Genomic DNA, 72,089 nt, shown 5'->3' with positions numbered 1-72,089 from the left:
TATTATTAATAAAATTAGTATTAAATATTAATGATTATATTATTATGTTTCTTTACATAATTATTATACAAATATAAATTCGATATACGGATATAGATATATACATAAAAACATATAACTTGATATATCTTAACTATTATTTGTATTAATATCAGATATTAAAATTACCTTTATAAGTAGCAATCATTATTAACATCATCAATACTAATATTATTGTTATCATCTTATATTGTTGTCATTAGTTATTAGTATTACTACTACTAGTAGTAATTGTATTATTATTATTATTGTTATTATTACTAATGCAACTTATTTGTATTATTATTAAATCTTATTAATACTATTATTATTATTAAAATTATCATATTATTATTATCATCATTCTTAAAAAAATTATTATTGTTATTACCTTTATCAATAATAATATTATTATTATCATTATTAATATTATTATTAATAATAATTATTATCATTATTATGTAATTATCATTATTATTAATATATTTTAATTATTACTGCTATAATATATAAAAAAGAATATTACGCGAATTATGTTCAACTACACCATCAAAACTTGATTTTCCTGTCTCTGTATCTAACGTTAGTCCAAAAGTCAAATTCACAAACATCCAATTTCTATTGTGTGTCTTAATCCACTTTATGATTATTAATTTTTTATTTTCTCCTTCGTACCAGATTGATAAAACCTGTTGACTCCTTTATCTTCTAAAAATTCGATTAGGTCAGTAATCAACAACCATACAACCCTTCCACATTTATTTTACCTTATAACTACAGAAAGAGGGTCAAGTCGATTGAAATTAAAACAGAAATTTATAGATACATATCACGACCTCTCTGTTTGTCAACTTTTCAGTCATTTATCGAATTTGAATCCTTTTTAAAAATGTGCCAATGCAGTGTTGCTAGAAATCATGTGTTTAAACTATCTGGAGAGTTTCAACTCCCAAGTTTTCATACTGAGTTTCAATTTTCGAGTCAAACACAATTTGTAAAAAGTCAAACTTGTTCGTTCATCGAGTAATTCGAATTCTAAAGGATGTTTCAGTAGCAATTGAGGGTCCAGATAGTTTCCAGGAGAGATTTGCAAACTCCTTCATTTTATAACCTTTGTCTAAAATACCTTAGAAATCAAAAACGCGATTTGTGTTCTTGTGTTCTTCAAACAAGCTGTTACCGCAACTTTTTATTTATTCTGTTTTGTTTTAAATTAATTCAAATCAAACTATAAAGGTTGCTGTCTATTATTGAATCTTAAATCAAGAATTAAATTAGTTACTTAGATTGAGAGATTCTGGTCGACTGGGTTAATGTAGGAGAAAGGGAAGCAGTTAAAAATACGGGTTTATATTTATAAAAAGGGTATTTAAAATAGAAATCGTTGTATGGAGGAGTGGCCTGAGGGAGTGTCGGGTTTACGAGAGGTCTGGGGTTCGAGACTTGCAGCAGCTATTTTTTTTAGGGGATTTATGAGGTAGTTATTCTATTATCATTATTATTATTATTATTATTATTATTATTATTATTATTATTATTATTATTATTATTATTATTATTATTATTATTATTATTATTATTACTACTACTATTATTATCATTGTTACATTATTATTATTATTGTAATTGTTAAGGATAATATTATGAAATGTGAATTTAGTATGATAAGTAATTTGATTAGTACATAAAGTTTATAATATATATGAGATAATATGATAAGATAGCTTGAAGATTAGGATTTGTGATGAGTAAAAATATATAGTTATATGTAACATATACATATATATTGATGTATAGAAAACTCATAAGGTTAAACTCTAAATGAACTTATTTTTAATATATATAACGACTGATATAGCCTTAAGACGTAAATGTTTGTTACATAAAAACTTGGCATATATTAATGTACAAAATATATTACGACTGTAAATGAGAATGGTGTATAAATATATATATATAGTTTAATATTGATTAATAGAACATTAGTAAAAGTAGTAAATATAGTTATAGGTTGTGACTTATAAATATAACTAATGTTTATATATATACAAATATATATACTTATATATATATATATATATATATATATATATATATATATATATATATATATATATATATATATATATATATATATATATATATATATATATATATATATGAATAAATATATCTATATATAAGATACATAATTTTTGGATAAAACCTATGCTATCATAATCATCAAGTAATTATAAAAAATAACATTTTGTATAGATATACTAGAACTATATAATGTATTAATAAGTATTTAATAAAATGTTATATTTTAAACATAACAAAAAAAATTAATATTATATACAAAATGAATATATGAAACATATATATACGACTAATATAAAGAGGGATAAAACTAATAAAGTTATATATACTTGTTCGATTACAACTATATATATTAATGAATACACAACTGATATAGGTTCGTGAATCCGAGGCAACCCTGCATTGTTCAAAGTCATCATATGTATTTTTACTAAAAAATACAGTATTGTGAGTTCATTTGCTCCCTTTTACTCTTTACATTTTTGGGACTTAGAATACATGCGCTATTGTTACAACTGCTCTATTAAATGCGTTTGAAATATATTTTGAACTGCGAATACATGAAATGCTTTTATAAATGTTTGACGAGATAGACACAAGCAAAACATTCCTCGAATGAATTATTATGCAGACAGAAGTTTTGCGGATTATTATTGAATTATGTGGACATGATAATTGCCACCATTGAATTATGTGGACATGATAATTGCCACCATTGAATTATGTGGACATGATAATTGCCACCATTGAATTATGTGGATATGATAATTGCCACCATTGAATTATGTGGACATGATAATTGCCACCAATTGAAGTGAATGTTATGTATCGAGAGAATGATTTTATACACAGGTTATGTGTATGTTATTTTTGTGCACGAGATATGTGTACGGTTACTAAGATTTATGAAAGATGATTTCGTACACGAGAAAGGTGTACTGTATTTAAAAGATATCGCATGTACATTACAGGTGGGTATAGGATTCGGGCCCATTTGTACCATGCAGCATTTTAAATCTTGTGGTCTATCAAAATGATGAATTTTATTATTTTATGATAAATTTATGAACTCACCAACCTTTTGGTTGACACTTTAAAGCATGTTTATTCTCAGGTATGAAAGAAATCTTCCTCTGTGCAATTGCTCATATTACATGGAGTCGTTCATGGCATATAGAGGTCAGAACCTTACAATGGGACCAACTGTTCTTACTTTGTCCAGATGGATTAGGACGGGTCCTTTCAGTTGGTATCAGAGCGGTGGTCTTAGCGAACCAGGTCTACATTAGTGTGTCAAACTGATAAGTAGTTAGGATGCATTAGTGAGTCTGGACTTCGACCGTGTCTGCATGTCAAAAGTTTTGCTTATCATTTCGTGTCGAAAATTACCTGCTTATCATTCTTAGAGAATCACTTGTTTATCATCCTTAGTCTAGACACATCATATTGCATTGATTGCATGATTAGTGTATAGACAAAAATTGATATCTTAGCGTATCTGATAATTCATATCTTAGCGTATCTGTTACTGTAGACTTTGCCTGACAATTTTCGTAGATTCCTCCGTAACTTATGGGATTTTAGTATTATATATGCATATGTAAATTATGTATTGCAGGGTACTAATCTACATCCTATAATCTATTTCTTATCGAAATTCCTTCATCTGATCGTACGAGATGAATCCCTCAACCAGCTTGAGTCCCTCGGATTTCGATAGCTATTCCGACATGGATATTCACCTAAGCTCCGAAAGCAGTGTCACCAGAATGTATCAACCAATCAGCCATCCCCAATTCATCTGATGGGTTTGTAGTCGACTTAATCAATGGAGACGCGAAGAAGGCGATCACTTCCACCAGCCGAATTTACCTCTCGGTGAAGAACCCGAAACACTTACCGGCAAATCTAACTGAAACACCATTTTCTCTCTCATCTCCAAAGTACCTCATCATGATTATATACTATCTTGAATTCTAGATCTTATTCATCCGCTCATCTGAATCGACAATCATCCCGGCGTAATAGAAGAAGTCAATGAGCTTTGCGCTCGAGTAGTGGCTTTGGAAAATATGGTGCAAAACGTACCAGCTTCAACAACATAACCGGCACCAACAGTATCACCAATATCAACACCAGTACCACCAACAACCTAAGTTTCAACATCACATGCCTCAATATAGCAATCTATACCTCGAGCATAATTTTCGTTCTACATCTTGTCCTACATCGATTATCTTCGTTCTACGTATCGTTCTACGTATCGTTCTACATCCTTGATCTTCATTCGACATGACGATTATGTAATCTCTAATGTTTTAGAGATTATGTATTCTTATTCTAACGGTAAAGTAAATGAGATTAATATCATATTAACCCATTAAATCCATGATTACATCTGAAGAAAATAGATATGTATATATATTTTCACAAAGATTGTAATTGAAAATTCTTTTGTACAAACTGTTAATGATGAAAATATTTTAATGGGTAGGTAATACCCGAGGAATATTCAGATTTCGCATTAATAAGTTACCCTGTACATTCTTCGAAGCTGATTCAACAGTCATTTACTAGCCTATTTACAACCACCGATATACGTATCCGTTCACCGCAGAATAATCATTTTCATTCAATTTCATATTTGGATTTTGACCTATCAGAATCCAACAAGTGGCATAATGAAGAAATCATTTGACAAAATAAAATTTGTTAGAAACAGACAAATTAACTATGAGGAGTTTTGTTAAGAATTCACGCTAACAAAATCCTAACTAACTGTTCCTAGCTAACTGTTAATTCCATATTACATTTTATTTATCGTAATTTAATTATCGCAATTTACATTCTCGTAATTTTATTTATCGTCATTTAATTTCTATTATTTACTTTACGCACTTTATTTATCGTCATTTAATTTCTGTTATTTATTTTTCGCACTTTAAATATCGGGACACGTATACAAGGTTTTGACATATCATATCGACGCATCTATATATATTATTTGGAATCACCATAGACACTCTATATGCAGTAATGATCGAGTTCTCTATACAGGGTTGAGGTTGATTCTATAATAATATATATAGTTTGAGTTGTGATCGAGTCTGAGACATGTACACGGGTCACGATACTTATTAATTAATTCGAATATTATATATGAATTATTGAATTGTTAACTGTGGAATATCAACTGTGGACTGCCAACATTGGACAATTAAAATGAATTAAAATATTGTTTATAACATATGAAACTAAACAATTCTTCAAGTTTGCCCCTTGATTTCATCTTAAACCTCATTTGCATCTTGACGATTACAATCTGCGTTCAAACCTTTCATGATTCTTGAAAACACCTCAATCGAGAGGATGAACCAACCGCACTTCACCTACGGCAGAAAAGATTGATGCATATAGTTATGCACCTGAAAACACTCAGAAACTGAGTAAACGTTTAACACGTATCTGTGCTAGCTCCTTTGGCATTGTTATTACAGAAAATAACATTGCAATTCATTTTCAAAATAGTCAGTTTTGTCACAGCTCCAGCAAGTCAACTTCGACTTTTCGTTCGAAACAATCTTATTATAACCTTGATATATATGTGTGCTCTTTTATTGTTACCGGAGAACCTTTTATATTCCACCATATTACCAGCAGATGTACCAGCAACCTCATCGCTCCTTGGTCTAAATCTCTCCGACAAATCACTATATTTATCTATTGAAGTCTCATCATGTACTCATTCGCATCTTGTAACAAGAATTGCAATACCAATTACCGAGAATCAGCAAAATCTGTATTGTGAGCCTCGCAACATTTCCACATCAACAGTTATATGTATCCATATAACATTTATCTCTTAGAACTATGATCTTCCATTCTGAAATTCTGAAAAGCAACCAGTCTGCGAATTAATACTCTGAATTTTGAAAAGTTGAATGAAGCAACAAAAACTGTAAACGACCTCAACAGCCAAAAGTTGATGATAAAGAATTGTATGTTGGAAAAGCTCAGAAAAAGTTTGAAACTGAAAAACTGATTGAGCAAACTACGAAGGAGTGTCTGAACAAATCACAAGGACTAAACTTGTACATTAAAAATCCTGATGATTCTGTTTCTGATGAAATCTTTAGCGAATACCTTGCTTCTGACTCCAAACTCTTGCGGACAAATTTTCTTCACCATCCTTCGATATTAGAAATTCTAAGATATCATCGTATCTTTCATTATAAATATCCTCCATATTTCTGAAGATATTTTTATAACTATTCTTATCTGAAATTATTAATCTCTTCATGATATCAGTGTTACATCATATAGAAACTGTTAGTTTCTATATTCTGTAAACTTTCGAGCTTAAAATATGAATGTTTTTGAAGTAATGTTAGGAACCGATGCATGAGTTATTATAATATAATGACACTTGATCAACGTGATTATATTACAATAAGTCATGCTGAGTTTCTAATGGAACGTGATGATTCACAGATCCTAACATCATCATGTGCCATGTTACATAACTATTTCATTCTACTTAACTTCTGAACATATCAAGAAAATGTATTCTTGATGGTTCTATTTTCCGTGATGTCGATAAATTTAAAAATCAAATCGTGTTATCACGTTCTTTCCTGCTTAGAACATTATAATCATTCGAAACTCTATATCTACAAATTTTGGACCATTATTCGCGTGACTTGAAGTCGGGAAGAGAAAACAAAAGCATAGAGCTTCAAAATATAAGGGAGAATATACAGCTCGATAACAACACATAAAATTTCAAACCGTGTATATCAATGTTTATCGTAACATAAAGACACGGGAGAATTAAAAACATTGCAACCCCAAGGGCGAAGTAGAAGAAAACATATTCCTCCGGTGGTAAAGGGAAAAGAAGAATGATTGTTGCGATAGGGAGGATAAGAACAAGAATCATAACTGGATTGAGCATTTTCACAATCTTTTGAATGTAGAAATTTAGTATAGGAGTGGTGAAAATAATGGAATGGAAGAAATTCATTTATAGTAGAAATACCAGACAAAGCAATTAAGAAAGATGATCGCATTAAATTAAAGAGATTTTAATTTCCTTAATCCCGAGGAAATCAGATCTTAATCAGATCACGAAGATTTTCTGTAAATCCCTTGAATTCCGGAATTCAACCAAGGCAACGTCAAAAGTTAAAACGAAACTTCATTTATTCATTTCACTCTCTTGTGATAGCTTCATTCATGCTCATCGAATAATCGAATTATTTTATCTGTATTATTCAATAATGATAAAACTCTATTTATTATCTCATATTCGTCAGGAAAACATATTTATTATTAGCCATGACGACCTCACTTAAATTTTGGGACGAAATTTCTTTAACGGGTAGGTACTGTGATGACCCGGGAATTTCCGACCAAATTTAAACTTGAATCTTATATGGTTTCGACACGATAAGCGACGGCTGTAATGTTAAAGTCTCAAAACCTTTGAACTATGTTCATGTATATACTTGACCTTTGACCATGCCGACGATTCACGAACAATTGATTGTAAATAAATAAATAAATAAATAAATAAATAAATAAATAAATATATATATATATATATATATATATATATTTATATATATATATATATATATATATATATATATATATATATATATATATATATATACACAATGTATGTATATATAATAATTGAAGATAATAAGACATAAATAATTAAGTTGTTATTAAGCTATAAATATAACATATAATTTATGTACATATTTATTATTAGGTGTATGATAAAAAGTAAAAGTTATACTATTAACCTAATCTTCATTATAAATGTTAATATTAATATTTGTATTATTAAAATATATATAATACAAGAAACTTGGGATGTACAAGTATTGTTACTAATATTATTATTATCATTATTAATTCTACTATTATTATTATTATTATTATTATTATTATTATTATTATTATTATTATTATTATTATTATTATTATTATTATTATTATTATTATTATTATTATTATTATTATCATTATTATTAGTTTCATTATTATTAATAAAATTAGTATTAAATATTAATGATTATATTATTATGTTTCTTTACATAATTATTAAACAAATATAAATTCGATATACGGATATAGATATATACATAAAAACATATAACTTGATATATCTTAACTATTATTTGTATTAATATCAGATATTAAAATTACCTTTATAAGTAGCAATCATTATTAACATCATCAATACTAATATTATTGTTATCATCTTATATTATTTTTCATTAGTTATTAGTATTACTACTACTAGTAATTGTATTATTATTATTATTGTTATTATTACTAATGAAACTTATTTGTATTATTATTAAATCTTATTAATACTATTATTATTATTAAAATTATCATATTATTATTACCATCATTCTTAAAAAAAATTATTATTGTTATTACCTTTATCAATAATAATATTATTATTAATAATAATTATTATCATTATTATGTAATTATCATTATTATTAATATATTTTAATTATTACTACTATAATATATAAAAAATAATATTACGCGAATTATGTTCAACTACACCATCAAAACTTGATTTTCCTGTCTCTGTATCCAACGTTAGTCCAAAAATCAAATTCACAAACATCCAATTTCTGTTGTGTGTCTTAATCCACTTTATGATTATTAATTTTTTATTTTCTCCTTCGTACCCGATTGATAAAACCTGTCGACTCCTTTATCTTCTAAAAATTCAATTAGGTAAGTAATCAACAACCATACAACCCTTCCACATTTATTTTACCTTATAACTACAGAAAAAGGGCCAAGTCGATTGAAATTAAAACAGAAATTTATAGATACATATCACGACCTCTCTGTTTATCAACTTTTCAGTCATTTATCGAATTTGAATCCTTTTTAAAAATGTGCCAATGCAGTGTTGCTAGAAATCATGTGTTTAAACTATCTGGAGAGTTTCAACTCCCAATTTTTCATATTGAGTTTCAATTTTCGAGTCAAACACAATTTGTAAAAAGTCAAACTTGTTCGTTCATCGAGTAATTCGAATTCTAAAGGATGTTTCAGTAGCAATTGAGGGTCCAGATAGTTTCCAGGAGAGATTTGCAAACTCTTTCATTTTATAACCTTTGTCTAAAACACCTTAGAAATCAAAAACGCGATTTGTGTTCTTGTGTTCTTCAAACAAGTTGCTACAGCAACTTTTTTTTTATTCTGTTTTGTTTTAAATTAATTCAAATCAAACTATAAAGGTTGCTGTCTATTATTGAATCTTAAATCAAGAATTAAATTAGTTACTTAGATTGAGAGATTCTGGTCGACTGGGTTAATGTAGGAGAAAGGGAAGCAGTTAAAAATACGGGTTTATATTTATAAAAAAGGGTATTTAAAACAGAAATGGTTGTATGGAGGAGTGGCCTGAGGGAGTGTCGAGTTTACGAGAGGTCTGGGGTTCGAGACTTGAAGCAGCTATTTTTTTAGGGGATTTATGAGGTAGTTATTCTATTATTATTATTATTATTATTATTATTATTATTATTATTATTATTATTATTATTATTATTATTATTATTATTATTATTATTATTATTATTATTATTATTATTATTATTATTGTTATTATTACTACTATTATTTTCATTGTTACATTATTATTATTATTGTAATTGTTAAGGATAATATTATGAAATGTGAATTTAGTAAGATAAGTAATTTGATTAGAACATAAAGTTTATAATATATATGAGATAATATGATAAGATAGCTTGAAGATTAGGATTTGGGATGAGTAAAAATATATAGTTATATGTAACATATACATATATATTGATGTTTAGAAAACTCATAAGGTTAAACTCTAAATGAACTTATTTTTAATATATATAATGACTGATATAGCAATAAGACGTAAATGTTAGTTACATAAAAACTTGGCATATATTAATGTACAAAATATATTACGACAGTAAATGAGAATGGTGTATAAATATATATAAAGTTTAATATGGATTAGTAGAACATTAGTAAAAATAGTAAATATAGTTATAGGTTGTGACTTATAAGTATAACTAATGTTCATATATATATATATATATATATATATATATATATATATATATATATATATATATATATGAATAAATATATCTATATATAAGATACATAATTTTTGGATAAAATCTATGCTATCATAATCATCAAGTAATTATAAAAAATAACATTTTGTAAAGATATACTAGAACTATATAATGTATTAATAAGTATTTAATAAAATGTTATATTTTATACATATAACAAAACAAAAATTAATATTATATACAAAATGAATATATGAAACATATATATACGACTAATATAAAGAGGGATAAAACTAATAAAGTTATATATACTTGTTTTATTACAACTATATATATTAATGAATACACAACTGATATAGGTTCATGAATCCGAGGCCAACCCTGCATTGTTCAAAGTGGTCATATGTATTTTTACTAAAAAATACAGTATTGTGAGTTCATTTGCTCCTTTTTACTCTTTACATTTTTGGGACTGAGAATACATGCGCTATTTTTACAACTGCTCTATTAAATGCGTTTGAAATATATTTTGAACTGCAAATACATGAAATGCTTTTATAAATATTTGACGAGATAGACACAAGCAAAACATTCCTCGAATGAATTAATATGCAGACAGATGTTCTGCGGATTATTATTGAATTATGTGGACATGATAATTGCCACCATTGAATTATGTGGGCATGATAATTGCCACCATTAAATTATGTGGACATGATAATTGCTACCATTGAATTATGTGGATATGATAATTGTCACCATTGAATTATGTGGACATGATAATTGCCACCAATTGAAGTGAATGTTATGTATCGAGAGAATGCTTTTATACACAGGTTATGTGTATGTTATTTTTGTGCACGAGATATATGTACGGTTACTAAGATTTATGAAATATGATTTCGTACACGAGAATGGTGTACTGTATTTAAAAGATATCGCATGTACATTACAGGTGGGTATAGGATTCGAGCCCATTTGTACCATGCCGCATTTTAAATCTTGTGGTCTATCAAAATGATGAATTTTATTGTTTTATGATAAACTTATGAACTCACCAACCTTTTGGTTGACACTTTAAAGCATGTTTATTCTCAGGTATGAAAAGAAATCTTCCGCTGTACAATTGCTCATATTACATGGAGTCGTTCATGGCATATAGAGGTCAGAACCTCGCAATGGGACCAACTGTTGAAGACTTTGTCCAGGTGGAATAGGACGGGTCCTTTCACATATCATGTACCTGCAGTACATGTATACACAAGTAAACATAGATAGGATTATAACGAGTGATCATGGTAACTCAATAACTTAAGTACTATTCATAAACGTCTAATAGATGTCTATGGACTTAATCAAATGCACTAACAGAGGCCATGAAACAACCAATATCAACCGCTGATGACTCTTGTTATAACATTGATGTGATTGATACTTGTGAAGAGGATGAGCTACAAGAGTTGCTTGATGTTGACACCTTGGGTTTTAACCTGTTAGGTGAAAGAAATGACTTTAATGTTGAAACCAAATTTGAAGACTTGATGAAATCTTGTTCGGATGATAATGTTGAGAAGGAAGAAGAAACCAAGGATATTGAAGGAGAAGATAGGTTCCAGATTAAAACATTCTTGAAAGTGGAACTAAAAGAACTCCCAAAAGACTTGGAGTATGCTTACCTTGAGGGCACATCTCAATTACCGGTGATCATTTCTTCAAATCTCACTGGTGACGAAAAGGGTAGGTTAATATCTCTTCTAAAGTCTCACAAAAAGACTATGGCATGGAAAACAACGGATATTCTGGGCATAACCCTTCCTTTTGCACTCACAAAATCTTCTTAGAGGATGACTATAAACCCGTTATCTAAAGACAAAGAAGGTTGAACTGAATATAAAGGAGGTTGTTAAGAAAGAAGTAGTTAAGCTACTTGATGTCGGGTTGATATACCCAATATTCGATAGTTCATGGGTAAGCCGCGTCCAAGTTGTACCCTAAAATGGGGTACCACCATGGTTCTTAGTGAGAAGAATGAGCTTGTACCTACAAGAACGGTAACGGGGTGGAGTGTGCATTGACAATCGTCATCTAAACACTACTAAGAAAGACCACTTCCTATTACCTTTTATTGACCAAATGCTCTAAAGATAGGCGGAAAAAGAGTTATATTGTTTCTTAGATGGTTTCTCAAATTATTTCCAAATACCCATGTACCCCGAAGACCAAGAAAAGACCACTTATACTTGTCCCTTTGGCACCTTTGCATATAGACGAATGGCATTCGGGTTGTGCAATGCACCCGATACCTTTCAAAGGTACATGATGGCCATTTTTCATGATATGATTGAAGAATATATAGAGGTTTTCATGGATGATTTCTCCGTTTTAGAGATTCATTCGACTCTTGTCTTGCAAACGCCAAAATTGAATGCTCATACGATGTGAGAATTCAAAACTTGTCATAAATTGGGCGAATTGCAACTTTAAGGTGAAGAAGGGCATAGTCTTGGGTCCCATGATTTCCCGAGCGAGAATTGAGGTAGATAAGGCTAAAATTGGCGTTATCAAATATCATCCTCAACCCTCAAATTTTAAGGCCATCCGTAGTTTGTTCATGCGGGCTTTTATAGACGTTTTATCAAGGATTTCTCTAAAATAGGCCGACCAATGACCAAAGTTTTAAAAAAATACCAACCCCTTGACTTTATTAAAGATTTCAAGAACGTTTTTTCTATCCTCAAAGATAAGCTCATGGAAGCTTCTATCATCATTTCACCCGATTGGAAATGCCCTTTGAGTTTATGTGTGACGCTGGCAACTTTGCCTTGGGGGCCATTTTAGGCCAACTTCATCACAACCATCTTAGAACCACCTACTGTGTAATCAAAACCCTCAGGGGAGCTGATATAGTACAAAAATACATGTTTTTACGCTCGATATTAGGCCCAAAAATAATAAAGATCCAAACTTTATCGAAGAAATAGGCATTTATTTGCTTTATTTTGTACGTTTAGTAATTACATAGGCAATGCAATAAGAATCGAATAAAATGGACTTAAAACGAAGAATCTAGAGCGAAAATGATGAAGTTAAGTTACAACCTCAGAACTATGCCAAACACAGGCTGCCACACCCAGCCACACGGGCTGCCACACAAGTCTGTTGACCAAGATCAGACAAGGGCTGCCATCCTGACCAGTTACACGGGAAGTCTCCACGGCCAAAGCAGCACATGAGAAGTCTCCACGGGTAATCAGACTAGTTCCACCGGCACCCCCCACGGGCTGCCCAATTTTCCACGGGCTGCCAGGCCCAGATTTCATCTATAAATAGCCATTTATGTTGCATTTAAAAAAAACATCGAATATACAATTCATATCTTTAATTAGTTAAGTTAGTTAGTTAGTAGTTAGAAGTTAGTTCTACGGATGATACTCTCGAGTCCCTGTGATCTCAGGCGAATATTACTGTATGCACCACTCTTCAATTTCTAATATAAACATTCTCTTTATTTAAACATGTCTTGTTATTATCAATGTTTGAATATGAGTTTTGATACTATTATGCATGAGTAAACTATTCGTATGTTGCCATGATAGAAACTTAGGCTAGTGTAATTTTGTAAATATAGTACGATTACTGTTGTTGTGCTGAATCTATTACCCAGATAAGTTTGTACACTAGAATCTTGATGATTGACCAACTTAGGTTGTGATGGAGACTTGTCCACATATATGAAATTAGCTACTTCATAGGATTAAGACCCTCATTTATAATGTATCTAAAGATTCTATGAACTCGGTACGGTTGATGTTCCCGAGAGGTATTCAATACGATTTTAGGGCACTGAACCTAGGAATTGAGACATTAATGACTTATTATACGTAGTAACTGACCCCGAGAGACCTCTTAGGATCTGTTATGACTTGTTTAGCCGCACTCAATGGTATGACTCAACCCTATTGCATATTCTTGTCTGATGTTGCTTAGGATTGCTTGTACTAAGTATTGTATGCACTTCGCATGTTCTTATCTGTGTCATAGTTAGTTTAACACTGTAATGCAGTATAATAGTTAGGGTATTGTGATCTATTATAGTATGATGACAAGTTTGTTGGTATTTCTATTCACTTTGTCAACGTAACCCAGCACGCCTCTTCTGCTAGTGAATGTGTTTACTCAACATAGCGCGATATTATTCTGTTCCCCCGAATAGATAGCTAGGGTTAGGATTAGAGCTTAACTGCCAATAAAACCTGGTGCTTTACTGAGGATAACCTCTGAAGTATAGACACAATCCATTAGTGTAATCTGAGTGACATATATGTCTTTCCTCGATGAGACCTCTTAGAGCCCAATGACCGATAAGATTACATGATTGGCTCCTCCAATCAGATCATTATTATCCTAACTACAGGTTTAATTACCGCATAATTACCTTTCGCTAGCCTAATCCTATATCTTGATCAACATTCCCTTGATCTGCATACTCTGGATATCTCTCCAAACCCCTTTACTTTTTGGCAATTAGGACTGTTAATTGTAAAACTACTATCTTTTATCCAGTCAGTTTAATCCAAAACAATTATACGTTAGAAATTCAATTCGTTAAACCTTTCAAAAACACGACCCTATGTTAACTTACATTTTCTACCCTTGGAAAGTTAAAGGTAGATTTAGGCCTCGCTCTTACAAATAAATAATTCATCGCTCACTACCTACTGAGACTCATTCAGATGACCTCGTTATACGACAAAAGTAACCGTCCATTTTGGCGATATCATAGGTAGTAGGTAATTTTTTGGCGCCGCAGCCAGGGAATCGAATATAATAATCAGAGAACGTTTTACTCAGATAACTAAGTATAATCAGGTGAAAGACAAATACACGGATTGGTTGTTGGATTTTCTGAACAGTCTCCAATTATATTGGAACAAAAATGATCATGCCTCTCCGTAAAAGTCGATCTGGCCACTTAGGTACAAGGAAGTCTGTGCGAAACCTAAAAGTTATTATATCGATAAGGTTAGCAACTGAATTTCAAAATATAATCGTTTAGACTAAATTTTTGATCCTTTCAGATGATCAATATTATCTGAAAGTTAAATTCAGTATTTTATTTCAGAAAATTCAGAAAATTTAAAAATGTAAAATCTCGTTACTCTCGCCTCTATGCAAAGGCCATGCTTAGAAAAGTGAGGAGGACAAATCATCTTGAAAACCGAAGGAATACCGGAACTAAGTTCAATCTGATAAAAATGATAAAAACTTTTTTTAAGTTCCAAGGTCTTTCGAGTGATGATCCTATCTCTCATTTGAGTAAGTTTATCAGTCTGGTTGACTCTTGCAAGCAAGACAATTCTGATAAAAACACTTTAAAACTCTACCTTTTTCAATATTCTTTGTCACTACACGCTTTGACATGGTTTGATCGACTTGAGTCTAACTCAATCCACTCATGGGAAGAATTAGTAACAAGGTTCTTAGCCAAGTTCCACCCTCTTTCTCTACAAACCCGTTTAAAGATCATTAATTTCCATCAAGAGGATAATGAAACCATATGCCTAGCATGGGAGAGGTTTAAAATAATGCTTAAGAGATGTCCAGACCATTCATTAAGCTCCATAGATATAATTTGCACACTCTACAATGGTTTGAATCAATATGATAGATCTATTCTCGACATGGCTTAGCAAGGAAATTTCATGTCACGAACAACAACTGAAGCATGGAATCTCTTAGAAACGATTGCAACACGACAGGAGACCATCGTAATGAGGCTGCAGAGGGAGACAACATTTCAACTCAAACTTTAAAGGTACTAGAAATCAGGTTAGAAGATCTCAACCTCGCATTTCAAAACTTTTCAATTGCTAAACCCAGTTATGAGGCTACAAAAACCAATCTAAGGTACCTTTACCCTAGATGGACCTATAAAAAGCAAAACAGCTCGGACTATAATACAATCTTCACCCTAGCCAAACCTTCTATCTATTTTCAAAAGATACTAGATGATTTTATGACAAACCAATATAATACAAATCTTCAGGTCATAGAATGTTAAAACAAGTTCGATGCTTTAATAAAAACTTTTGAGGAACTTATAACAAACTTCCAGCTTACGCTAAATCAATTGAAAGCTAGAATCGAAACTGGATATGAAGATTTTGATGCCCTAGTAATGACTAGAGGAGGGAAGGAGACAATTGTTAATATGCCCACCAGCTTTGAAAATCCTCCCACACGAAACCTTTCTGACACAGAACCCGTTCTGACTGACACCACAGTCAAACCATCAGAACAGGCACATCCTAAAATTCTAGAAATTATTCCACGAGTTTGAGTACCATTTCTTGGTAGACTTAGGAAGGAAAGGCAGGATGTTCAATTTGCTAGATACTAGGATATCATTAAAAATTTACATTTGATTGTACGACTAGTAGATGCTTTAGTCGAAATGCCAAATTGTGATAAATTTTTAAAGAATTACTTCCACATAAAGAAATATTAAGAGAGATTATAAGTGAAGAATGCTCATTAGTTCTACAACATGGTATTTTCCCTAAGTTAGGGGACACCAGAAGATTCACCGTACCTTGCTATATGCAAGATGTACAAATTAGTAATGCATATGTGAACCTAATGCCCTATTCTTTATTCAAGAAGCTAGGACGTAAAGATATAACATCGACCAGAATGACTATCCAGCTAGCGGACAGATCAGTTAAACTCCCCCGTGAAATTGCTGAGGATATCCTAGTTAGAGTGCACAAGTTTGCTTTTCCCGTCGATTTCGTCATTATGGATATTGAGGAGGATACGAAAGTTCCTCCCATACTTGGAAGACAATTTCTAAATACTACCAAGGCCATAATTGATGTGCACAAAAAGTCATTAAAACTTAGAGTCGGCACTGAAGAAGTCACTTTCAATATAGATTAGCTTATGAAACAACCTTGGGAGGAAGACATCAGTTTAGAAGATTCTATTCAAGAAGTTATCGACGAATACCTGGAAGAATCCATGGCAATATGCAGCAAAGATTAACTCTCCAAAGAAGATCCCGACACATATCTATCCTCTAGATTAGGTCAACAGAAATCTACACTCTGAAAGAAATAATCCTGATGGCACGAGTACAATCATAGCACCTCTAGGACAAGGAATTCGTGTAACTCTATTAAGGGAAGACCACATGAAGAAATCGACTTCATCCGAGTATATCAAGAACCACAGCTAACAGAGAACTGTGAAGAAACTCCTAAACCATCCATCAAAACAAAAGAAGAAGTTTCGAAAGATGAAGCATTAAGAAGGACAATTTCAAGAATAATGGAACAGATAGCATCAGTAGCCGCTCTGCATGCAGAAGAAGAACAAGAATTTCAGGAAGGGTATGATTCTCTAGACAGAAAAGAGATCGCCAGAATGAAACCATCCAATGAAGAGCCACCAGAACTAGAATTGAAGGAATTACCTGAACATCTAGAATATGCCTTCCTAGAAGAGGAATCAAAACTTTCAGTAATCATCTCTAAGGAGCTCTCGCTACAAGAGAAAGCCGAACTCATTATAGTGCTAAAGTCACATAAAAATCCGATAGCATGGAAAATCTCCGACATCGAGGAATTAGCCCCAACTATTACAGGCACAAGATTTTCATGGAAGATGACTTCAAGCCATCAGTTAAAAGGCAACAGAGAGTGAATCCAATGATTTAAGAAGTCGTCAAGAAAAAAAGTAATTAAGCTTCTAGATACTGGTCTGATCTATCTGATTTCTGATTCACAATGGGTTAGTCCTGTAAAGGTTGTTCCAAAGAAAGGAGAAATGACCGTGGTAAAAAAATGAAAATAACCATCTAATACCAACACAGGAAGTCACCGGTTGGAGGGTTTTGCATAGATTATCGAAAATTAAATGACATAACCTGAAAAGATAATTTACCACTTCCGTTCATCGATTAAATGCTAGAAAGAATGTCGGGAAATAAGTTCTATTGTTTCCTCGACGGTTTTTCTGGATACTTTCAAATTCCTCTCGACCCAAAGGATTAAGAGAGGACAACATTCACCTGTCCGGCTGTCCCTATGGAACATTTTCCTATCACTGCACGCCCTTCGGGCTATGTAATGCACCAGCTACATTACAGCGATGCATGGTGGCAATTTTCCATGACATGATTGAACGTTGTAAGGAAGTCTTCATAGACGGATTTTTCATTTTTGGAACTACCTTTTCCTCGTGCCTATCTAACCTTGACAAGATGCTGACCCGGTGTGAAGAATCAAACCTAGTTTTGAACTGGGAGAAATGTCACTTCATGGTTAAAGAAGGAATAGTTTTAGACATAAGATATCTAGGTCAGGAATAGAAGTCGACAACGCCAAGATCGAAACCATATCCAAACGTCTTCAACCTACCATCGTAAAAGCAGTTCAAAGTTTCCTAGGACATACCGGATTCTATCGATGCTTCATTAAGGATTTCTCAAAAATCACTTGACCGACCACTCATCTTCTAGGAAAAGAAGTCTCGTTCATCTTCATCGACGAATGTGTTCAAGCTTTGAACTATCTCAAGGATTAGCTCACACATGCACCAATAATGATAGCCCCTGATTGGAGTCTAGCATTTGAGATCATATGTGATGCCAGTGATTTTTGCAGTTGGAGCAGTGAGGCCAAAGAAGAGATAAGCATTTTCATCCGATCTACTACGCAAGCAAAACCTTAATCGGAGCTCATAAGAATTATTCGACTGATAACTCCTAAATTATACAAGTTTTTTATAACATTTTAAGGAGTTATCTTGGTATTTTGAAGTCATTTTAAAGACTTAAACACACAAAAATGGGTAAAATGGGAAAAAGGTATTTTTAATGTTTTTGTTTGAGAAATGTGTTAAACAAGATCAAAAACAAAGAAAATTGCAGAAACGGCAAGGAAGCTGCCGGCATGGTGATGATTCCAGAACTTTCTAGAGAAATCCAGAGATAAATGCAGAAATTCGATGACTTGGTGACCAAGGAAGGTGAAGCGACCCGTCCTAATACATAAGGATGAATACAATAACATATGGTCACATTGCGAGGTATTTAACCTCTATATGATACATTTTTACAAACATTGCATTCGTTTTAAAAGACAAACTTTCATTTCATCGAAAGTTGACAGGCATATACATACCATTTCATAATATTCGAACTATAAATGAACTAATATGTCATTTACTTAATAATAATCTTTATTGAACTCAACAATCTTGAATGCAACGTCTTTTGAATTATGCCATTAATGACTCCAAGTAATATCTTTAAAATGAGTAAATGCACAGCAGAAGATTTCTTTCAATCCTGAGAATAAACATGCTTTCAAGTGTCAACCAAAAGATTGGTGAGTTCATTAGTTTATCGTAATCAATCATTTCCATAATTTTAATAGACCACAATATTTCCTTTATTCAATAATCATACACTTGCAAGTGTTTAAAAATCATTCATATGGATTGAACACCTGGTAACCGACATTAACATAATGCATATAGAATATCCCCAAACAGAAACTCGTCTGTATAATATAAACTCAAAGTACTAAAGCATACCATTTTCCAGTATGGGGGGTGTAGTGCCCATAGATCTACCTTTAGGATTCGCGTCAATTAGGGTGTCTGTTCCCTAAATCTTAGGCTACCAAGCTAAAAGGGTGATATTCGATTCGATAATCCAACCATAGAATGTAATTTTCGAGTGCTTGTGTCTATTTCGTCAAACATTTATAAAAGCAGCGCATGTATTCTCAGTCCCAAAAATATATATTGCAAAAGCATTTAAAAAGAGAGCAAATGAAACTCACGATACAATATTTTGTAGTAAAAATATTCGTACGACGATACTGAACAATGCAGGGTTGGCCTCGGATTCACGAACCTATATCATTTGTATATATATTAGAAACACATACTTGCAATCGAACAATTTCATATATTATAACTTTATTTATTTTATATTTAATTTGTATATATATTTGAAAATGATTATTATTTGTATAGTTATATATATATATATATATATATATATATATATATATATATATATATATATATATATATATATATATATATATATATATATATATATATATATATATATATATATATATATATATATATATATATATATATTTAAAAAAATACTTAATTGGTTATATATATGAATATTTATATTGAGATTGTTAATATAATTAATTCATACTTATATGTAATATTACTTATAAGTATATTTTTATATACATAATAATATATAATATTAATAATAGTAAATAAAAGTTGCATTTGATCATGATAATAACATTACTTATAATAATAATAATTATAATAAGAATCCTAATAGTATTTATGATACTGGTATTAAAAATGATAATAATAATAATAATTATGTAGTTGTAATGATATCAAAATAACAATTTTTGGTAAAAATGATAATAATTTCTAATATTAACATTACTAATAATGATAATCATATTAATAATACTTTTGTTACTAATAACAGTAACAGTACTAAAAATGATACAATGCTAATATTTATGAGAATAATATTAATTTGTAGTATGTTAGTAATAATAATACTTAACTTAACAATAATAATAATAATATATATTTTTGTAATTATAATCGTAATAATAATAATGATAATAATTATAATACTTATGCAAGTGATAATAGTAATAATCTTTATAACATTAATAATAACAATAATAATAACAACACTAACAATCATAACAACAACAACAACAATAATAATAATAATAATAATAATAATAATAATAATAATAATAATAATAATAATAATAATAATAATAATAATAATAATAATAATAATAATAATAATAATAAAAATAATAATAATAATAATAATAATAATAATAATAATAATAATAATAATAATAATAATAATAATAATAATAATAATAATAATAATAATAATGAGAATAAAAGTGTACACCCTTCTAAATTGTTTTTCTAAAAAGAAATGTTCCAGACAAGACTCAAACCCGCGACCTCTCGCTCACCCGCAACATAACCCAACCATTGAACCATAATTGTTTTTCTGTTTTATAACCCAACTGACAGCTGATAACCCGTTTGTATTTCCTTTCATCTTCTTCAAATATTCAAGCTACCAGAGAACTTCAATAACCAAAATAACAAATTTTTGATTTCATTTAAGACTTGTAAACAATAATAAAACCATAAGTGTGATCTTAAAAAAAAATGGAAAAAAAAAATTGAAGTAGAATAGCAAGAGCTGCTGTCACGGCAGTTAATAAAAAAAATTTTGGTTTTTGATTTTGAATACGTTTTGGACAAAAGTTACAGCATGGATTATGTTTCCAATCATTCATATAATCTTCTTCAATCATCAATTTAAATAGAAACATTGAAACAATTACAAATTTCGCGATGAACACAAACTTTGACTTTTGACTTCATAACTTTGACTCGAAAATTCAAGCTTGATAACAAGAATTGGAGATTGATATTTTACAGATAGTTTACCTGTATGATTCCTAACAACTCTACATTAATGGATTTTGAAATATGATTCGAAATTGTGGTTTGGGTAAAAAAAAGAAACACGTACAGAGTTTTGTTACCTGTGTTTTTTTTTTAATTTACAGATACAATGTAATTAGCTTTTATAATTGATCATTGTTGTTATTTAGTGATCCATTTGAAGTTAACTGGTAACTAATTCAGGATAGAAACAAAATTGATAAAGTTGATTATGATATGAAGTTGAATCTGTGAAATTTGTATTTATTATTTTTTTTTATATAGCTGTATATATAGATAATAATCTGTATATGTTTGTATAATATAAATATATATATATATATATATATATATATATATATATATATATATATATATATATATATATATATATATATATATATATATATATATATATATATATATATATATATATATATATATATATATATCTGTATTTGTATATATGTATATCTAATTATATCAGTATCAACTTATTATATATATAAAAAAAACACATTAATAATAATAATACGAACATTAATATTTAATATTAATATTAATGTTAATAATAAAACTAATAATACTAATAATAATAGACATAATAATGATATTAATATCATAATAATACTAAAATAATGATAATAACAACTTTAAATAAAATAATAATTTTAGTAATCAAGTTATTAATAATACTTTTAATTATTATAATAATAATTAAAAATTTTAATGTTAACTAATTACAATGATACTAATAATGATAAAAATATTATTAATAATATTAATAATTATATAATAAAAATTGTATCAAATTTTATATATATATATATATATATATATATATATATATATATATATATATATATATATATATATATATATATATGTTATATAGTAATATTAATAATACTGATATCAATATTAATATTAATATTTATTTTTAATCACAGATAAAGTAATAATAATAATATTGATAACTATATTTTGACTTGTAATTTCTTTTAATATATTACTGTTATAATTTATTATTTATGTAATTTTTACCAATTGTATAATTAAAGATTTATATACTATATATATACATATATTTTATAATATACATATAATAGAAATCATAACTATTTATATATAAATTTATTTAAAATTACAATATAATTATTTTGTATTTTGCTTTACATATTTAATTAAATTGTTTAAATGGTATTATATTAATTTCTAATTAATAAATACACTTATTTTTATATTTACATATATATTTATTTACATATTTATTTACACACAATTGTTCGTGAATCGTCGAGCATAGTCAATGGGTAATTGAATACATAAACATAGTTCAAAGTTTTAGAGATTTCAACATTACAGATTTTGCTTATCGTGTCAGAATAATATAAAGATAAAGTTTAAATTTGGTCGAAAATTTCCGGGTTGTCACAGTACCTACCCGTTAAAGAAATTTTGTCCCCGAAATTTGATCGAGGTCGTCATGACTAACAGTAAGAATGTTATTATGATGAATATAAGCTGATACATAGAATTTTATCATGATTAAGAAATACGAATAAAATAATTTGATTTCTCGAAGCGTATGAATGAAGCTATCGTAAAAGAGTGAAATGAGAAAATAGAGATTTGCCTTATCCTTTGACGTCATCACGGTTGATTTCCGGATTAAAGAAAATCTTTGTAATCTATATAGGATTTGATTCTTCGATGGTTAAGGAAATTATGATCCTCTTCGATTTAATGCGATAATCCATCTCGATTTCTCTGTCGGATATTTCACTATAAATCCACCTCATTCGTTTCCTTACAACTCACACCTTCTATTCTTTCTCCCTCAATTCATACTTTAAAACATTCGTCAATATGCTCCATCCAGTTCTGATTGTTGATATACTCTTAACTTTCATATATGTCATTCTTCTTTTTCATCTACCACCAGAGGATTTTATTTACTTTTACTATTATCTTGGGGTTATAGTATTTTTAATTCTCCCGTGCCTTTACGTTGCAATACATATTGATATGCACGGTTTGTAATTTATGTGTTGTTATCGAGCTTCATATTTTCTTTTATATTTAAAAGTTCCATACTTTTGTCTCCTCTTCCCGACTTCAAGTCAAGCGAATAATGGTCCAGAATTCGTAGATATGGATTTCAAAATGAACATAGTTAATGTTCTAAGAAGGAATTTGTAATGGCACGATCTTGATTTGTCAAATTACCAGAATACCCCGAAAAAGACCGAATCATCAAGAAAAATATTTTCTTGATCTGTTTAGAGGTTAAGTAGAATACAAGAGTCGTGTAACATGACACATGATGATGTTATGATCTGTGATTCATCACGTTCCATTTAGAAACTCAGCATGACTTACTGTAATATAATCACGTTGATCAAGTGTCATTATATTATACTAACTCATGCTTCAATTCCCAACACTACTTCAAAACCTTCATATTTTAAACTTGAAGATTTCAGAATTTAGAAACTAAAAAAGTTTCTTTTATGATGTAACACAGATAGCGCGAAGAGATAAATAATCTCAGATGAGAATAGTTATGAATATATCTCCAGAAATATCGAGGATATTTATAATGAAAGATACGATGATATCTTAGAATATTTAATATAAGAGGATGATGAAGAATATTGTGCCCAAGAGTTTTAGAGTAAGGAACAAGGTATTCGCTAAAGACTTTAGCAGACACTGAATCATTTGGATTCTTTGAAGGCAGATTTAGTCTTGGTGATTTGTCTACAGCTTCCTTCATACTTTGCTCAATCCATTTTCCAGTTCCAAACCTTCTCTTTTTCTGAGCTTTACCAACACACTATTTTTTATCATCAAACTTTTGACTGTTACGGTTGTCTACAGTTTCTGCTGCTTTATCAGCATTTTTCCAAAATTCAGGGAACTAGTTTGCAGTTTAGGGTGTTTTTCAGAAACTTTACATTCGTAGTATGTAAGTCTTGGAGGTAGATGTTATATGTATATATATAACTGTTGGCGTAGAATTTCTGTGAAATTCGAGAATAATGATTCAAGCTTTTTGGTATGGTAACTACCATTACAAGATGCAGATGAGTACATGATGGGTTTTTATGAATAATATAGATATTTTTCAGAGAGACTAAAGCCGAAGTTGCTGGTACATCTGCTGATAATATGGTGGAATATGAAATATTCCCCGGTAACGATGGCAATCGTATATATCAAGGTTATAATAAGTTTAGTCCAACTGAAAAGTCGAAGTTGACTTGCTGGAGCTGTGACAAAATTTTTTACTTTGAAAAGGAATCGTAAAGTTATTTTTGCTAATAGATGCCAAAGGATCTGATGCGGGTACGTGTTAAACTACGACTTTGGTTTCGAGAGTTTTTCATGAAGCGACCCGTCCTAATCCATTCGGACGAAGTCCATATCGATTACAAACGATTCACAATAGTTGGTTACATCGCGAGGTACTTGACCTCTGTAGTGACTTGAACTTTTCCATGTTTATATATATTAAATAAAATTGATATTTACATGATTAAGTGTTTCCAACATGTTAAGCAATCAAACTTGTTAAGACTTGATTAATTGAAATAGGTTTCATATAGACAATTGACCACCCAAGTTGACCGCTGATTCACGAACGTTAAAATTTGTAAAAACTATAGGATGACATATATATGGATATATATATATATATATATATATATATATATAATATATATATATATATATATATATATATATATATATATATATATATATATATATATATATATATATATATATATATATATATATATATATATATATATATATTTAACATGATATTGTGATAAGTAAACATATCATTAAGTATATTAACATTGAACTACATATGTAAAAACAAGACTACTAACTTAATGATTTTGAAACGAGACATATATGTAACGATTATCGTTGTAACGACATTTAATGTATATATATCATATTAAGATATATTAATACATCATGATATCATGATAATGTAATAATTTAACATCTCATTTGATTTAATAAATAATGGGTTAACAACATTTAACAAGATCGTTAACCTAAAGGTTTCAAAACAACACTTACATGTAACGACTAACGATAACTTAACGACTCAATTAAAATGTATATACATGTAGTGTTTTAATATGTATTCATACACTTTTGAAAGACTTCAAGACACTTATCAGAATACTTCTACTTAACAAAAATGCTTACAATTACATCCTCGTTCAGTTTCATCAACAATTCTACTCGTATGCACCCTTATTCGTACTCGTACAATACACAGCTTTTAGATATATGTACTATTGGTATATACACTGCAATGATCAGCTCATAGCAGCCCATGTGAGTAACCTAACACATGTGGGAACTATCATTTGGCAACTAGCAAGAAATATCTCATAAAATTACAAAAATATGAGTAATCACTCATGACTTATTTACATGAAAACAAAATTACATATCCTTTATATCTAATCCATATACCAACGACCAAAAATACCTACAAACACTTTCATTCTTCAATTTTCTTCATCTAATTGATCTCTCTCAAGTTCCATCTTCAAGTTCTAAGTGTTCTTCATAAATTCCATAAGTATAGTTTCATCAAAATCAAGAATACTTCCAAGTTTGCAAGTCTACTTCCAAGCTTTCTAATCCATTCCAAGTAATCATCTAAGATCAAGGAACCTTTGTTATTTACAGTAGGTTATCTTTCTAATTCAAGGTAATATTCATATTTAAACTTTGATTCAATTTCTACAACTATAACAATCTTATTTCGAGTGAAAATCTTACTTGAACTGTTTTCGTGTCATGATTCTGCTTCAAGAACTTTCAAGCCATCCAAGGATCCTTTGAAGCTAGATCCATTTTTCTCATTTCCAGTAGCTTTATCTAAAAAACTTGAGGTAGTAATGATGTTCATAACATCATTCGATTCATACATATAAAGCTATCTTATTCGAAGGTTTAAACTTGTAATCACTAGAACATAGTTTAGTTAATTCTAAACTTGTTCGCAAACAAAAGTTAATCCTTCTAACTTGAATTTTAAAATCAACTAAACACATGTTCTATATCTATATGATATGCTAACTTAATGATTTAAAACCTGGAAACACGAAGAACACCGTAAAACCGGACATACGCCGTCGTAGTAACACCGCGGGCTGTTTTGGGTTAGTTAATTAAAAACTATGATAAACTTTGATTTAAAAGTTGTTCTTCTGGGAAAATGATTTTTCTTATGAACATGAAACTATATCAAAAAATTATGGTTAAACTCAAAGTGAAAGTATGTTTTCCAAAATGGTCATCAAGATGTCGTTTTTTCGACGGAAATCACTACCTCTTTAGTAATTGACATGTAACTTAAATTTCCGACTATAAACCTATACTTTTTATGTTTAGATTCTTAAATTAGAGTTCAATATGAAACCATAGCAATTTTATTCACTCAAAATGGATTTCAAATGAAGAAGTTATGGGTAAAACAAGATTGGATATTTTTTAATTATTTTAGCTACGGGAAATGTTTAACAAATCTATACAAATCATATCCTAGCTAACTTATATTGTATTATACATGTATTCTAATATATTATGTAATCTTGAAATACCATAGACACGTATACAAATGTTTTGACATATCATATCGACCCATGTATATATATTATTTGGAACAACCATAGACACTCTATATGCAGTAATATGGGAGTTAGCTATACAAGGTTGAGGTTGATTCCAAAAATATATATACTTTGAGTTGTGATCTAGCCTGAGACGTGTATACACTGGGTCGTGGATTGATTCAAGATAATACATATCAATTTTTTTCTGTACATCTAACTTTGGACAACTAGTTGTAGGTTACTAACGAGGACAGCTGACTTAATAAATTTAAAACAGTAAAACGTATTAAAAATGTTGTAAATATATTTTGAGCATACTTTGATATATATGTACATATTTGTTATAGGTTCGTGAATCGACCAGTGGCCAAGTCTTACTTCCCGACTAAGTAAAAATCTGTGAAAGTGAGTTATGATCCCACTTTTAAAATCTAATATTTTGGGATGAGAATACATGCAGTTTTATAAATGTTTTACGAAATAGACACAAGTAATTGAAACTAAATTATATGGGTGAATGATCGAAGCCGAATATGCCCCTTTTGCTTGGTAACCTAAGAATTAGTAAGCCGATCTACTAATTGACATGAATCCTAAAGATAGATCTATTGGGACTAACGAACCCCATCCAAAGTACCGGATGCTTTAGTACTTCGAATTTGTTTATATCATGTCCGAAGTATTTCCCGGAATGATAGGGGATATTCTTATATGCATTTTGTTAATGTCGGTTACCAGGTGTTCACCATATGAATGAATTTTATCTCTATGTATGGGATGTATATTAAAATATGAAATCTTGTGGTCTATTATTATGATTTGGTAATATATAGGTTAAACCTATAACTCACCAACATTTTTTTGACGTTTTAAGCATGTTTATTCTCAGGTGATTATTAAGAGCTTCCGCTATTGCATACTAAAATAAGGACAAGATTTGGAGTCCATGCTTGTATGATATTATGTAAAAACTGCATTCAAGAAACTTATTTTTGATGTAATATATTCTTATTGTAAACCATTATGTAATGGTCGTGTGTAAACGGTATATTTTAGATTATCATTATTTGATAATCTACGTAATGCTTTTTAAAATTTATCGGTAAAATAAAGGTTATGGTTGTTTTAAAAATGAATGTAGTCTTTGAAAAACGTCTCATAGAGAGGTCAAAACCTCGCGACGAAATCAATTAATATGGAACGTTTATAATCAATATGAACGGGACATTTCAGTTGGTATCCGAGCGTTGGTCTTAGAGAACCAGAAAATTGCATTAGTGTGTCTTACCGAGTTTGTTAGGATGCATTAGTGAGTCTGAACTTCGACCGTGTTTTTCTTCAAAAACGATTGCTTAACATTTTTGTTGTTGGAAACTATATATTATTAACATGTAAATATTATGTGATATATTAATCTCTTAACGTGTTTGATATTGTGTGATATATGTCTACCTCTAGTATAAATCCCATTGATTCACCTAATAATAATGAAGAATCAAATATATTTTGGGAAGATTCACAAATTTCCGAAGAGGAACCGGAAGAGGAGGAACCGGAAGTAGAGGAACCAGAAGAGGAGGAATCGGAAGAGGAGGAACTAGAAGAAGAAGAGGTTTGGAGGAAGAAATATTGATACCTATAGTAAATCGATTAAATAAAAGAAAATCCTCAACCAACTGACCAAAGTTAATAATGGTCAATGGTGTTTCAGCCGAGGAAGCAAAATATTGGGAGGATTACCAATTTTTCGATGAATAGGATCCCGATGAGGATTCCGATGATGTTATAGAAATTACCTCGACCCAATTCAATAAAGTAAAAGAAAATAATAATTGAAAAGGTATAAAAATAGAGAAACCCGATTCCAACCCCGATGAACTTTATATGTATCGACAACATCCGTATTTCCTAAAATGTAACAATGACCCGGGAACCTCTAAACCACCAGGTTTTTATAAACCATTATGGAAAACGACGGCTTGTATTAGAGGATCATCATATATTCCTAGAAAATTAGGAAAACAAACCAAGTCCGAAGAAGAAGAAACCAGTGATTCAGATTAGAGGGTTGTAATCATGTTGTGTATTATATGTATTGTACTGTGCTTGTACTTTTATGTTCTATGTAAAAATTGCTTGTATTGTTTGTTAATTATCTTTTACGAATCTAATCCTTGTCTATTTTACAGTATAAAAACAAAATGGACGTTAAGGGTAGACAACCGAATATTTTAGAAGATCTACCAGAGGATATGATTGAGGAAATCTTGTCTAGAGTCGGTCAGAATTCATCAGCACATTTAGTTATGGCGAAATTAACTTGTCAAACATTTGAAAGACTTTCCAGAAATGTCATAGTTTATAAAAGGCTTTCCTTTGATAGGTGGGGTATATCACATTGGGGAGACCGTAAGTTATGCCGTGTTTTCTTTAAAGCATTAAATGCGGGGAACCCAAATGCAATTTTACGCTGCGGGTTAAGAACCTATTTTGACTCAACATATCCCAACATAGGATTTCGTGAATTAGAAAGAGCTTCTAACATGCAACATAAAGAAGGATGTTATGCTTACGGGTTAGTGATGTTCGCTTCTTACCAAAGTGAGAAAAAAACATCGGATTGCAACTTTTAAATAAAACCTTCCCACAAGTGACGGATTCAGTAGTTGGGGTGAGAAACAAGGTTTTTAGATTATTACGGGGCTGTTGGACATTACGAAACCCTAGTCCTTTTGACGACATTACAACATGCTACCTAGCCAATGGTCATAACGGTTATTTTCCACAAGACCAAGGATGAGAAGTTGTCTTAGTAAAACCAGAATGCATGACTTGTTTCTGGACTTATGAATTACGTGTCTTTATTTCCTTTGCTGAACAACTTGCATATTAACTAGATTTATCTTCAAAACTGTCCTGTATCATAGTGTACTATATTTCATGTTATATGCAATATAGCGAAGTTGTAAGTTTGAAGAATATTTGTATGTGATATATTATTATAATTAGTTTTTTCATATGGAATTGTAGTAGTTGAATTGTATATTAGCTACTAAGTATGAACTTAACGGGTAGGTAGTACCTGAATTTAAACTTATAAAACGCTAATATGAAGAAAAAGCTTTTATAAATGAGTTCATATTATGCTACGAAATACTATTGACTACTCTTAATATTCTGTATGATTAACTCGATTCAGTTGGCTATTTTGAAGGAAATGGCACCGACTACTCGACACACCATGAATATGAGCGAAGAGGAATTTCGTACCTTTCTTGCTGCAAACATAGCCGCAGTACTAGCTGGCTGCGCTACATACCAACAATAACTCTGAATCTAGCAATGCAGCTAACGACGCAAGAAATCGTGTAGGATGCTCCTACAAAGAATTCACTGCCTGCAAACCTTTGGAATTTGATGGAACCGAAGGACCAATTGGATTGAAACGGTGGAGCGAGAAAGTCGAATCGGTGTTTGCCATAAGTAAGTGTACTGAAGAGGACAAAGTTAAGTACGCTACGCATACCTTCACAGGTACTGCGTTAACGTGGTGGAACACCTATCTTGAACAGGTAGGACAAAATGCTGCTTACGCACTACCGTGGTCGGCATTCAAGCAATTGATGAACGAGCAGTACCGTCCTAGAAACGAAGTCAATAAACTCAAGGCAGAACTTAGAGAGTTACGAACACAAGGGTTCGACGTTACCATATATGAACGACGATTCACAGAGTTGTGCCTATTGTGTCCGGGAGCATTCGAAGATGAAGAAGAGAAGATCGACGCGTTTGTAAAAGGGTTACCAGTAAGGATTCAAGAAGATGTGAGTTCACACGAGCCCACTTCTATACAGAAGGCAAGTCGAATGGCTCATAAACTCATAAATCAGATTGACGGAAGAATTAAAGAGCAGGCGGCCGAAGAAGCCAACACGAAACAACTCAAGAGGAAGTGGGAGGAAAACGGTGACAAGGGTTACAAGTACAACAACAACAACAATTACAACCACAATCGCAACAACTATCCCAACAACCGCAACAACAATCGCAACAATAACCACAACCTTAACAATAACTACAACAAACATCCCAACAACAACAACAACTACAACAACCGTTTCAACAACAATAATAATCCCAACAACAACCTCAATAACAACAACGGCAACAAAAACCAAAAACAGCCATGTCATAGGTGTGAAGAAAATCATCAGGGGTTTTGCATGACATTTTGCAACAGGTGTAAAAGAAATGGTCATAGTGCAACAAAGTATGAGGTCTACGGACCAAAGTTTAACAGAACTAAAGGAACAAATAATGTCAGAACAAGCAATGCCGAAACGAATAGTGTCGGAGCAAGTAATACCAACGCTGTTTGTTATAAATGTGGAAAATCGGGCCACATTATTAGAAATTACCCAAATCAGGGGAATACTAATGGGCAGGGCCGTGGAAGAGTTTTCAATATTAATGCGGCAGAAGCACAGGAAGACCCGAAGCTTATTACAGGTACGTTTCTTATTGATGATAAATCTGCTTATGTTTTATTTGATTCGGGTGCGGATAGAAGCTATATGAGTAGAGAATTTTGTGCTAAATTAAGTTGCCCATTGACGCCTTTGGATAGTAAATTTTTACTCGAATTAGCAAATGGTAAATTAATTTCAGCAGATAATATATGTCGGGAGAGAGAAATTAAACTGGGGGATGAAACGTTTAAAATTGATTTAATACCAGTCGAGTTAGGGAGTTTTGATGTAATAATTGGCATGGACTGGTTGAAAAATGTGAGAGCAGAGGTCGTTTGTTACAAAAATGCGATTCACATTATGCGTGAAAAAGGAAAACCTTTAATGGTGTACGGAGAAAAGAACAACGCGAAATTAAATCTTATTAGTAGTTTGAAGGCGCAAAAACTAATAAGAAAAGGTTGTTACGTCATTCTAGCATACATCGAGGAAGTTAAACCTGAAGAAAAGAACATCAGTGATGTTCCCGTAGCAAAAGAATTTCCCGATGTATTTCCGAAAGAATTACCGGGATTACCCCCACATCGATCCGTTGAATTTCAAATAGACCTTGTACCGGGAGCTGCACCAATAGCTCGTGCTCCAAACAGACTCCCACCCAGCGAAATGAAGGAACTTCAGAGCCAATTACAAGAACTTTTAGAGCGTGGTTTCATTCGACCAAGCACATCACCATAGGGAGCTCCTGTTTTGTTTGTCAAGAAGAAGGATGGTACATTTAGGTTGTGTATCGACTACTAAGAGTTGAACAAACTTACCATCAAGAACCGCTAGCCACTACCGAGAATCGATGACTTATTTGATCAACTACAAGCCTCGTCGGTTTATTCGAAGATTGATTTACGTTCTGGGTATCATCAAATGCGGGTGAAGGAGGATGATATTCCAAGATTTTTCCAAAATAGCAAAATCCTTGACTGCATTAACGTATAAAGGGAAGAAATTTGAATGGAAGGATGAACAAGAGAAAGCATTTCAATTGTTGAAGAAAAAGTTAACTACGGCACCTATATTGTCATTACCTGAAGGGAATGATGATTTTGGGATATATTGTGACGCCTCAAAGCAAGGTCTCGGTTGTGTATTAATGTAATGAACGAAGGTAATTACTTATGCGTCTAGACAATTGAAGATTCACGAGCAAAATTATACGAGGCATGATTTGGAATTAGGCGCGGTTGTTTTTGCATTAAAGACTTGGAGGCACTACTTATATGGGGTCAAAGTATTATATATACCGACCACAAAAGTCTTCAACACATATTTAATCAGAAACAACTGAACATGAGGCAGCGTAGGTGGATTGAATTGTTGAATGATTACGACTTTGAGATTCGTTACCACTCGGGGAAGGCAAATGTGGTAGCCGACGCCTTGAGCAGAAAGGACAGAGAACTCATTCGAATAAAATCTATGAATATAATGATTCACAATAACCTTACTACTCAAATAAAGGAGGCGCAACAAGGAGTTTTAAAAGAGGGAAATTTAAAGAATGAAATACCCAAAGGATCAGAGAAGCATCTTAATATTTGGGAAGATGGAACCCGGTATAGGGCTGAAAGAATTTGGGTACCAAAATTTGGAGATATGAGAGAAATGGTACTTAAAGAAGCTCATAAAACCAGATACTCAATACATCCTGGAACGGAGAAGATGTACAAGGATCTCAAGAAACATTTTTGGTGGCCAGGTATGAAAGCCGATATTTCTAAATACGTAGGGGAATGTTTGACGTGTTCTAAGGTCAAAGTGGAGCATTAGAAACCATCAGGTCTACTTCAACAACCCGAAATCCCGGAATGGAAATGGGAAAACATTACCATGGATTTCATCACTAAATTGCCAAGGACTGCAAGTGGTTTTGATACTATTTGGGTAATAGTTGATCGTCTCACCAAATCAGCACACTTCCTGCCAATAAGAGAAGATGACAAGATGGAGAAGTTAGTACGACTGTATTTGAAGGAAGTCGTCTCCAGACATGGAATACCAATCTCTATTATCTCTGATGAAATGACCCGTCCTTATCCTCCTGGACGAAGTCATCAACATTTGGTCCCATTGCGATGTTCGACTCCCAGTAATGTCCTTAAAATGAGCAAATGCACAGCGGAAGACTTAATTCGTACCTGAGAATAAACATGCTTTAAAGTGTCAACCAAAAGGTTGGTGAGTTCATAGGTTTATCATAATAATCATTTCAATATGTTAATAGACCACAGGATTTCATAATCATAAATAAAATATACTCGCAAGTGTATGTAAAGCATTCTAAGTGGTTGAGCACTTGGTAACCATACTTAACATTTAATCAACGTCACATATTCCCTTTATTATGAAATCTCCCTACACTGTACCAAGTGTAGTAACAAAACGAAGTACTGTGCAACCGTTGAATACTGGTCGTCCAGTCCGGTTGGGGTTGTCAGGCCCGATAGATCTATCAACAGGATTCACGTTTACAATACCCATGTAAATAGTAGTTACCAAGCTACTGGGAAATATGCTAGTGGTACAACTCAACGTAGAATGTATTTTAAATACTTGTGTCTATTTCGTAAACATTTATAAAAGTAGCGCATGTATTCTCAGCCCAAAAATATATATTGCAAAAGTAATTAAAAAGGGAGCAAATGAAACTCACCATACTGTATTTTGTAGTAAAAATACATATGACGACATTAAACAAGTGTAGGTTTGGCCTCGGATTCACGAACTTATATCATTTGTATATATATATATTAACACACATACTTGTAATCGAACAACTAAATTTACATATTGTTAGTGATATAATTGTTATTTTAATAAATTATATGTTTCATCAGTAATTTAAATATTTCTATTTATGTACTTTAACTAAATAGTTAGTATTTTTTATAAAACGTTAATATAGATATGTTATATGTATTAACTATAGTGTTATATAAAAAAAAATCATTTGATAAAGTAATATTAATAATAATAAATAAAAAGTTGTATTATTTTATAATAATAATATTAGTAATTATACTTAATAATGATAATAATTATGATTCTAAAATAATAATACTAATAATAAGTGTTCTAATAATAATGATAAAAATATTGATAATTCTAATTCTAATAATAATAATAATAATAATAATAATAATAATAATAATAATAATAATAATAATAATAATAATAATAATAATAATAATAATAATAATAATAATAATAATAATAATAATATTTATAGACAAATGAATAGATAATAACTACCTCAAAGGAGTAACCCCTAAAAAAATGCCCAAGTCCGGGTTTGTACCCGCATGATTAACTAGTTCATCCTTATCAAACCCTTATCATTTCATCATTATTATCATGATCCAATTTTAATCATAACATAATCCTAATCATATATAGTCATCTCGGTCATCATCATCCATCTTTTTCATAAAACACCTTCACCATCATTTTCCTTTTTCGCGTATCACCCTATCATAATCTCGATCACGTCTACCATCAATAATTTACATGAATCATCTTCATTTAAAAATCATCATCAACGTAATATATGTCATCAACATATATATCATTCTTAATTATGCCAGCCTAATGTTTTGTTTTCAAAAAAATGCACTGGCCCAATTGTGTTTGTTTAGTGGATCCACAAATTGGTCCATTTATTTAAGACAAATTCCAAGCCCCATATGTAAAATTCACGGCCCAATATTTACATCAACATTACGGCCTAGTTTAGGATAATCAAATGGTTTGATTATATTTCTATAGTTTCGATTGGCAGAATCAAATACAAAGAAAAATATGCCTGCATTCATCATCATCTCATCATCATCACCTCATCTTCCACCCACATAAAACATCATTATCATGGTTTTATTATCATGACATATATAAAAAGAAGACAAGGGAACGTGTAGCAGCAACAATAATTAAATGAATTGTGTATCTTCTTTATTGTCATCATCGATCTTGTATCATCATCTCCACAGTATCATAATTATCATCAATCTCATCGTGATCGTCGGTCATTATCTTCATCATTACACAGCAGCATGTGGTTTTTAAATGAGCTGTGATGGGTTGCTATGGTTAGATATAGAAACGATGGGTAGTTGCAACAGTGACAAGTTTTATAAGTGGTGGCTCAAGGTGGTATTTGAAGGTGTTGAAGGTTTGAGGTGGTGGTGGTGTGAAGATGGAGAAGGTGGTCGGTTTTATATGGTTGGTCTGGTTGTAACCAGAAAAGGAAGAGAGAAGACGTGATATATGGGGTTCGTAATGGTAGTGGTTTCGCCGGTTGGTCGATAGATGTGCAACAGAAGAACGAAAACAGAAGCGTGAAGCAATTATCGAGAATTTGGTTAGGTTAGTTTTGTTCGAGCTTAAACAGAAACATATATGGGTTTTGTTGTTTAGGTGGTGTGAGATTAAGATCAAACAATAACCATAATAACCTGAATATATTAGTATGATTTATGAGTAGCAACAACGAATGGTGATGTTTATGGTTTCGGTTGTACAAGAGTAATACCGTCCCAAGTTAGCAACAACAACAACAACGTAAAAAAAAAAAATGTTCTAGTGGATTATGTTTGATGAGAGTTTCGAAGGAAAGGAAAAAAAATAGTAGTAGTAGCCTGTTCACGAAGGTGGTGGTGATTATGGATTTTGAAGTGGGTTTAAGATGGGTGTGGTGGCGGGTTGGAAGTGATCAAGGTGAGTTGTGAACCGAAGAAGAAAGTGATGGGTTTAGGTGATTCTATGGTTCACGATGGTAGTGGCGTAGAGGTGATCGAGTAAGAAATAGTAATAACAAGTATTAGTGGTTTAGTGTAGCGGATTAGGGTGTTGTAGGGTGGCATGGTTATGTGTTTGAGAAGTGGTTCAATAAAGAATGGTGATGGTATACTAAAAAAATGGGTTTTTGTGTTGATCCTCTAATAATATGCAATGTAAATGTATAATATATATGCACACCGAGAAGTTATAAACATAAATATAATAATGATTTTAATAATAATAATAATAATATAATAATAATAATTATAATATAATAATAATTAAAATTTAACATGTGTGACATTAATCAAAGCAGCCTAAAATTTTGGCATTCATCTGTCGAAGATTTTTCCACACGGAGTACTATCGTGTCCAATGCTAAACAGTTAGTGTATAAAAGTGTTCCTAAAAATCTCAAATTTTTAGCTCAATTATATTTAATTATTTCACTCATTAACTGTTTGAAACCTGATCAAAAAGATTCGAAAATTATTTATTTTCTGTTCCGATTTATAAGTACGAAGTACTAATATTTAAACTTAAAAAGGTAAAAATACTTTTAACAAATCTAAAATCTTCGTAATCAATTTACACTCCAATTTTTATTTTAATCATTCATAAACATGTATTATATTTATATTAAAACTAACGAAACGTCAACCGAGTGTCACTGACGATTACTAATTAGGCTCGAGATCAATTACTTTTAATATATTCTTTTTCTATATGCAAACAGTTTTAACTAGCAAGTTTCAACTACTAAAATAAATATATTATATATTTTTAAACAATTAAATTTAATATAATTTGATATATTTACAAGAAACATTTAGATATACATATATATACACATCTATATATTTATAATAGTAGTTTTCATTACATCGCATATTATTTTACATATTTATTTCCTAAAATTAAATCATATATTATATCAAATAATATTTCAAATTATTATATATATATATATATATATATATATATATATATATATATATATATATATATATATATATATATATATATATATTTAAATATATATGTATCTATTTACAAATAGTTGTTCGTGGATCGTCGGGAACAGTCGAAGGTCAATTGAATATATGAATCAGTTCAAAATTTTTGAGACTCAACCTTACAGACTTTTCTTATTGTGTCAAGAATATTAAATTGTATCGAGAGTTTGGTTTAAAATTAGTTGAAATTTTTCGGGTCGTGACATCTGATAGGGATGGCAGATTTATTTCAAGATTCTGGCAGACATTACAGCAAGCATTAGGAACTCGTCTAGACATGAGTACTGCCTATCATCTACAAACTGATGGGCAGAGCGAAAGGACGATACAAACACTTGAAGACATGCTACGAGCATGTGTTATTGATTTCGAAAACAGTTGGAATCGACATCTACCGTTAGCAGAATTTTCCTACAACAACAACTACCATACAAGCATTGAGATGGCGCCGTTTGAAGCACTTTATGGTAGAAAGTGCAGGTCTCCGATTTGTTGGAGTGAAGTGGGGGATAGACAGATTACGAGTCCGGAGATAATACAAGAAACTACCGAGAAGATCATCCAAATTCAACAAAAGTTGAAAACCGCCCAAAGTCAACAAAAGAGCTACGCCGACATTAAAAGAAAAGATATAGAATTTGAAATTGGAGAGATGGTCATGCTTAAGGTTGCACCTTGGAAAGGCGTTGTTCGATTTGGTAAACGAGTGAAATTAAATCCAAGGTATATTGGACCATTCAAGATTATTGATCGTGTCGGACCAGTAGCTTACCGACTTGAGTTACATCAACAACTCGCGGCTGTACATAACACTTTCCACGTTTCGAATTTGAAGAAATGTTTTACTAAAGAAGATCTCACTATTCCGTTAGACGAAATCCAAATCAACGAAAAACTTCAATTCATCGAAGAACCCGTCGAAATAATGGATTGTGAGGTTAAAAGACTTAAACAAAACAAGATACCAATTGTTAAGGTTCGATGGAATGCTCGTAGAGGACCCGAGTTCACCTGAGAACGAGAAGATCAGATGAAGAAGAAATACTCGTACTTATTTCCAGAAGATACGTCAACACCTCCAACTGCTTAAAATTTCGGAACGAAATTTATTTAACGCGTAGGTACTGTAGTGACCCGAACTTTTCCATGTTTATATATATTAAATAAAATTGATATTTACATGATTAAGTGTTTCCAACATGTTAAGCAATCAAACTTGTTAAGACTTGATTAATTGAAATAGGTTTCATATAGACAATTGACCACCCAAGTTGACCGGTGATTCACGAACGTTAAAACTTGTAACAACTATATGATGACATATATATGGATATATATATCGTTAACATGATATTGTGATAAGTAAACATATCATTAAGTATATTAACATTGAACTATATATGTAAAAACAACACTACTAACTTAATGATTTTGAAACGAGACATATATGTAACGATTATCGTTGTAACGACATTTAATGTATATATATCATATTAAGATATATTAATACATCATGATATCATGATAATGTAATAATTTAACATCTCATTTGATTTAATAAACAATGGGTTAACAACATTTAACAAGATCGTTAACCTAAAGGTTTCAAAACAACACTTACATGTAACGACTAACGATGACCTAACGACTCAGTTAACATGTATATACATGTAGTGTTTTAATATGTATTCATACACTTTTTAAAGACTTCAAGACACTTATCAAAATACTTCTACTTAACAAAAATTCTTACAATTACATCCTCGTTCAGTTTCATCAACAATTCTACTCGTATGCACCCGTATTCGTACTCGTACAATACACAGCTTTTAGATATATGTACTATTGGTATATACACTGCAATGATCAGCTAATATCATCCCATGTGAGTCACCTAACACATGTGGGAACCATCATTTGGCAACTAGCATGAAATATCTCATAAAATTACAAAAATATGAGTAATCATTCATGACTTATTTACCTGAAAATAAAATTACATATCCTTTATATCTAATCCATATACCAACGACTAAAAATACCTACAAACACTTTCATTCTTCAATTTTCTTCATCTAATTGATCTCTCTCAAATTCCATCTTCAAGTTCTAAGTGTTCTTCATAAATTCCATAAGTATAGTTTCATAAAAATCAAGAATACTTCCAAGTTTGCAAGTCTACTTCCAAGCTTTCTAATCCATTCCAAGTAATCATCTAAGATTAAGGAACCTTCGTTATTTATAGTAGGTTATCTTTCTAATTCAAGGTAATATTCATATTTAAACTTTGATTCAATTTCTACAACTATAACAATCTTATTTCGAGTGAAAATCTTACTTGAACTGTTTTCGTGTCATGATTCTGCTTCAAGAACTTTCAAGCCATCCAAGGATCCTTTGAAGCTAGATCCATTTTTCACATTTCCAGTAGATTTATCCAGAAAACTTGAGGTAGTAATGATGTTCATAATATCATTCGATTCATACATATAAAGCTATCTTATTCGAAGGTTTAAATTTGTAATCACTAGAACATAGTTTAGTTAATTCTAAACTTGTTCGCAAACAAAAGTTAATCCTTCTAACTTGACTTTTAAAATCAACTAAACACATGTTCTATATCTATATGATATGCTAGCTTAATGATTTAAAACCTGGAAACACGAAGAACACCGTAAAACCGGACATACGCCGTCGTAGTAACACCGCGGGCTGTTTTGGGTTAGTTAATTAAAAACTATGATAAACTTTGATTTAAAAGTTGTTCTTCTGGGAAAATTATTTTTCTTATGAAAATGAAACTATATCAAAAAATTATGGTTAAACTCAAAGTGAAAGTATGTTTTCCAAAATGGTCATCAAGATGTCGTTTTTCGACGGAAATGACTACCTCTTTAGTAATTGACATGTAACTTAAATTTTCGACTATAAACCTATACTTTTTATGCTTAGATTCTTAAATTAGAGTTCAATATGAAAACATAGTAATTTGATTCACTCAAAACGGATTTAAAATGAAGAAGTTATGGGTAAAACAAGATTGAATATTTTTTGATTATTTTAGCTACAGGAAATGTTTAACAAATCTATACAAATCATATCCTAGCTAACTTATATTGTATTATACATGTATTCTAATATATTATGTAATCTTGGGATATCATAGACACGTATGCAAATGTTTTGACATATCATATCGACCCATGTATATATATTATTTGGAACAACCATAGACACTCTATATACAGTAATGTGGGAGTTAGCTATACAGGGTTGAGGTTGATTTCAAAAATATATATACTTTGAGTTGTGATCTAGCCTGAGACTTGTATACACTGGGTCGTGGATTGATTCAAGATAATATATATCAATTTTTTTCTGTACATCTAAATTTGGATAACTAGTTGTAGGTTACTAACGAGGACAGCTAACTTAATAAATTTAAAACAGTAAAACGTATTAAAAATGTTGTAAATATATTTTGAACATACTTTGATATATATGTACATATTTGTTATAGGTTCGTGAATCGACCAGTGGCCAAGTCTTACTTCCCGACGAAGTAAAAATCTGTGAAAGTGAGTTATAGTCCCACTTTTAAAATCTAATATTTTGGGATGAGAATACATGCAGTTTTATAAATGTTTTACGAAATAGACACAAGTAATTGAAACTACATTATATGGGTGAATGATCGAAGTCGAATATGCCCCTTTTGCTTGGTAACCTAAGAATTAGTAAACCGATCTACTAATTGACGCGAATCCTAAAGATAGATCTATTGGGCCTAACGAACCCCATCCAAAGTACCGGATGCTTTAATACTTTGAATTCGTTTATATCATGTCCGAAGGATTTCTCGAAATGATAGGGGATATTCTTATATGCATTTTGTTAATGTCGGTTACCAGGTGTTCACCATATGAATGAATTTTATCTCTATGTATGGGATGTATATTGAAATATGAAATCTTGTGGTCTATTATTATGATTTGGTAATATATAGGTTAAACCTATAACTCACAAATATTTTGTTAACGTTTTAAGCATGTTTATTCTCAGGTGATTATTAAGAGCTTCCGCTGTTGCATACTAAAATAAGAACAAGATTTGGAGTCCATGCTTGTATGATATTATGTAAAAACTGCATTCAAGAAACTTATTTTTGATGTAATATATTCTTATTGTAAACCATTATGTAATGGTCGTTTGTAAACGGTATATTTTAGATTATCATTATTTGATAATCTACGTAATGCTTTTTAAACCTTTATCGGTGAAAGGACCCGTTCATATACATTATAAACGATTCACAATAGTTGATTACATCGCGAGGTATTTGACCTCTATATGATACATTTTACAAACATTGCATTCGTATTTAAAAGACAAAATTTCTTTACAACGAAAATTGACGGTATGCACACCATTTCATAATATATCCAACTATAATTGACTTAATAATAATCTTGATGAACTCAATGACTCGAATGCAACGTCTTTCAAAATATGCCATGAATGACTCCAAGTAATATCCTTAAAATGAGCTAATGCACAGCGGAAGATTTCTTTAATACCTGAGAATAAACATGCTTTAAAGTGTCAACCAAAAGGTTGGTGAGTTCATAGGTTTATCATAACAATCATTTCAATATATTAATAGACCACAAGGTTTCCGTTTATAAATATATGTACACTCGCAAGTGTATAAAAGTATTCTATAAGTTGTAGGCACCCGGTAACAAGCCTTAACGTTCATGTTTTACCCTCTGAAGTACACCAGATCAGGTGTGTTTAAAATAACCTCGAAGTACTAAAGCATCCTATAGTCAGGATGGGGTTTGTCAGGCCCAATAGATCTATTTTTAGGATTCGCGCCTACCATACATAGACAAGTAGTTTAATGTTACCAAGCTAAGGGTATATTTCTGGTTTAAACCCACGTAGAATTAGTTTTAGTACTTGTGCCTATTTCGTAAAACATTTATAAAAACAGCGCATGTATTCTCAGTCCCAAAAATATATATAAAAGGGAGCAAATGAAACTCACTTTTGCCTTGAAGGTATTTAATTCAACTTGGTCTCCGATAGATATCACGAACCTAACCATATATATAATATATCAACATATTTTCTTTTTTAAGTAATCGTTACATATATATATATATACTATTAATACTTTTAAAATTTTCTTAGTCCGTAGTTAGTAGTCCGATGTTAGTGGTCCACAATTAGTTGCTTAAATAAAATAAATAATGACCCCATTATATTCGTATTGATCAGAATTAATCTCGACCCATGGTACCATGTTATCAAAAGACGTGTTGTGTACATAAAGTACCGTGTTGTCAAATGACGTGTTGCGTACAATCATGAGGTCTTATGATTAATCTTCTCGTGTTGTTTACAGGTGGTCCTGAAATATATAAAATCAAATCATAAGTAATTATACATAAAATATCATATTAATTAGAAAAGATATGATTAATTTACTTTTTCTCCAAATATTTTCGTAGCTAAACTAGCTTCGGATACCCAATCTTGTTTTAGTCGTAGTTTCTTCATTACAACTCCGTTTTTGTTTGTTCAACTTGCCACTTCCTTGGATCGAGTCAAATTTTTAGAATATGAACTGAAAATACCTTAGTTTTTATTCGAAATCATAGGTTATAGGTCAAACTTTGGTGAAACTTATGAAAGTGATCATTTTCCATCATAAAAACAACATTTAATGATCATTTTTCTAAAAATACTTACACTTTGAGTTAAACCATGAAATTTTTATGTGTTAACATATTCATAAGAAATATCATTTTTCCAGAACATGAACTTCCAATTCAAAGTTCAAGATGGTTTTTAATTATCCAACCCAAAACAGCCCCCGGTTGCACTCCGACGACGTAGATTCAGTTTTTAAGATGTTCTTTGTAAAACCAAGTTATATCTTGTTAGGTTAGCATATCATTATGATATATTACAGGTCTTGAAGTGTTTTAAAAGTCAAGTTAGAAGGATCTATTTAGTTTGCGAACAAGTTTGAAATCATTCAAACTATGTTCTTGTTGTTAAAATTTTATACCACAAAATAAGATAGCTATATGAATATGAATTGAATAAGAATATGAACAAGGTTACTACCTCAAGTTACTTGGACAAAGTTACTGAAAAAGATAAGAAATAATCTTGGAATCAAAGAGTGGTGGAGTTAGATCAAAAGGTTGGAAGTAAACTTCTTCAAATGGGTGGTTATTTTGATATGTTCTTGAAAGAGTTTTCTTATGGTGTTTAAGGCTTGTAATTAAAGCTAAATGATGGAGAAAATGCTTGGAGATGATCAAGTATGAAGTTAGGAGTATTTTGAGAGAGAAATGAGGGTGTAGGTATGAGAAAATGGAGTGAAGAAATGGTGTTCATTTATAAAAACATTTTTAGTTTATAAAGAAAGAAAAGGATTCCTAATTTTGTTTTCTTACTAATAATTCATAATACTTGACAAATACTAGTTACCTCATATCTAGGGCAGTAATAATGTTGATTAGGATGTTGATTTGATGTGTATATACCAATAGTAAATACGTATAGAAGCTGAGTATGATACGGGTACATATACCCTAGATATACGTATAGAAATCTTGAAGAAACAGAACGAGAATTCAAATATAGCTATCTTTTGTGAATATAATTATATTGTTTTATGTATTTAAGTCCTTAAAAAGTGATTAAATACTTTATATATACGATACGTGTATAAGCATTATATATTATAAGTATATATATCAAAGAATGTGACGTATAGTTATCGTTTTGAAAACTTAAGTTAGTAGTTTCAAAATATACTTATAACTCATTGTCATTAGTACACAATGAGATGTTAAACCATCCTTAGATCATGTTAAATATATATAGATACATATATATATATACACAAATGTATAATTATCGTATGTTATATAGTTCGTGATATCATCGGTCATATTGGACGGTCAAACGTTGTGTAAAACCCTTTTCAAAAACACAAGTCTCAACAATTTGGATTGCTTATCATGTTGGTATGGTTTAATTTATGTAAATATTAATCTCATAAGTATAATTTGGTCAGAAAATTCTGGGTCATTACAGTACCTACCCGTTAAAGAAATTTCGTCCCCGAAATTTGATAGAGGTTGTTATGGATAACAATAAGAAGGTTTTCATGACAAATATAAGGTGATAATGGAGTTTTATCATCATTGAGTAATGTAGATAAAACAATTCGATTATGAGAAGAATATAAAGGAGACTATCGTAAAAGAGTGAGATGAGTAAAATATATTCGTCTTAACCGATGACGTAGTTATGATTGATTTCCGGGATTTAAGGGATTTAAAGAGAATCTTACGTAACAAGATTAGGTTCTTTGGTGATTAAGGAAATCAGGATCTTCTTTGATTATATGTAATAATCTGTTTCAATTGCTCTGTAGAATATTTCACTATAAAGTCACCCCTTCGTTTCCTTATTTTCCACGACTCACACCTTCTATTCTTTCTCCCTTGATTCTTACTTTAAAGCATTCATCAATATGCTCCATCCAGTCCTGATTTTTGATATACTCCTAACTTTTATATCTGTCATTCTTCTTTTTCATCTACCACCAGAAGAATCTATTTACTTCTACTATACTCTTGTGTTTATAGTGTTTCTAATTCTCCCGTGTCTCTATATTGCTATCTGCATCGATATACACGGTTTGTAATTTCGGGGTTATTATCGGAGTTTATATTCTTCATTATTTTTCGGAGCTTCATGCTTTCGTTTTCTCTTCCCAACTTCGAGTCAAGCGAGTAATGGTACGGAATTCGTAGATATGAAATTCAAAATGAACATAGCTAATGCTCTAAGAAGAAAATGGTAATAGAACGATTTTGATTTGTTAAATTACTAGAATACCCTGGAGAAGACTGAGTCATCCAGAAAAATATTTTCTTGATATGTTTAGAGATTAGATAGAATGTAAGAGTCGTGTAAATGGCACATGATGATGGTACTGTGAATCATCATGCTTCATTAGAAACTCAGCATGACTTACTGTAATATAATGACGTTGATCAAGTGTCATTATATTATACTAATCCATGCTTCAGTTCCCAACACTACTTCAAAACATTCATATTTTAAACTCGAAGGTTTCAGAATTTAGAAACTAACACAGTTTCTTTTATGTTGCAGATATTACGGAGAGATAAATAATCTCAGATAAGAATAGTTGTGAAAATATCGCCAGAAATATGGAGGATATTTATAATAGAACATACGAGAATATCTTAGAATTTCTAATATCAATGGATGATGAAGAAGATTTGTCTGTGAAGGTTTAGAATGAGAAATAAGATGTTTGCTAACGATTTCAGCAGGCACAGAATCATTTGGATTCTTTGAAGGCAAACTTATTCTTTGTGATTTGTCCACGGCTTTCTTCATAGTTTTGCATAATCCGCTTTTCGGTACTAAATTTTCTATCTAGCGTTCCTAACACTCCTTTCTTTATCATCAAACTTTTGGCCATTAAGATCATCTACAACATGCTGCTTCGTCAGCATTTTCAAAGTTAACTGATCTGGGTCATCGGTTATCAAACCGAGGTAGTTTCAGGAGAATTGTGTTTTTAGAATGATTAATCGTTGATGGTAATATTGTGGAATATAAAAGGTTCCCCAGTAACAATAAAGAGTACGCATATATATCTTGGTTATAAAAGGTTCCCCAGTAACAATAAAGAGTACGCATATATATCGCGGTTATAATAAAGTTGTTTCGAATGAAAAGTCAGAGTTGACTTGCTGGAGCTGTGACAAAATTAGCTACTTTGGAAAGGGATTGCAAAACGATCTTCGGTAATAACAATGTCAAAGCAACTAGAACAGATACGTGTCAAACGTTTACTCAGTTTCCGAGGATTTTTCAGGTGCATAACTATATGCATCAATCTTTTCTTCCTTAGATGAAGTGCGGTTGGTTTATCCTCTCGATTGAGGTGTTTTTAAGAATCATGATAGATTTGAACGCTGATTGTAATCGTCGAGATACAATGAGGTTTAAGATGAAATCAAGTGGCAATCTTGAAGAAATGTTTAGTTTCATATGTTATAATCAATATTTTAATTCATTTTAATTGTCCAATATCATTAGTCCACAGTCGATAGTCCACAGTAACAGTCCAATAATTCATATATAGTTTAATATATAATATACGAATTAATTAATACGTGTCGTGACCCGTATACGTCTCAGACTCGATCACAACTCAAACTATATATATTATTGTAGAATCAACCTCAACCCTGTATAGAGAACTCGATCATTACTACATATAGAGTGTCTATGGTGATTCCAAATAATATATACAGATGCGTCGATATGATATGTCAAAACATTGTATACATGTCCCGATATTTAAAGTGCGTAAAATAATTACAGAAATTAAATGACGATAAATAAAAGTGCGATAATTAAATTGCGATAAATAAACTGCGATAAATAAAATGTAATCAGTTAGCTAGGAACAGTTAGCTGGAACAGTTAGCGTGGATTCTTAACAAAATTTTTCATAGTTAATTTGTTTGTTTCTAACAGATTTTATTTTGTCATATGTTTTCTTCATATGCCACTTGTTGGATTCTGGGAAGTCAAAATCCAAATATGAAATTGAATGAAAATGGTTATTCTGCGGTGAACGGATACGTATATTGGTGGTTATAAGTAGGATATTAAATGACTGTTGAATCAGCTTCGACGAATGTACAATGTAACTTATTAAGATGAAATCTAATTATTCCTCGGGTATTACCTACCCGTTAAAAAAAAATTTCACCATTAATATTTTGTACAAAAGAACTTTTAATTACAATCTTTATGAAAACATATATACATATATATATTCTTCAGATAAAATCATGAATTTAATGAGTTAATATGATATTAATCTCATTTGCTTTTCGGTTTGAGCTAGAATAAGAAATCTCTAAAACTTTTTGAAACCACATATTCTTTGCAGAACATCAATGAAGTTATGGATCAATACTTCATCGTTCATTATTGTTGGTACTCCTTGGTATCTATGGTGCGCATGATGTTGATGTTTGTGGGACAGATTATGATGTCGAGACGTGTGATGCGGATGTTGTTTGTTAGTGGTGATGATGGTATTATTGATGTTATTGATGGTGGTGCTGATTATGCTGCTGGTGCTGCTGCTGGTGTTTGCAACCTTCGCACCATGTTCTCCAAAGCCGTCACGTGAGCGCGAAGTTCGTTAACTTCTGCTAGTACACCGGGATGATTGGCGGTTGGAGCGAGCGAATGAACAAGATTTGTAATATGGGATAGTATATAATCGTGACGACATACTCTAGAAATGAGAGAAAAAATGGTGTTTCGAATAGGTTCGCCGGTAAGTGCTTCAGGTTCATCGCCAAGAGGGCAATTTGGTGGATGGAATGGATCACCTTCTTCTTGTCTCCAGTGATTTAGTATATTACGAACCCATCCCCAATTCATCTAGAATAGATGATGGGAAATTGGTTGATCCATTCCGGTGACGCTGCTTTCGGAGCCCGAATGGAAATCCATATCGGCATAACTGTCGGAATCTGAAGAATTCGAACTAGATGCGGAATCCATCTTGTATAATGGGGAAAATGAATTTTTGGTATGGAATAGATTATAGGAGTTAGATTTGGTACTCTTCAATACATAATTTACATATGTATATATAATACCAAAATCCCGTAAATTACGGAGAATCTTTGAAAAGATATCAGTCAAAGTTCGCAATAACAGATATGCTAAGATAAGAATTCGTCTATACATTATCAATGCAGTAAATGCAGTAAAACGTGTCTAGACTTATGAATGATAAGCAGGTAATTTCTTAAGGATGATAAGCAGATGATTTCCGACTAGAAATGATAAGCAAAACTTTTGACATGTAGACACGGTCGAAGTCCAGACTCATTAATGCATCCTAACAACTACTAGTTAGACACACTAATGCAAGACCTGGTTCGCTACGACCACCGCTCTGATACCAACTGAAAGGACCCGTTCATATACATTATAAACGATTCACAATAGTTGATTACATCGCGAGGTATTTGACCTCTATATGATACATTTTACAAACATTGCATTCATTTTTAAAAGACAAACTTTCTTTACAACGAAAATTGACGGTATGCACACCATTTCATAAAATATCCAACTATAATTGACTTAATAATAATCTTTATGAACTCAATGACTCGAATGCAACGTCTTTCAAAATATGCCATGAATGACTCCAAGTAATATCCTTAAAATGAGCTAATGCACAGCGGAAGATTTCTTTAATACCTGAGAATAAACATGCTTTAAAGTGTCAACCAAAAGGTTGGTGAGTTCATAGGTTTATCATAACAATCATTTCAATATATTAATAGACCACAAGGTTTCCGTTTATAAATATATGTACACTCGCAAGTGTATAAAAGTATTCTATAAGTTGTAGGCACCCGGTAACAAGCCTTAACGTTCATGTTTTACCCTCTGAAGTACACCAGATCAGGTGTGTTTAAAATAACCTCGAAGTACTAAAGCATCCTATAGTCAGGATGGGGTTTGTCAGGCCCAATAGATCTATTTTTAGGATTCGCGCCTACCATACATAGACAAGTAGTTTAATGTTACCAAGCTAAGGGTATATTTCTGGTTTAAACCCACGTAGAATTAGTTTTAGTACTTGTGCCTATTTCGTAAAACATTTATAAAAACAGCGCATGTATTCTCAGTCCCAAAAATATATATAAAAGGGAGCAAATGAAACTCACTTTTGCCTTGAAGGTATTTAATTCGACTTGGTCTCCGATAGATATCACGAACCTAACCATATATATAATATATCAACATATTTTCTTTTTTAAGTAATCGTTACATATATATATACTATTAATACTTTTAATATTTTCTTAGTCCGTAGTTAGTAGTCCGATGTTAGTGGTCCACAATTAGTTGCTTAAATAAAATAAATAATGACCCCATCGTATTCGTATTGATCAGAATTAATCTCGACCCATGGTACCATGTTGTCAAATGACGTGTTGCGTACATAAAGTACCGTGTTGTCAAATGACGTGTTGCGTACAATCATGAGGTCTTATAATTAATCTTGTGTCAAAACGTGTATATATGGCAGGGACACGCTAACCCTGTGTGCCGTAGCACCCACCAATCCCACCCCGAAAGAGACCTGTGCCGGAAAAGTACCTCCTCCCAGTACCCACAGTGGCGGCAAGAGCAATTTTTACCCCAGCTAGCTAGACCCCCGAAAACACTTCACAAATTCCCCCCGGAGGAGAAATAATTCCATGCGGAGCGCCCAGACTGAGAATGGAACTTGCGCCTTCCTTGTGTCAAAGCTTCCCCCACTGTGGGCCCAGGGATCAAAGGCATCGGGTACCACTGAGCTTTCTCGTGTTGTTTACGGGTGGTCCTGAAATATATAAAATCAAATCATAAGTAATTATATATAAAATATCATATTAATTACAAAAGATATGATTAATTTACTTTTTCTCCAAATATTTTCGTAGCTAAACTAGCTTCGGATACCCAATCTTGTTTTAGCCGTAGTTTCTTCATTACAACTCCGTTTTTGTTGGTTCAACTTTCCACTTCCTTGGATCGAGTCAAATTTTAAGAATATGAACTGAAAATACCTTAGTTTTTATTCGAAATCATAGGTTATAGGTCAAACTTTGGTAAAACTTATGAAAGTGATCATTTTCCATCATAAAAACAACATTTAATGATCATTTTTCTAAAAATACTTACACTTTGAGTTAAACCATGAAATTTTTATGTGTTAACATATTCATAAGAAATATCATTTTTCCAGAACATGAACTTCCAATTCAAAGTTCAAGATGGTTTTTAATTATCCAACCCAAAACAGCCTCCGGTTGCACTACGACGACGTAGATTCAGTTTTTAAGATGTTCTTTGTAAAACCAAGTTATATCTTGTTAGGTTAGCATATCATTATGATATATTACAGGTCTTGAAGTGTTTTAAAAGTCAAGTTAGAAGGATCTATTTAGTTTGCGAACAAGTTTGAAATCATTCAAACTATGTTCTTGTTGTTAAAATTTTATACCACAAAATAAGATAGCTATATGAATATGAATTGAATAAGATTATGAACAAGGTTACTACCTCAAGTTACTTGGACAAAGTTACTGCAAAAGATAAGAAATAATCTTGGAATCAAAGAGTGGTGGAGTTAGATCAAAAGGTTGGAAGTAAACTTCTTCAAATGGGTGGTTATTTTGATATGTTCTTGAAAGAGTTTTCTTATGGTGTCTAAGGCTTGTAATTGAAGCTAAATGATGGGGAAAATGCTTGGAGATGATCAAGTATGAAGTTAGGAGTATTTTGAGAGAGAAATGAGGGTGTAGGTATGAGAAAATGGAGTGAAGAAATGGTGTTCATTTATAAAAATGTTTTTAGTTTATAAAGAAAGAAAAGGATTCCTAATTTTGTTTTCTTACTAATAATTCATACTACTTGACAAATCCTAGTTACCTCATATCTAGGGCAGTAATAATGTTGATTAGGATGTTGATTTGATGTGTATATACCAATAGTAAATACGTATAGAAGCTGGGTATGATACGGGTACATATACCCTAGATATATGTATAGAAATCTTGAGGAAACGGAACGAGAATTCAAATATAGCTATCTTTTGTTAATATAATTATATTGTTTTATGTATTTAAGTCCTTAAAAAGTGATTAAATACTTTATATATACGATACGTGTATAAGCATTATATATTATAAGTATATATATCAAAGAATGTTACGTATAGTTATCGTTTTGAAAACTTAAGTTAGTAGTTTCAAAATATACTTATAACTCATTGTCATTAGTACACAATGAGATGTTAAACCATCCTTAGATCATGTTAAATATATATAGATACATATATATATATATATACACAAACGTATAATTATCGTATGTTATATAGTTCGTGATATCATCGGTCATATTGGACGGTCAAACGTTGTGTAAAACCCTTTTCAAAAACACAAGTCTCAATAATTTGGATTGCTTATCATGTTGGTATGGTTTAATTTATGTAAATATTAATCTCATAAGTATAATTTGGTCGGAAAATTCCGGGTCATTACAATCGGTAAAATAAAGGTTATGGTTGTTTTAAAAATGAATGCAGTCTTTGAAAAACGTCTCATATAAAGGTCAAAACCTCGTGACGAAACAATTAATATGGAACGTTTATAATCAATATGAACGGGACATTTCAACCTCTATATGATACAATTTTACAAACATTGCATTCGTTTTTAAAAGACAAATTTTCATTACATCGAAAGTTGACGGCATGCATACCATCTCATAATATAACCAACTATAATTGACTTAGTAATAATCTTGATGAACTCGATGACTCGAATGCAACGTCTTTTGAAATATGTCATGAATGACTCCAAGTAATATCTCTAATATGAGCAAATGCACAGTGGAAGATTTCTTTCATACCTGAGAATAAACATGCTTTCAAGTGTCAACCAAAAGGTTTGTGAGTTCATTAGTTTATCATAAATAATCATTTCATAATTTTAATAGACCACAAGATTTCATTTTCAGTTCTCATAAATACACGTCCCATGCATAGAGACAAAAATATTTTTGGAACTGAGAATACCTGCGCTGTTTTTATAACTGTTTTACGAAATAGACATAAGTAATCAAAACTACATTATATGGTTGAATAATCGAAGCCGAATATGCCCCTTTTACTTGGTAACCTAAGAATTAGTAAACCAGTCTACTAATTGACGCGAATCCTAAAGATAGATCTATTGGGCCTAACGAACCCCATCCAAAGTACCGGATGCTTTAGTACTTCGATGTTGTTTTATCATGTCCGAAGGATTTCCCGGAATGATAGGGGATATTCCTATATGAATCTTGTTAATGTCGGTTACCAGGTGTTCAATCCATATATACTTATGTTAACTTTAATAATTCAATTTAATTTAGTTAAACTTATGTTATGACATATGATGTTATGCGAGGTGTATATGAAATAACTTTATTTTTACAACGAAATACTATTAAATATGATACAATTTTACACAAGATATTTATTTATTTATAGAATGGATATACCTAAACCTTGCTACAACACTTATAGGCGGTGTACCTAATCGTACAGTAGTGTAGTTTTTAGTAAAATACATATGACAATACTGAACAATGCAGGGTTGGCCTTCGATTCACGAACCTATATCATTTGGATATTTATTAATACATATAATCGTAATCGAATAAATTTATATATATTTACTTTATTAATTATATCATTTTTATCTTAATAATATATATATGTTTCATATATTCATTTTCTATATGAAAATATATTTTTTTATGTTATATGTATTAAATATATATAGTTTATTTGTTAAAATATAGTAATTGTAATAACACTAATATAATATTAATAATGGTAAAAATGATAATAATTACAATACTTAATATTACTAATAAAGGTAATAATGTTAATAATTCTATTAATGATAAAAATAATGATATCGTAAAAATATTAATTTTACTATTAATGATAGTTATGATAGTGATTTTATTAATTACATAATAATAATACCCGTGATAATATTATTGCTTAAGTCAATATTAACACTTCTATTGTTTATAAAAACATTTTAATACTAATATTTATGAAAATGATAATAATTTTTAATAATACTAATAATGGTAATCATATTAGTAACACATTTGATAATAATAATAATAATAGTGATAAAAATGGCCCTAGTGCTAATATTTATTATAATAAGTTGTATTATTTTGATAATAATCATAATAATAATAATCAATATCGTAGGAATGATAATAATACTAAAATGATAAAATTAATAATAATAATACAAATAATACCTAAAATAATACAAATGATAATATTAATATTAATACTACTTAACAATAATACTGGTAATGATAATAATATTAGTAATATTTACAATAATAATAATGGTTATAATACTTATAACTATAACTACGATCATAATAATAATAATGATAACTATGATAATACTAATAATAACAATATTAATAATGGTCATAATAGTAATAATTATAATCATAATAATTACATTAATAATTAATAATAATATACACAACAAATAATAATAATAATAATAATAATAATAATAATAATAATAATAATAATAATAATAATAATAATAATAATAATAATAATAATAATAATAATAATAATAATAATAATAATAATAATAATAATAATAATAATAATAATAATAATAATAATAAATGTATAAGAAGATGTGTATACCCTTAAGCTTTGTCTAAAAAGAATGCTCCAGATGGGACTCGAACCCAAGACCTCACGCAAACCCGAATACTCTCCTAACCACTGAACCGTTTCTGTTTTTCCTGATATATCCTCAACCCAATAACTCTTAAACCGTATTTTCCATGTTCTTATATCTTATTCATCATTTGATATCACTAATCGACCAGGGAACTTTAACTACTAAAATAACGAATTTATGATGTTAATTAGGACTCGTAAACAATCATGAAACTCTAGAGTTGTGTTCTTGATAAAAAGCAAAAAAATATATATATATATATGTGTATCTTCATACCTGCTGGTCGACGTGAAGATAGAAAAAAATTGATTTTGATTTTGAGTATGTTTTGGACAAATGTTACAACATGAAATAAATTTCAAATCATTCCTTAAATCTATTGGAATCGTCAATTTAACCCAAAACAAGGAAATGACTTCGAATTTTTCCAAGACAAATCGTTTGACTTTTTGTACTTGAAACTTTGACTCCATAATTTGGACTCGATATAATGAATTGGAAGCTGAAATTTTGGAGGAAGTTTGCTTACCACATTCCTAGCAAATCTACGTTAAAGGATTTTTAAATGATAATCGAATTCGAGTTTTCACCAAAAAGTGATATATTCAGAGTGTCGAGCTGTTTCTTTTTTATTTCTATTTTACTTTTCTGTGTTTGATTCTTAATGGCAGTAGATAGATTATATAGCATGATCAGGTACATGAATTAACAGTTGAAATTCGATCCTAATTGATTTTTGAAATCGACATTTATTTATTTATGAGACAAGAAGTACGACGAGTTCCATCAGAAGAATATTAAACAGATATATAACAACAAAATCTGTTACATGTCTTTGTTAAAGTTTTTTATATTTTTAATATTATTAATTATTAAATTAATAAATGTATTAATAATAATAATACTAATTAATATCAATTTTATTAATAATACTAAATAATAGTAGAAATACTAATAATAAGAATTTATAATGATATAATGATAATAATATTATTATTAATTATAATGATAATAATATCTATAGAATTCATGAAAATAATATTACTAATAATAATACTAATTATAATAATACTATTTTATTAATGATAATAATAATATTAGTAATAATAGTACTATAACAATATATATATATATATATATATATATATATATATATATATATATATATATATATATATATATATATATATATATATATATATATATATATATATATCAATTTTACATATATAGATTATATATTTAGATAATATTAGTAATACCAGTATTGGTATTAATATCGAAGATAATAATAGTATTAACAACTATATTTATACATGTATAATATAGATGTATTATACTTTTGTAATATTTAATAATCATATATAATAATTTTTATTGTATATTTATTATTTATACATTTTATATATATAACATTATAATGTAAATTATATATATATATATATATATATATATATATATATATATATATATATATATATAGCTTCATTTTTAATAACAACTTTTATATTGTATATTGTTTTACATAATTAACTCATTTGCTTAAAGTGTACTTTATTTATTTAAAATATTAAATATGCACTTATATTTATAATTATACATACATACATACATATATATATATATATATATATATATATATATATATATATATATATATATATATATATATATATATATATATATATATATATTTACATAATTATTTACAAATAATTGTCCGTGAATCGTCGGGAATGGTCAAAGGTTAAATGATTCCATGAGATAGTTCAAAATATTTTGAGACTAAACATTTCAAAATTTGCTTATCGTGTCGAAATCATATAAAGATTAAGTTTAAATTTAGTCGAAATTTCCCGGGTCGTCACAGTACCTACCCGTTAAAGAAATTTCGTCCCGAAATTTGAAGGTGGTCGTCATGGTTAACAATAAAAATGTTTTCATGACAAATATGAGTTGATAAATAGAGTTTTATTACTAAAGTGTAATATGGATAAAATAAATTGATTATGTGAAGAGTACGAGTGAAGCTATCACAAAAGAGTGAAATGAATAAATGCAGTTCGTCTTAACCGGTGACGTAGTCACGGTTGATTTCCGGAATTCAAGGGATTTAGGGAAAAATATTTGTAATAAGATTTGGTTCTTCGGTAATTAAGGAAATTAGAATCTTCTTTGATTAAATACGATGATCTGTTTTGATTGTTCTATCGGATATTTAGGTCAAGCGAATAATGGTCCAGAATTCGTAGGTATGGAGTTTCGAATGAACGTGACTAATGTTCTAAGAGAAAATTGTAATAGCACGATCTTGATTGGTTAAATTACCAGAACTCATGAGAACAGATAGAACTATCAAGAATATACTTCCTTGATATGTTCAGAAGTTAAACAGAATAAAAGAGTTATGTAACATGGCACATGATGACGTTATGATCTGTAAATCATCACGTTCTAATAGAAACTCAGCATGACCTACTGTAATATAATCACGTTGATCAAGTCTCATTATATTATACTAACTCATGCTTCAGTTCCCAACACTACTTCAAAAACATTCATAGTTTAAATTCGAAGGTTCACAGAATATAGAAACTAAAACAGTTTCCTTTTATGATATAATACAGATAGCGCGGAGAGATAATTAATATCAAAAGAGAATATTTATGAAGATATCTTCAGAAATATTGAGGATATTAATAATGAAAGATGAGATAATATCTTAGAATTTCTGAATCAAATTGTGATCAAGAAATTCATTCATGATGATTTAGAGCGATTAAGGAGCAAGGTATTCGTTAAAGATTTCATCAGAAACAGAATCTTCAGGATTCTTTTATGTACAAGTTTAGTCCTTGTTCAGAGTCTCTTTCATGATTTGCTCAATTCATTTTTTTTTCAGTATCAAAATCTTTGAGCTTTTCCAATACTCCATTCTTTATCATCAAACTTTTGACTGTTAAGGCAGTCTTCAGTTTTCACTGCTTCATTAGCTTTTTCAAAACTCAGGAAACTGATTCATAAGCTAAAGCGCTTTTCAGAAATTCAGAATTGAAATTCGTAAATCCAGGAGATAGAAGTTATATATATATATATATATATATATATATATATATATATATATATATATATATATATATATATATATATATATATATAAATTTTTGTCGTAGAATTGCTGAGAATTTCGAGATTATCGATTGATGCCTTCCAGTACTTGGTATGGTAATTATCTTTACAAGATACAGATGAGTTCGTGATAAGACTTCAATAGATAAATATATTGAGTTCATGATAAGACTTCAATAGATAAATATATTGATTTGTCGTAGAGAATTGAGCCAAAAAGCAACGAGGTTGCTGGTACGTCTGCTGGTAATATAGTGGAATATAAAAGATTCCCCAGTGACAATAAAAGAGTACGCATATATATCAAAGTTATAATATGGTTGTTTCGAACGAAAAATCGAAGTTGTCTTGCTGGAGCTGTGACAAAATTTACTACTTTGAAAGGAATTTATCAAGTTATTTTGGGTAATAATAACACTAAGGAATTAGCACAACTACGTGTTAAACATTTACTCAGTTTTCAAGAGTTTTTCAAGTGCATAACTATATGCATAAATCTTTCCTTCCGTAGATAAAGTGCGGTTGATTCAACGTTTTGATTGAGGCGTTTGCAAGAATCGTGAAAGGTTTGAACGCAGATTTATAATCGTCAAGATACAAATGAGGTTTAAGATGAAATCAAGTGGCAAACTTGAAGAATTGTTTAGTTTCATATGTTATAATCAATATTTTAATTCATTTTAATTGTCCAATGTTGGCAGTTCATAGTCGATAGTCCACAGTTAACAGTCCAATAATTTATATATAGTTTAATATATAATATTCGAATTAATTAATATGTATCGTGACCCGTGTACATGTCTCAGACTCGATCACAACTCAAACTATATATATTATTATAGAATCAACCTCAACCCTGTATAGCTAACTCCAGCATTACTGCATATAGAGTGTCTATGGTTATTCCAAATAATATATATAGATGTGTCGATATGATATGTCAAAACCTTGTATACATGTCCCGATATTTAAAGTGCGTAAAAATAAATAACCGAAATTAAATGACGATAAATAAAGTGCATAAAGTAAATAACAGAAATTAAATGACGATAAATAAAATTGTGAGAATGTAAATTGCGATAATTATATTGCAATAAATAAAATGTAATCAGTTAGCTAGGATCAGTTACCTAGGAACAGTTAGCGTGGATTCTTAACAAAATTTCTCATAGTTGATTTGTTTGTTTCTAACAAATTTTATTTTGTCTAATGTTTTCTTCATTATGCCACTTGTTGGATTGTGATAGGTCAAAATCCAAATATGAAATTGAATGAAAATGGTTATTCTGTGGTGAACGGATTCGTATATCTGTGGATGTAAATAGAATAGTAAATGACTGTTGAATCAGCTTCGAAGAATGTACAGTGTAACTTATTAATGTGAAATCTAAATATTCCTCGGGTACTATCTACCCGTTAAAATATTTTCACCATTAACAGTTTGTACAAAAGAATTTTTAATTACATTCTTTATGAAAATATACTTACATATAAATTTTCTTCAGATATAATCATGGATTTAATTAGTTAATATGATATTAAACTCATTTTATTTATCGTTAGAACAAGAATATATAATCTCTAAAATATTAGAAATTACATAATTGCCATGTCGAACGAAGATAATTAATGTAGATCGTCATGTAGAACGATGATTATGCTCGAGGTACAGAATGAGATGTTGAGACATGGATTGTTGATGGTACTGGTGCTGTTACTGATGGTACTATTGGTGCCGATGATGTTGCTGAAGCTGGTAAGTTTTTCACCATATTCTCCAAATTAATTACTCGAGCGCGAAGTTCGTTGACTTCTTCTATTATTCTGGGATGATTGTCGGTCGGAACGAGTGGATGAATAAGGTTTAGAATTTTAGATAAAATATAATCCTGGTGAGATACTCTGGAACTGAATGTGAAAAATGTGTTTCGAATGGGTTCGCTGGTAAGTGCTTCAGGTTCATCGTCAAGAGGGTAATTTGGTTGTTGGAAAGGATCGCCTTCTTCCCGTCTCCATTGATTAAGTCGACTACGAACCTATATCCAATTCATCCAGAATATATGATGGCTAATTGGTTGATTCATTCCGGTTACACTGCTTTCGAAGCTCGAGTGGAAATCCATATCGGAATAGCTATCAGAATCTGAGGGACTTGAACTGGTTGAGGGATTCATATCGTACGAGCAGATGAAGGATTTTCGATAAGAAATAGATTATATGATGTAGATTAGTCCCCTGCAATACATAATTTACATATGCATATATAATACTAAAATCCCATAAGTTACGGAGGGATCTACAGAAGCTGTCAGGCAAAGGGAACAATAACAGATACGCTAAGATATGAATTTATCTATACACTATCTATGCAATAGAGGCAGTAAGATGTGTCTAGAATTTTAAGGATGATAAGAAAGTAATTTTCGACACGAAATGGTAAGCAAAACTTTTGACATGCAGACACGGTCGAAGTCCAGACTCACTAATGCATCTTAACAACTATCAGTTAGACACACTAATGCAAGACCTGGTTCGCTAAGACCACCGCACTGATACCAACTGAAGCACAGTTGGGGACAACCACCATCCCACCCAGTGCCTTCCCAGCTAACCGCCCGGTGACCACTAAGTGTACCTCAGATACTGATTTTAGGTCCTGCCTCTCGGCTACTACCAACCCTCGTAAGGGATCGCAAGGAGTAAGAGCCAATGCTTCGTCACAGGTAACACTGTGAGAACCTCCTTTATGACTAACCCGCCACACATGGATGGCGTTATACCAGCTCTGATGCCAACTGAAGTGACCCGTCCTAATCCATTCGGATGAAGTCCATATTACAAACGATTCACAATAGTTGGTTACATCGCGAGGTACTTGACCTCTATATGATACAATTTTACAAACATTGCATTTGTTTTTAAAAGACAAACTTTCATTACATTGAAAGTTGACGGCATGCATACCATCTCATAATATAACCAACTATAATTGACTTAGTAATAATCTTGATGAACTCGATGACTCAAATGCAACGTCTTTTGAAATATGTCATGAATGACTCCAAGTAATATCTCTAATATGAGCAAATGCACAGCGGAAGATTTCTTTCATGCCTGAGAATAAACATGCTTTCAAGTGTCAACCAAAAGGTTGGTGAGTTCATTAGTTTATCATAAATAATCATTTCATAATTTTAATAGACCACAAGATTTCATTTTCAGTTCTCATAAATATACGTCCCATGCATAGAGATAAAAATATCATTCATATGGATTGAACACCTGGTAATCGACATTAACAAGATGCATATAAGAATATCCCATATCATTCCGAGAAATCCTTCGGACATGATAAAATAACATCGAAGTACTAAAGCATCCGGTACTTTGGATGGGGTTCGTTAGGCCCAATAGATCTATCTTTAGGATTCGCGTCAATTAGTAGACTGGTTTACTAATTCTTAGGTTACCTAGTAAAAGGGGCATATTCGGCTTCGATCATTCAACCATATAATGTAGTTTTGATTACTTGTGTCTATTTCGTAAAACAGTTATAAAAACAGCGCATGTATTCTCAGTTCCAAAAATATATATTGCAAAAGCATTTAAAAAGGGAGTAATGAAACTCAGTATACTGTATTTTGTAGTAAAAATACATATGACGATATTGAACAATGCAGGGTTGGCCTTCGATTCACGAACCTATATCATTTGGATATTTACTAATACACATAATCGTAATCGGATAAATTTATATATATTTACTTTATTAATTATATCATTTTTATCTTAATAATATATGTATGTTTTATATATTCATTTTGTATATGAAAATATTTTTTTTGTTATGTTATATGTATTAAATATATATAGTTTGTTTGTTAAAATATAGTAATTGTAATAACACTAATATAATATTAATAATGGTAAAAATGATAATAATTATAATACTTAATATTACTAATAAAGGTAATAATGTTAATAATTCTATTAATGATAATAATAATGATATCGTAAAAATATTAATTTTACTGTTAATGATAGTTATGATAGTGATTTTATTAATTACATAATAATAATACCCGTGATAATATTATTGCTTAAGTCAATATTAACACTTCTATTGTTTATAAAAACATTTTAATAGTAATATTTACGAAAATGATAATAATTTTTAATAATACTAATAATGATAATCATATTAGTAACACATTTGATAATAATAATAATAGTGCTAAAAATGGCCCTAGTGCTAATATTTATTATAATGAGTTGTATTATTTTGATAATAATCATAATAATAATAATCAATATCGTAGGAATGATAATAATACTAAAATGATAAAATTAATAATAATAATAATAAATATAATACCTAAAAAAATACAAATGATAATATTAATATTAATACTACTTAATAATAATACTAGTAATGATAATAATATTAGTAATATTTACAATAATAATAATGGTTATAATACTTATAACTATGATCATAATAATAATGATAAGTATTATAATACTAATAAAAACAATATTAATAATGGTCATAATAGTAATGATTATAATCATAATAATAACATTAATAATTAATAATAATATACGCAACAAATAATAATAATAATAATAATAATAATAATAATAATAATAATAATAATAATAATAATAATAATAATAATAATAATAATAATAATAATAATAATAATAATAATAATAATAATAATAATAATAATAAATGTATAAGAAGATGTGTATACCCTTAAGCTTTGTCTAAAAAGAATGCTCCAGACGGGACTCGAACCCAAGACCTCACGCAAACCCGAATACTCTACTAACCACTGAACCGTTTCAGTTTTTCCTGATATATCCTCAACCCAATAACTCTTAAACCGTATTTTTCATGTTCTTATATCTTCGTCATCATTTGATATCACTAATCGACCAGGGAACTTTAACTACTAAAATAACGAATTTATGATGTTAATTAGGACTCGTAAACAATCATGGAACTCTAGAGTTCTGTTCTTGATAACAAGCAACAAAAAAATATATGTGTATCTTCATACCTGCTGGTCGATGTGAAGATAGAAAAAAAAAATTGATTTGGATTTTGAGTATGTTTTGGACAAATGTTACAAAACGAAATAAATTTCAAATCATTCCTTAAATCTATTGGAATCGTCAATTTAACCCAAAACAAGGAAATGACTTCGAATTTTGCCAAGACAAATTGTTTGACTTTTTGTTCTTAAAACATTGACTCCATAATTTGGACTCGATATAATGAATTGGAAGCTGAAATTTTGGAGAAAGTTTGCTTATAACATTCCTAGCAAAACTACATTAAAGGATTTTTAAATGAGGACCGAATTCGAGGTTTCACCAAAAAGTGATATATTCAGAGTGTCGAGCTGTTTCTTTTTTATTTTTTTTTTATTTTTCTGTGTTTGATTCTTAATGGCAGTAGATAAATTATATAGCATGATCAGGTACATGAATTAACAGTTGAAATTCGAACCTAATTAATTTTTGAAATTGACGTTTATTTATTTATGAGACAAGAAGTACGACGAGTTCCATCAGAAGAATATTAAACAGATATATAACAACAAAATCTGTTACATGTCTTTGTTAAAGTTGTTTTATATTTTTAATATTATTAATTATTAATTTAATAAATATATTAATAATAATAATACTAATTAATAACAATTTTATTAATAATACTAAATAATAGTGGAAATACTAATAATAAGAATTTATAATGATATAATGATAATAATATTATTATTATTAATTATAATGATAATAATATCTATAGAATTCATAAAAATAATATTACTAATAATAATACTAATTATAATAATACTATTTTATTAATGATAATAATAATATTAGTAATAATAGTACTATAACAATCTATATATATATATATATATATATATATATATATATATATAAATTTCACATATATATATTATATATTTAGATAATATTAATAATACCAGTATTGGTATTAATATCGAAGATAATAATAGTATTAACAACTATATTTATACATGTATAATATAGATGTATTATACTTTTGTAATATTTAATAATCGTATATAATAATTTTTATTGTATATTTATTATTTATACATTTTATATATATAACATTATATTTTAAATTATATATTCATTTTTAATAACAACTTTTATATTGTATATTGTTTTACATAATTAACTCATTTGCTTAATGTGTACTTTATTTATTTAAAATATTAAATATGCACTTATATATATATATATATATATATATATATATATATATATATATATATATATATATATATATATATATATATATATATTTACATAATTATTTACAAACAATTGTCCGTGAATCGTCGGTAATGGTAAAAGGTTAAATGATTCCATGAGATAGTTCAAAATATTTTGAGACTTAACATTTCAGACTTTGCTTATCGTGTCGAAATCATATAAAGATTAAGTTTAAATTTAGTCGGAAATTTCCCGGGTCGTCACATTTCAGGTGCCTGACTGTGGGTAACATGTGGTTGGATCATCATCTCAATTGTTCATTATTTGAAGTGTCTTCAGGAATTTCAAAGGGTTCGAACACAGATTGTAATCGTTAATATACATATTACGTTCTAGAATTTTGAATGATACGAATATTTTTCTGGGTAGAAGTGATGTTCTAGCTCAACTTTGAAGTCAAAGTATAACTCTGAAAGATATAGGGATTTAAGAGTAAAGGTATCGGTTATATCTTAACTTGGATTCTGATCTGTTAAAATCAGAATATGTAATCGAGTTTGGATGAAATGGTTGTTCTGATTTCTATGAAAGAATGTGTATCGTTGTGAAGGTAGTGAGTATAGTTAATGATTGCTGAATCATAATCGAAGAATGTAACATATTAATTGTGAATTTATATATCTCTCGGGTATTACCTACCCGTTAAAAGTTTCACAAGTTAATATTTTGTACAGGAGAATTTGCATTACAGTCTTTCTAAAAATATATGTATATCCTCTTCAGATGTAATACATATTTAATAAGTTAATATTTCATTAAACTCATTTGATTTATGGTTAAAATTATGATTGAGAAATCCCTAAAACTTCAGAAGTTACGTAATCTTCACTGAGTATTTCTTCTATTTGAATGAAATTATGAATTACCACTCCATTATTCATCTATTGATATTTCTTTGATGAATGATGTTGGGTGTTTGTGGAAATTCTTGTGAACTACGCAAGACACGAATGATGATTTCTAGGAATTTTCGAGTACATCAAAAATGAATGTGTAAAATCAAACATGTAATTGAATAATACACTTGATTTATTATGAAATAAAATTCATTGAGTTGAAACAGATATTGTAGTTAACAATGGTTAAGTCGTTAATGAAAGATGTACATTATAGCATATCAGTAACATGAACTAACCGAGTAGTACCTACTGGTTAAGATTCACACATAATAGCTTAGTACGAAAAGATTTATTTTTATCTCAAAATTCATATATATATATAAAATATACATATAATTTCTTCAAGGGGAATGAGTTAATACTTCTTAACTCGTTGATACAATATACGCGTTGAGGATTAGTGATGATGTTGCAGTTATTATGGATCTAGTGGATCTTGTGATGTTGTAGGTGCTGCTGATGATGACGATACTGACGGCACAGACTGTGCTGGTGATGCTAACGGTACTGTTGATGCTGCTGGTAAAACAAATCTAGCTTGTAAATCGTGCACCATTCCGGTCAGGGTTTCTTTTATCATTTCGGTCCACTCATCTGATTTATGGTTAGGTCTAGAATAAATAATCTCCAAGACTCTGGAGATTACATAATCGTCGCGGAATATTTCTACAATGAAGTTATGAATCAATACTTCATCGGTCATTGTTGTTGGTACTCCTTGTTATCTACGGTGCGTATGACATTGATGTTCGAGGTACAGATTGTGAGATTGAGGCGTGTGATGGGGATGTTGTTGTTGGTGGTGGTAATGGTAATGTTGGCATTGATGATGGAGATACTGTTGTTGCCGGTACTGTTGCTGGTGCTTGTAACCTTTGCACCATATTCTCTAAAGCCACCACTCGAGCGCGAAGCTCGTTGACTTCTTCTATTACACCAGGGTGATTGTCGGTTCAGACTAGTGGGTGAATAAGATCTAGAATGTGATATAGTATGTAATCATGATGAGATACTCTGGAAATGAGAGAGAAAATGGTGTCTCGAATAGGTTCGCCGGTAAGTGCTTCAGGTTCATCGCCAAGAGGGCAATGTGGTGGATGGAAGGGATCACTTTCTTCTTATCTCCAGTGATTAAGTAAGCTATGAACCCATCCCAAATTCATCCAGAATAGATGATGGCTTATTGTTTGATCCATTCCAGTCACACTGCTTTCGGAGCTCAAGTGAAACTGAATATCGGAATCCAAGGAACTAGAACTAGTTGTAGGATCCATCTCGTACAGAGTAGGGAAATGATTTTTCGATATGAGGAAGATTATAAGACTTAGATTTGGTATCCTTTAATACATAAATTACATATGTATACATAATACCAACATCCCATAAATTAAAGAGGAATCTTTGAAATATGTCAGGCAAAGTTTACAGTAACAGATACGTTAAGATATGAATTAGCAGATACGCTAAGATATGAATTTTGTCTATACACTATTCATGCAATTAATGCAGTAAGATGTGTCTAGACTAAGAATGATAGGTAGGTAATTTCATTCGGATGATAAGTAGATGATTTCTGACTAGAAATGATAAGCAAAACTTTTGACATGCAGACACGGTCGAAGTCCAGACTCACTAATGCATCCTAACAACTATCAGTTAGACACACTAATGCAAGACCTGGTTCGCTAAGACCACCGCTATGATACCAAATGAAGCGACCCGTCCTAATCCATAAGGACGAATACAATAACATATGGTTACATTGCGAAGTATTTGACCTCTATATGATACATTTTTACAAACATTGCATTCGTTTTAAAAGACAAACTTTCATTTCATCGAAAGTTGACAGGCATACATACCATTTCATAATATCCAAACTATAAATGACCTAATATGTCATTTACTTAATAATAATCTTTATTGAACTCAACAATCTTGAATGCAACGTCTTTTGAAATATGCCATGAATAACTCCAAGTAATATCTTTAAAATGAGTAAATGCACAACGAAAGATTTCTTTCAATCCTGAGAATAAACATGTTTTCAACTGTCAACCAAAAGGTTGGTGAGTTCATTAGTTTATCGTAATCAATCATTTCCATAATTTTAATAGACCACAAGATTTACTTTATTCAATAATCATACACTCGCAAGTGTTTAAAAATCATTCATATGGATTGAACACCTGGTAATCGACATTAACATAATGCATATCGAATATCCCCAAACAGAAACTCGTCTGTATAATATAAACTCTAAGTACTAAAGCATACCATTTTCCAGTATGGGGGTGTTAGTGCCAGTAGATCTACCTTTAGGATTCGCGTCAATTAGGGGGTATGTTCCCTAATTCTTAGGCTACCAAGCTAAAAGGGTGATATTCGATTCGATAATCCAACCATAGAATGTAATTTTCGAGTACTTGTGTCTATTTCGTCAAACATTTATAAAAGCAGCGCATGTATTCTCAGTCTCAAAAATATATATTGCAAAAGCATTTAAAAAGGGAGCAAATGAAACTCACGATACAATATTTTGTAGTAAAAATATTCGTACGACGATACTGAATAATGTAGGGTTAGCCTCGGATTCACGAACCTATATCATTTGTATATATATTAAAAACACATACTCGCAATCGAACAATTTCATATATTATAACTTTATTTATTTTATATTTAATTTGTATATATATTTGAAAATGATTATTATTTGTATAGTTATATATATATATATATATATATATATATATATATATATATATATATATATATATATATATATATATATATATATATATATATATATATATATATATATTTTAAAAATACTTAATTGGTTATATATGAATATTTATATAGAGATTGTTAATATAATTAATTCATACTTATATGTAATATTACTTATAAGTATATTTTTATATACATAATAATATATAATATTAATAATAGTAAATAAAAGCTGCATTTGATTATGATAATAACATTACTTATAATAATAATAATAATTATAATAAGAATCCTAATAGTATTTATGATACTGGTATTAAAAATGATAATAATAATAATAATAATTATGTAGTTGTAATGATATCAAAATAACAATTTTTGGTAAAAATGATAATAATTTCTAATATTAACATTACTAATAATGATAATCATATTAATAATACTTTTGTTAATAATAACAGTAACAGTACTAAAAATGATACAATGCTAATATTTATGAGAATAATATTAATTTGTAGTATGTTAGTAATACTAATACTTAACTTAACAATAATAATTATAATATATATTTTTGTAATTATAATCGTAATAATAATAATGATAATAATTATAATTCTTATGCAAGTGATAATAATAATAATCTTTATAACATTAATAATAACAATAATAATAACAACACTAACAATCATAACAATAATAATAATAAATAATAATAATAATAATAATAATAATAATAATAATAATAATAATAATAATAATAATAATAATAATAATAATAATAATAATAATAATAATAATAATAATAATAATAATAATAATAATAATAATCAGAATAAAAGCGTATACCCTTCTAAATTGTTTTTCTAAAAAGAAATGTTCCAGACAAGACTCGAACCCGCAACCTCTCTCTCACCCGCAACATAACCCAACCATTGAACCATAACTGTTTTTCTGTTTTATAACCCAACTGACAGCTGATAACCCGTTTGTATTTCCTTTCATCTTTTTCAAATATTCAAGCTACCAGAGAACTTCAATAACCAAAATAACAAATTTTTGATTTCATTTAAGACTTGTAAACAATAATAAAACCTTAAGTGTGATCTTAAAATAAAAATAAAAATAAAAAAATAAAAATAAATTTGAAGAAGAACGGCAAGAGCTGCTGTCGCGACAGTTAATAAAAAAAAATTTGGTTTTTGATTTTGAATACGTTTTGGACAAAAGTTACAACACGGATTATGTTTCCAATCATTCATATAATCTTCTTCAATCATCAATTTAACTAGAAACATCGAAACAATTACAATTTCGCGATGAACACAAACTTTGACTTTTGACTTCATAACTTTGACTCGAAAATTCAAGCTTGATAACAAGAATTGGAGATTGATATTTTACATATAGTTTACCTGTATGGTTCCTAACAACTCTGCATTAATGGATTTTGAAATATGATTTGAAATTGTGGTTTGGCTAAAAAAAGAACCACGTATAGAGTTTTGTTACCTGTGTTTTTTTTATTTACAGATACAATGTAATTAGCTTTTATAACTGATCATTGTTGTTGTTTAGTGATCCACTTGAAGTCGACTGGTAATTAATTCAGGATAGAAACAAAATTGATAAAGTTGATTATGATATGAAGTTGAATCCGTGAAATTTGTATTTATTATATTTTTTTATATAGCTGTATATATAGATATTAATCTGTATATGTTTATATAACACACACACACACACACATATATATATATATATATATATATATATATATATATATATATATATATATATATATAGTATTTGTATATATGTATATCTAATTATATCAGTATCAACTTATTATATATATATAAAAAAACACATTAATATTAGTAATACAAACATTAATATTTAATATTAATATTAATATTAATAATAAAACTAACAATAACAATAATAATAATAGAAATAATAATGATATTAATATCATAATAATACTAAAATAATGATAATAATAACTTTAAATAAAATGATAATTTTAGTAATCAAGTTATTAATAATACTTTTAATTATTATAATAATAATTAAAATTTTAATTTTAACTAATTACAATGATACTAATAATGAAAAAAATATTATTAATAATATTAATAATTATATAATAAAAATTATATCAAATTTTATATCTATATGTTATATTGTAATATTAATAATACTGATATCAATATTAATATTAATATTTATTTTTAATCACAGATAAAGTAATAATAATAATATTGATAACTATATTTTGACTTGTAATTTCTTTTAATATATTACTGTTACAATTTATTATTTATGTAATTTTTACCAATTATATATATATATATATATATATATATATATATATATATATATATATATATATATATATATATATATAAATCATAACTATTTATATATAAATTTATTTTAAATTACAATATATATATATATATAAATCATAACTATTTATATATAAATTTATTTTAAATTACAATATATATATATATATATATATATATTTTTTTTATAATATATATATAATAGAAATCATAACTATTTATATATAAATTTATTTTAAATTACAATATAATTATTTTGTATTTTGCTTTACATATTTAATTCAATTGCTTAAATGGTATTATATTAATTTCTAATTAATATATACACTTATTTTTATATTTACATATATATTTATTTACATATTTATTTACACACAATTGTTCGTGAATCGTCGAGCATAGTCAATGGGTAATTGAATACCTAAACATAGTTCAAAGTTTTTGAGATTTCAACATTACAGACTTTACTTATCGTGTCGGAATAATATAAAGATAAATTTTAAATTTGGTCAGAAATTTCCAGGTTGTCACAGAAGGAAGCCGCAGGCTTGGCATCAAAGCTGCAGTCTAGAATCAATTACTATTGCATGAAGCCCAAGTCCAGTTTATTTAAGGTACTAAATCAGAAAATATTACGGATGAGTGAAGCCGCTGGCTAGAACCTGAAGCCGCCGGCTTAGATATCACAAATACACATATTATTATGCTTAAAGATCACGTTTTACTTGGAGAAGGAGTAACCGACCAAGGGAAGCCGCCGGCTTGGTTCTGAAGCCGCCAGCTTGGGCATCGAATCTGTATATTATAAATAGAGGTCATTTTTTCAGTTTTCAATGTACAATTTCAATTACGTTTCTAGGGTTTTCACCTAAGTTACGAAAAATCTTAGTTATTAGGTTTTTATTCAAGTTTAAACATTGTATTCAAGCTTCATTCAAGTTATATTTAAGTTTCATTCAATTTTAATCTTCGTTTTTATTTTAAGGTACATGTCTAATTTACTTTCTTGTAATTCTTTTATTTTATTAGTTATTTTTCTGTATTGTTCGTCTACTATTATGAACTAAAAGTTCATAGTGGTTACTTGATGAAAACTCATCTTTGTCTGGGAAACAGATGAAGCCGCCGGCTTTCTCAGTCCAAGTCGCCGATTTCCTAAGTCCAAGCCGCCGGCTTGGCTGAGCCTAGCCACCAGTGTCTTGCCTCGATTTATGTAGTTTCTAGTTTTTTCTAGATCTGTATAATTAGGTTTCTGTGATAATTGTTTGAACTGTTTCGAATCTGCCATGTCTTAATAAACTTGTTTGTGCTTAATGATTAGATAACATGATTTTAGGGTTAACTTGTAGAGACCCGTCCTAATCCATCCGGACGAAGTCCATATCGATTACAAACGATTCACAACAGTTGATTACATCGCGAGGTAATTGGCCTCTATATGATAAATTTTACAAACATTGCATTCGTTTTTAAAAGACAAACTTTCGTTACATCGACAGTTGACAGGCATGTAAAGCATTTCATAATATATCCAAATATAATTGACTTAATAATAATCTTGATGAACTCAACGACTCGAATACAACATCTTTTGAAATATGTCATGAATGACTCCAAGTAATATCTCTAATATGAGCAAATGCACAGCGGAAGATTTCTTTCGTACCTGAGAATAAACATGCTTTAAAGTGTCAACTAAAAGGTTGGTGAGTTCATTAGTTTATCATAGAGAATCATTTCATAATTTTAATAGACCACAAGATTTCATACTTCCATTTCTCATAATCATACGTCCCATGCATAGAGACAAAAATATCATTCATATGGATTGAACACCTGGTAACCGACATTCACAATATGCATATAAGAATATCCCCATCATTCCGGGATCCTCCTTCGGACATGATATAAATTTCGAAGTACTAAAGCATCCGGTACTTTGGATGGGGCTTGTTGGGCCCGATAGATCTATCTTTAGAGTTCGCGTCAATTAGGGTGTCTGTTCCCTAATTCTTAGATTACCAGACTTAATAAAAAGGGGCATATTCAGTTTCGATCATTCAACCATAGAACGTAATTTCGATTACTTGTGTCTATTTCATAAAACAGTTATAAAAGTTGCGCATGTATTCTCAGCCCAAAAATATAAAGGGTAAAAAGGTAAATGAAACTCACAATACTGTATTTTGTAGTAAAAATACATATGACGACATTGAACAATGCAGGGTTGGCCTCGGATTCACGAACCTATATAAAGTATTAACACATTATAGTATAAATCAATTAAGTTTATATATTTGTTATGTATTAATTATTCTTATAATATATTATGATACTTAATTGATATTTAATTAATGTTATATCAATAATATTAGTTGAAACATAATTTTATGTAATATTAGTATATTTTATGTAATAATATATTTACATATATATCTTTTATTTTGTAAAATTAATAATTGTAGAAATACCTAA

This window comes from Rutidosis leptorrhynchoides, chromosome 9 (genome assembly GCF_046630445.1).
Source record: "Rutidosis leptorrhynchoides isolate AG116_Rl617_1_P2 chromosome 9, CSIRO_AGI_Rlap_v1, whole genome shotgun sequence".
NCBI lineage: Eukaryota > Viridiplantae > Streptophyta > Magnoliopsida > Asterales > Asteraceae > Rutidosis > Rutidosis leptorrhynchoides.
The sequence above is the reverse complement of the archived record's forward strand: the minus strand, read 5'-3'. Positions refer to the sequence as shown.